The following is a 68,827-nucleotide window of genomic DNA, read 5'->3' as shown; positions in this document are numbered from 1 at the left end:
AACCTAATGAATATAATTCATTGAAATGGCTGCCTGTTTCTCTAGAAAAATATCAAAAATCCTTAGTATACTACAAGGCCTATTAGTACTTGCCAGGGCTTAATAAATATTTCTTGAAGGGAGGGAGTCAAGTTTGTGGACCTGGGAGGAACTGCCTTGTACCTTTGTGTATTAATTTTGCCTTGCCTTGTTTAAATCTCAGAGCACCTCCTTATTTCCAGCCTCTTAGAAGCACCTCATTGTAGCCTCTGGCATTTCTTGCAAAGTGATTTCCTCAAGGTCACACAGCTGGTGCAGAAACACCAAACAGAATATATAGCCCTATTGTTCTTAACTGTCAAATCACAGTTAAATGAGAAGCAATCACAGTTTAAAAGTGACAACCACTAGTGTGATGCCTGATCCTCTTGCAACACTCCCACCAAGTTTCTATGCCTTGGTACAGAGTCTTTCAAAGATCAAGGAAACCGACCTCCTCACCCCACCAAAGAAGTCCCTTCATCTTTAGAGGTTATCAAAAATCAGAGATTTCAAAGAATAATCTATCCTAGCCAGTTTATCAAAAAATAGAGAATGAGAGAATGGGGGCTGTGTGTGTGAGAGAGAGACACCCTCCTCCTTGTGGTGACCCTGACGTGCTTTGAGCCAGCTGCCTCCAAAAGAAAAGGAAGGTGGGTGGCTTTGGCTTCACCTTAGTTCAGGGAGAGAGTCGTAGTATCTTGTCTCAAATATTCTACGAGATGCTATAGACTAGCCAGAGACTAGAACAAGGAAGGGATGTGTGTGGAGGAAATGAGATTAATTTCAGCTCAAATGTTGGGTGGAATCCCAGCTGCTGCAGCTGCTGAGGGCTTAACCAGCTGTTCCCTGGGCAGCTGCAATGTTCAGCCCAGACCTGGCTCTCAGGGTGGCAGCTCTGTCTCAGCTCAGGGCCATCAGCTCCAAGCTAAGCCAAGACTCTGCTGAAAGAATCGCTGGAAAGCAAAAGAGAATAGCAAAAAGAAAAGAAAAGAAAAAAAAGAGTCCCCAGTTCCAAGGACTTCTGCTTGAACAACACGCGGTTTGAAATCAAACAACTGTGTTCTTAGGTTATGCGGTCCCAAGGACAGAAGTTGAGAGACAGTTTGGGTTTAGGTTTCAGAGAGAAGCAAAGCCAGGGCTGGAGGTATCACCTTCAATTCTGTTCCTCTCCTCTCCTGTCTTGCTCCAATATCCCTACACTGCTCCCCGCCATCTGCTCCCATAACACGTTCTGTGTGGGGATGGGGACATTTCCTATTTATGATCAGAACTAGCAACATTCACATGCTCAGGTGAGGACCAACTTACTGAGGGATAGACAACCCAAAAAGTCTGCTCAGTTGCCAATCTCCTTTTTAAAATGCAAGTTTGATTTCTCTCTCTCTCTTCATCTGCTTTAAATCCTACAATTGTTTTTCATCTTCAGGACAAAATCAAAAATCTTTGAAGTGCATCACATCTCCCTGTCGCAATACTGAACTCATTGACGCTCCTCAGATTCATCTTACTCTTGCTCCTGACTCCGGGCCTTGGCATACGCTGTTCCCTCTGCTTGAACAACTCTTACGCATATTTCAGGTCTCAGCTTAAATGTCACTTCTCATCTCTTTCATTATACTCAGCAACCTTCTAACCCACCTATGCCTGTCTTAGCAGATGAACTGTAAGAGCCGGACTTTACTGTCTTATCCCCACGGCACAGCACAACGTTTGGCACACTGTAGGAACTCAGCAAAACCTTACTGAAGAGAACCCCGTCTCATGGAAGAGGTTCCTTTGTACACATATATGTATGCTAAGTCATATTTAGAAACAACAACAGGAAGTCCTAGCTGGTTTTGCTCAGTGGTTAGAGGGTCGGCCCTCGGATTGAAGGGTCCTGGGTTCAATTTTGGCCAAGGGCATGTACATTGGTTGCAGGCTTGATCCCCAGCCCCGGTCTGAGCTCACGTGGGAGGCAAACCAATCAATGTGTCTCTCTCACATCACTATTACTTTCTCTGAAAAGCAATGGAAAAAATATCCTCAGGTGAGGATTAAAAAAAACAGAGAGCAGCAATAGGGAGAGGAGGGCTTGAATGTGCTAATTAGCCACAAAGTCCCCCACAGGGAAATACCCTGATCAACCCTAGCTTTCTTCCCATAGACAACTTCCTCAGTCTCCCAACAAGAGAAGAAAGCTTCCTCCAGTATAGCAGGGACCACAAAAGCACAGTTAGGAGTAAACATGTCAAGGAGGGTCTACGTCACAAACCCTCATTATTCAAGCAGAGTTGGTTATTGTCACTAAATAAAGACCCTATCTTACTTAGCACTGGCTTCTCCTTATTTCAAACATTTCTGGAAGCTTGTATTGTTAGTCTGCTAGGGCTGCCATAACAAAATACCATAGACTAGGTGGCTTAGACATCAAACATTTATTTCCTCACAGTTTGAGAGGCTAGGGAAGTCCAAGATCAAGGTTCCAATTTGATTTTTGGTGAGAGCTCTGTACCTGGCCCGCAGATGGCCGCCTTCTCATATTGTCCTGGCATGGCCTTTCTGTTACTGGGGAGACAATGAGGAGACCTCTGCTCTTGGCTTCTTGAGGGAAGGATTTCCATCAAGAGACAAAGGGTAGAAAAACAAGCAAGAATTTATCAGCCGAAGCAAAAATATACTTAGGACAGTGAGACAAGGAAGGGCATAGAAGCAGCAACAGAAGAGCCTAGGCTGGGCTGCTTTGGCTCTCTGAGAAGTCAGAGAAGGGGGCCTTGGAGACAGGCTCGGGGACCTTGGAGACAGGCTCAGGGGGTAAGCCTGGGATGAGCTGCTGTTGCTCATTTCTCCCCTAGTTGCAAGTCTCATGGGGTACCCTTAGAAAATAGAGGGAAAGGGCACTGGCATACTCCCCAAGGGCAAGGAGAACATGTACTTGGACCTTCATTTTTCAGGGGTTTTAAAGGCTGAGGCATTTATGGTTGGTCTTAGGGGCCGATCAATAGAATATTCATCAGCTTTATGCTGATGTACTAAAACGAGGTTTATTCTCTTAACTTTCTTTGTCCTTGGGTGTGGTTGGCAAATGCCACGAATTGGGTTTCTGTTATTCATCTCCATGAATAGGGTGTTTTAAGCTATTTGCCCTCTGGCTAGAGAGGAGAAATGAAAATCATTTACCCTTAAGTGTCTTTGGTTTAGGGAAGATAGGATTTACTAGGTGGCTGTAAAATGCTGGTTAACAATCTGTCTCAGTTTCCCTATTCCACTTGTCCTGGAATTTTCCTAGATTTTACTATGCTATAACATTTCCTCAGTGCAAGCAAGGAGACAACAGCAAGCTCTTCTTTTAAGGGCATTAATCCTATCAGGGCCCCTCTGTTATAACCTCTTTTGACCTTAATTACTTCCTTAGAGGTGCCATTACCAAATACGGCCATGTAGGCATTAGAGCTTCAACGTAATTTGGAGGGGACACATACATCCAGTCCATAACAAGGCTCAAGCCCCCTCTTTAATCCAAAAAGAGCTGAGAGTCTTCTTATGCTTTCTGTGTTGGTGCATGTATTACTGCTAGAAACCTGTACCTATGTATATGTTTCTTTAACTGGTGGCTAGGTAGCTTTAGTTAGGGAAGCCAGCCATCCAGGCAGGAGGAAGAAGAGCCAATGAAAATGAGAGAGAAGACCTAGCTGGTTGTTCAGTGGTTAGAGCATCAGACTGAAGGGTCCCAGGTTCAATTCCAGCCAAGGGCATGTGCCTTGGTTGCAGGCTTGGCCCTTGGCCCCGGTTGGGAGGCAACCATGTTTCTCTTTCCCTTCCACTCTCTCTGAAAAGCAATGGGAAAAAATGTCCTTGGTTGAAGATTTAAAAAAAGAAAATGAAAGAGAAATAACTGTGAGGAAGCTAGGACTGATAGTGACTCAAGGAAGGAAATGAGGAAGAGTCAAAACAGTCTAAGTCCCATAGGACTGCCCCAGCCACCAAGGCAGTCTTATTTCCTGTTATTCCTGTTCCAGTTCCACCAGTTATTGGCTGCAGTAACTTGGGCAAATGACTTAAACCTCTCTTTGCCTCAGTTTCCTCATCTGTAATACAATCTCATAGAGTTATTGTGAGGATTAAATGAGAATGCATATACAATGCCAGAACAGGGCCTGGCACATCATAAATTATCAGGAAACATTAGCTATGTTTAGTTGCACTTCCCCACCTTCTGCTCTAGTCAACTTGCCCATCTTCACCCCAGATTCCAAGTCCTTGCTCATGTTGTTACTTCTGCCTAAAATGCCCTTTCTGGTCTCCTCCACCTACACACGCTTCAACATCCTATTTCTCCACAAAGCCTTCTCTGTACTAATATGACATTTACCACCCATTTAATTCACCCTGATTGAATAACAGTGTTGCTGTGGGAGTTAACCACCTTATACCTTTAGGTCTACTCCTCCAGGGGAAGAAGCTATTTCCTAATGTTTTGTGTGTTTTTCAGTGTCTTATACGGTCCTACACTGCAGATGTTCAGTAAATCCTGCCTAATGAAAAAAGGGTAGGGAAGTCTGGATTCTGAGCAATAGAAAGGTCACCTGGACCTTGAAGCAGTAGTTCTCAACTCTGGTTTACCAGGATGTAGAGAGGTCTTGCCAGGATTATCACAAAATGCTCTGTAAATTCTTGAAACCAGAGTACTTTTATCCCTAACTGGTTTGGCTCAGTGGTTAGAGCGTCTGCCTGCGGACTGAAGGGCCCCAGGTTCTGTTCAGGCCAAGGGCGTGTACCTCAGTTGCAGGCTCAATCCCCAGCCCTGGTGGCGGCAGGTGCAGGAGGCAATCAATCGATGTGTCTCTCACATGGATGTTTCTATCTCTCTTTCCCTTCCACTCTCTCTGAAAAGCAATGGAAAAAATATCCTCAGGTGAGGATTAAAAAAAAAAAAAGACTTTTAATTATACTTTAGTTCTAAAACAAACCCAAATGTGTCACATAGCACCTTCTGAAGGGAGAAGTGTTATGAAATAAAATAATTATAGGGGCAACAACTCCACCCCCCAAAACTTTGGGAACCACTGATAATGCTGCTAGAGGGGCGTAAGGAGAGAAGCAGAGCAATTAGGAACAGCCAAGGGAGTGAGATATGGATGCAGAGCACAGAATACATTTACTGAGGGCCTGCGCCACACTAGGCACATACACTGATCTTGTCAATAGTTTTCTCAGGGAGGTATCATTGTCCCCCAGTTGGCCTGACTTCCAAGCCATGCCCTTTCCCCAATCTTCACTGCCTGTTCTGTTGATGAAAAGAGGTATTGCAATTGGAGATGTTGTGTAGCCAAGTGAATATGCCTTCTGGGCCAGCTTCCTGGAGGTGGTACACTTTGCTGCTTGTGGGCAGGTGATGGGTATTGTTTGTTTGTTTTGTTTTAGGAAGCTGGAGGGCCTCCAGAGGACATGGATAATGAGGGGTGGAAGTGGGGTGGAAGGGGTGTGTATGTGAGAGAGAGGGAGATGAGCCTCAGGCCTGGGCTGACAGGATGTAGTTTAAGGGAAACCTTGTCCCAAAATATCTCCCTACCCAATTTCTTCTTCTTTAAAATATATTTTATTGATTTCAGAGAGAGGAAGGGAGAGGGAAAGAGAGATCAAATGATGAGAATCCTTGATAAGCTGCTTTCCTGCACACCCCTCATCCCCCACTGGGGACCAAGCTTGCAACCGGGCATGTGCCCTGACTGGGAATCGAGCTGTGGTCTCCTGGATCATAGGTTCATGCTCAATGTCTGAGCCATGCCGGCCAACTTCCTAAGGTGCTAGGAATCAGCACCATTATGGTTTTATAACTTAAGAGCTTGTTTTCAGCAAGCAGTTAAGATATATGCATTACCTGGGAAAGGTAGCAAAAATAAGGGGCATCCACATAGGAAGACCACTTAATCAGATTAGTCATCACCTGAAGTGATGTGACTGGAGGGCATCAGTATCTGATGGAAGGCAACAAGGGCAGGTTTAAAAACAAAGTAGAGCCCAGCCGGGCGTGGCTCAGCGGTTGAGCATCCAGCTAGGATCCAGGCGATCAGGGTTTGATTCCCGGCCAGGGCACATGCCCGGGTTGTGGGTTGCAGCCGATCAATGACTCTCTCATCATTGATGTTTCTAGCTCTCTCTCTCCCTCTCCTTTCCTCTCTCTGAAATCAATAAAGATATATTTTTTAAAAATAAAATAAAAACAAAGTAGGGAAGGTCCACAGCTTGAAGTGCATTTCTGAGGTGGCAATATACACCTGGTGTGGATTGAGGGAAGGTTGGTGGAAGGCATTAATGGTTAACAGCCACTTCTAAATGTTGCCTTTATCAAGCACCACCTGCAAACCTAAGTATGCTTTCACCTCCAGACATTGACTCAAGGGTCACAAGGTTGAAGGAGATGAAGGGGCAACTTGGATGCGCATGGAAACCTGTACTGCTACAGGCTACAACTATACCTGTAACTTCCATGAGCCACAGAGCTAAATCAGGCATGAGAGATGCTTTAATGTAGCAGTTTGGAAGGTCATTCTCAAAGACGGGCAGGTGGGCTCCTCGCCAGCCCCTGACACCTGTGACTCAGCCCTGGCAGCTTAACAAACCCCAAGCCTCAGGTACCATCTCTCGCCTCCTGCAAAAAGGCTCCTTTGCGCAGGTCTAGTTCACCCATTCCAGGGGTGCAGGGGTAATTTCTGACTGCGCCGGAGGTCAGCACTCCTAATGCTGGCATTGATTCAAGGGTCAGTCCTTTCATTTGGTCTAGAAGGGAACTGGTCCTGAAGACCACCAGAGGGCGGTGTGCAGCAAGGGCCTGGCTTCTGGGAGGGCACAGCTGCTACGGAGAGAAGGGTCGGCTCCCCCGGGTACCACCCACCCAGACCATCTCCCCCCCCCCCAGACCCTAGACATTACCCTTCCAGTTCAGTTCAACTTTCTCAGAGCTTCCATTGCTAACTCAAGGGCACCTGCCTGCACGCATTCCAGGGTGTCTGCTGTGTTGAAAGCCAAAAGTTACAGAAACACTTCAGCAATAATGGAAGAAGGGAGAGACAGAACTGGTGGAGGAAGCCAGTAGAAACAACCAGGACAGAAGAGCAGGAAGGGCGCTTGGGTAATAATACTCATATGTCCTTGTTTGGGGCGCCTATTTCCCCCCATACACCAGGGCCAATGTGGTCTCCACCCTGACCCTTGCAGCCCTTTAGAAGGAATAGGTTTCAGCTTTCTTCTGCTGGGATTCTTTGTCTTGACCCCGAGTGTGTGGAGGCTATCGGTTATGACTCAGCTAGGAATTCCCACGGGTGACCACTTGGTCCAAAGATACCCCAGAAACAAACTTTGGTTCCATCCAGACCCCCCACCAGGGTAGGAGGGGGCCAGGCTGATGCATGGCCTTGAGGGAGGGACCAGGACTACAGCCTAACAATAGGGGGCCAGAATTCTTTGAGTATCAGTACCCACAATGGCCTCAGCCCCACCGAGCCCCTATGAACAGATAAGGGATGAGCTCAGGCCCACGTGCTCCTTGGACAGCGCTAGGCCCTGCAACAGCTGGCATGCAACCATACCGGCGGAATGCTGTCCTCTCTGGGTGGGAGAAGGGACCAAGCACCCTAGAAAAGGGCAGGACATCTTGGTCTCTTGCTGATCCATTAGGACGTCCCCTCTGGGTGTGTCCCCTTTCTCCCCACTCTGGAGGTGAGTCACTCTCGAAATAGAGATATTTTCCAATAATCTCCCGGAAGCTTTTCCTTTATTAGCCCACCTGTAGGATAATGTCAGACGTCAGATTGGCTGGCTGTGTAAGACAATGTTAACGCCGTCCCCCAGGCCCTCATTTTGCCAAGCTGGGCAAGCAGATCATTATATTATGATTTATAAATAGAAAATAAAATAAAATAATCGGGTGGGGCTGAGGCACTGGGTAAGAGGAGGCGAAATAGTCTTTGTCAAGGAGTACCCACTATCAACCCCACCTACCTAGGACCTGGGACCACCTCTTCAGTTGGAGGGTACCCCTAAACTAGGCAGCCCCGTATCGCCTCCGTTTTTCTCTCTATCCCACCCTCCCTCCCACGCTCCCTCCCTCCCTCCCAATCTACAACATCCGCTGCCCACGCGTCTAGATCTCAGCCCCCAAGCCCTCTTTTCGGCGGGCTCCTCGAGGTTACTAGGCTCAGAGTGCTCAGCCCAGCAGCTCCTCCGCCAGCCGATAGAGGAACCTGGAGTACCAATGCATGCCCGTCGGCTGCACCGCCCCTCCGGGCAGCAGAGCCCCCAGCGCGTGCAGCAGGCGCAAAGGGGCAAAGGCCCGGTGCGCCCACTGGTGACTCTCCAGAACCGCGTAGCATGAGGCCAGGACGTCGTTGACCAGCAGCGTCCCATGCGCCGTAAGCGGCGCGAACACGCCCACAGCTTCCTCGCGAGCCACACGGGCCACGCGCGCCGGCCGCAGCGCGTCCCCGCCGGGCGCCAGCACCGAGTCCCCTGCGCGCAGCCGGCGCGCGAACACCGGTGCAAAGTCCGCCGGCGCGGGCGCGGGCCCTCGAGCCGCGAACACCAGGTGCCAGGGTGTGAGCAACAGCTTGCGCGGGGGCCGCTCGGTCTCCACTGCCACGAAAGAGGCCCGGCGCTGCAAGTCCCGGTCCAGGAAGAGCAGCACCGGCGTGGGCACCACGCGGCCTGTGGAGTCCGCCGCCAGCACCCAATCCCCGCGGTGCAGTTCCCGCAGCCCCTTCCGCTCGCCACTCCGCAGGCGCACGGTGGCATTTCCCGGAAAGCAGCCGCCGGCCCTGACTGCCAGTGAATTATCTGCAGGGGAACAAGCGTAGAGAGGATTAGATGAAGACCAGTGGTTCCAGAATGTTAGTACAGATTCTGAAAGGTGTGGGTCAAGCCCAGCGCAGACCTCAGCAGTCCAGGGACAACTGAAGTTTCCCAGGGCTCTGGCCCCAACCTGGGCAGAAATGGAAGGGTAGTTTATAACACTAACGCCCACCTTGGTCTCCCCTAGAGTCGCAACAGGACTGTACAGCCTCAGTTTCCCGGAGAGAGCACCTTGGGACGGACCTCACCACCCATCCCCTACTGTACCGGCTTTGACCGACACGTGGACGTGGTTGCGGGACTCGTAGTAGACCCAGTCGAAGCCAGCTTCCACTGCCAGGCGCGCCAGCAACCCATACTTATTGCGGTCGCGGTCGGACGTGGTGATGTCCAGGGCGCGGCCTTCGTAGTGGAGGGAGTCCTGGGCGTGGTGGCCGTCTTCGTCCCAGCCCTCGGTCACCCGTAGGCGCACCCCGGGCCACATGTTCATCACGGCGATGGCCAGCGCGTTCACCCGCTCCTTACAGCGCTGTCGGGAAGAAAGGAGGCGGTCCCCTCACTCCCACCACCACCACCGTGGGCGCAAAAGGGACCTCAACGGGAGGGTCGCCTCTTCGGCTTCTAGTCCCCAGTCCACTCCCTTCCAGCTTTTGAGTGCCCCGGGGAAGTGAGAACCTGCACAGGTGTATTCGCCAGTCCGCATTCCCTTTTCAAAGCGTCGTTGGAGAGCTTGTGGGGTCACGTCTGAGACTGAGAGCGGGGCCTCCTGTACCTCGCTCTTTCCCTATTTTTAATGCGGGCTTCTCACCCCAATTCGTTCTGGGGCCTCAGCTCAACCTCGGAGAGGGCAAGGGTTGGGAGGGCGGGTGGGAGCTTGGTCAGGGAGGGGCTGAGCAGCCTGGCTCCCCGAGAGGAGCCCCTGTTTGCGCTTGGCCCGCACCGCGAGCCCCCGCTGCCCGCCCTCCACCCGATTCCTCTTTTGTTTCGTGGCCTTCCCTGGCAGCGGGCATCGCTTCCTTCCTTCCTTCCTTCCTCCTCCGCCTGTCGGCCCCTAGCATTAACCCCTTCGTAGGGCCACTGCCCCCCACGGAGGTGCCATTGGGGAGCTTTGCGGGATCAAGGCCGCTGGAACAAGGGTTGGGGTGGCGGGGGCTGCACGAAGTACAATGGCCATTCTCCGGGATGACTTAACCAAGCGAGAATCCCGGGCCGAGGCCGGGGACGCGCTGGGAGAAGCGGACTCAGCAGCTCCATCCACAAAGGCGCTTTTCAGCCGCCTCGGCTCAGAGAGACGAAAGGGCAGAAAGCCGCGCCCCCCATCCTCGCCACGGCCGGCCGGCCCCCTCCCCCAGCGCGGCCAGCCCTCCCCGTTCCAGCTCGGGCTCTGCCAGTCCTGAGAGCTGCCATCTCTCCATCTCTGGTCCAGATGCAGCCCAGAGAAGCGTGGGAGCAGCACCTGAGAATAGTCGGAGCTGCCCTAGTGCGGATCTGGGGGGCCCCCTGCAGGGTGGGAGTGGAGAAGAGGAAAAGCAGCAGTGGCTGGAAGCCTGCGCCCGGGGGAGTGAGACTGCGGTTATCTTTGCCAAGGAGCCGGAGACCTTGGCGCGCACCATAGCACAGACGGGGCGGGAGGAGGCGCAGAAGACAGCTTCCTTTTCTTCTCCCTCTCCGACCTCTCACCTTGGGACTTGGTTTTCTCCTAACTGCTGGAGGGACAATTTCCCCCTGCCCTTCTCCCCGAGTCTTCTACACCTCCGCAGGAGAGGAGGGGAGGGGAAAGACAGAGAAAGTGGTAGCTCCTTCCAACTTTTTGTCGTTTTGTCCCGTAAGGAGGCCTTGAGGCCTTGACCTGCGGGGGCAGCAGCCCAGTGCAGAACCAACTCAATGGAGGCCTTTTGCAGCCAGGGTGTGGGAGATAAGCAGGACCCAAAGGGTTCCCAAGCCTGTCAGAGCCCCTCCTGGGGCCTGTGCCTTGTTCTGCCCAACTCTGTTGCAGGTGGCAGCCAGAGGAAAGGACCACAACATTCCATGACCAAGGAGGGATGGAGTATCTCCTTCCCAATTTCTGGGTAGGAGGAAGGCTTCAGGGCAGGAGCAAAAAGGGATTCTTTCTCCCCTAGACAGGTTTTCCTAACAAAGTAACCTGGAAAACTATGGCAATTAATAAGAGGAAATCCGTACCCCTCCCTCTCCCCCCACCTCCCCACTCCATACACAATTAGGTGGTGTAATGGAAAGTGTATAGGACTTAGAATCAGGAGTCCTGAATTCTAGTTCCAGCCATGTCACTAATTAGTTTTAAGACTATGATTAAATCGATTTTCCTCCCGAGGCCTAACTCTCACTGTAAAACGGGGTGGGGTGATGGTAGAAGAATGTGACCTCCAAGTTTCCTTTCAGTTCCAACATTTGAGATCACTGGCCAGAGGTGATCCCAAAGCATTGCTCACCTCACCCTAGGTTGGTTGGGTTCTGGTCTGCAGCAGATGCTCAATACATAGTTGAATTTTATTTTTTTTTAATTCCACCAAAAGCCCCTGAACTAAACTGAGCTTGAGGGACACAGCAACCCTTTGATTCTCAGGTGGGCGCATCTGTTCTTCCCATTAAGTACTGCTTTTCACCTGGACAGTCCTTTAGACCCTAGAATAACCTTGCCCTGGTTCTAGGATGTCTCCCTTATGCCAGAGACAATTCCTGCCCAGCCCTTCCTCAGGTAGATGGCCCAGTGACCTGACTCTTGGCCACCCCTTCCCAGCGTCCTTCAGTCTCTTTGGCTCACAGAGATTTTCCACAATCAGGTCAGAAGCCAGTCTAAGGGCATAGCTTTCTCTCTGCTGCCTAGCCAGCTCCTGGCCCCCAGCTCACCCCAGCCCTTCCTGCCTGGCTCGGTAGCTGACCCCCGGTCCACGCCTCAGCCATTTCCCGTCTCGCCTGCCGCCATCCCCCTTTCCCCGCCCTCGCCCTCGAAGTCTCTCCCAGCTTCACTCTCACTAGTCCCTCCTCCCTCTCCCCATCCCAGCCTCTCCCAGTTCGGATCTCTCCTGATCACTCAGTCCAGCCAGCAGTTTTATTTTTGGGGGGAGTGGGGTGGGGGAAGGTCTTTGAGATTAAGGTCTCTATAGATGAAGCCCAGCTCACCCTCCTGGGCTGCTATAGGAAAGTAGAGAAGTTGGCCGTGCCCTGGCACAGGTGAGGAGACGCCCACCTTACCTCGGTCATCAGGCGGTCTGCGCCACTGTTCTCCTCATCTTTGAAGATGATGTCAGGGTTGTAGTTAGGCACCAGGTCCCGGAAGCGCTCTGAGCCCCTTACAACCCTCCCCTCGGCCGGCCCACTGGCGCCCAGAGTCCGTTCGGGCACGCTGGGCACAAATTGCTTGTAGAGCAGCGGCACAAGCTGCTTGCGCACATAGCGGCGCCGGCCAACCGGCCCCCGGCCCGGCCCGCAGCTCTGGGCTGGCAGCGCCAGAAGTGCCAAGCAGCACAGGAGCACCAGACTGGCCAGCAGCGCCATGGATACAGCAGAGTCGGGCCAAAAGGGAACGTTCTTGTCCTTACCAGCTCGCCCGGCAGTTGGGCATTCCCGCGGCACCAGAGAGCGCAGCAGGCAGAACTGCCCCCAGAGTGCCCTAGAGCTCTTGTGGCTCTACGCACCTGGCTGCCGCTAGCTCTGCCCACATGCCCCCGGGGGTTCTGTAACCTGCTACTGATGGGCCATCATAGCAGGGAAGGGGGGTCGTGGGTGCCAGCTCAGCCTGGCTCTGTCGCCAGGCTCCGGTGCTGCCACAATGCCCGGGCTCCGCCTTAAGTGGCCCCTGGCTCCGCCCCTGTCCCCCCCCCCCCGCCCCAGGACTGGCCCGCCCCCTCCCACCAGGGCGGGGGCTCTAGCCGGTCACCACTGGTCCAGTTCGGTGGCCTGAAGTGTGTCCCATCCTGGAAACCAAGCAGTTACCTGCCTAGGAAATCCTAGCAGCTTTACAGTCCTTGGCTGTCTGGATAAGCATCCTTCTACCTCCCAGTCTAAGTCTGGCACCAAACCACCCTCCTCTGATACTTAAATTGGATCTTTGCTCTCCCAAAGGCCACCTCCAGAAGCATTGGTTCCAGTTCCTGCCCAAGGTCAGCCAAACTCTTTGGGCATACAACCACAGCCTCCCTCATCTGTCCGTGGTTCTCCCCAAACCTCTGCCATTCCCATCTCTCTTCTTCAGCAGCAACCAGGACTGGAAAGGGTGGGTACCAGAAGACTGTTTTCCCTAGTAGCTTTGCAGCCTTCTGCTGGGAGCTTCCCCCAGAATCAGGAACAGAGCCTCATATAGTTTGGTTTGGGGATTCAAAATTTGGCCCCTCTTTTGTCCTTGCCAGATACTCAACTTTTTTTTAAATGAATAACTTGTCAATTGGAGCACAGTATGTACTTCAAGTCTCTAACAGGTTAATAATGATCACTTCCTTTTATGTCTCATCTAGCCATCTCCCTCTCTGGACACCCCTGGGCTCTGCTTCCAGACACTTAGGTTTAGCTCAGAGACTTTGAGCCTGCTACACTTTACTCACCAATCTACTATCTTTTAGGAATCACTTTCTCTAAGAAGCCTTCTCTGATGTCCTGACACTGCCCACCTGTTTCCTTGAGAACCAGTAATTAACTGCCATCCATTGTGGTTCGGTGTTAGAATTACCTGTCACTCTTACTAGACAAAGCAGTTAAGCACGAAACTTATCATGTAACCCCATGGCTAAGTGCCTGGCCTACAGTAGAGAACTCAGCAAATATTCACGGCACCTGCACTTTTCTTTTTTGTATAACATTTACCCCTCAGCTCCATAGGTAGCACTCTAGCATCTTTGTGTACATTCAGAAAAAAAGCACCCCTTTCTCAACACACCTGCCATTTGCAAGAGAATAGTTATAGTAACCATACATAAGACTGAGGTGAATGGTGACCCTAAAAGTTATACAATGCACAATCTGCATAATCCTGAGCAGAAACTTTGTCCCTAACCCCACATAGCAGGGGGCCTGCAGAGTATTTAAGGCACTGTTAGCCTCTGGGAAGATGAAGTTAGGTTCTTTGAGGTAGATCACAAACCCTTGTTAGTCAGCTACTTCTTTTACTCCACATCCAATAGTCAAATCAGGAAGACAGGGCTGAGGGGGGGTGTGCACAGGGGGAGGTGATCCTATTCCTAGGTCCATGCCTACCTACCCCCATAACCAAGGCACAGAAACAAAGCCACGGGTGTAAGGAAGAGTTAGGGGACCAGCCAGCTTTAGGCAAGGCTCAGGGAGAGGAGAGTCCAACTGCCTAATTGTGTGGCCTAACACCGGACCCAAGTCCCCAAATGACACTAAGAATGCAAATGGAGAGGAAGGGAAAGGATGGTGGACAGTACCCTTCTATTTCTCTCAGTTCATGGGGGATAAGACTCAGGTCATGGGGGAGCAAGGCTATTCAAACAGACACAGAGACAAACTCTTTAAAAAACCAAAGCAAACCTTGAGATCAACTTTATTGCTGATGGTTGTGGCCTCTTCTTTCCCATGCCCTCACCTCTCTGGTGGTCTAAAGCCCCTCCAGGATAGCACAGTGTTTAGGTTCTTCTGGGCCAGAGGCAAAGGGAGACAATCTGCCTCCCAAGTCTGCCTCTGCTCAGTCCCTCCCCTGTCCCCACCCTACCCTATTGCACATCAAATCATGTAAACATGGCTACGGGCATGGCCCGGAATAGCAGTGAGGCAGATTGACGTGTAAACGGATTTGGGACCAGAAGCCAGACCCAGTCACCCAGCCCCACCCCATGCTAAGACCCACAGTGAAATCTGGAAAAGCAGGGGGCCTGGTCCCAAACTCTGGCTCAGATTATGCAACAGTGCAGATGGCTCAGCTCCCCTCTGCCACCCACCCCTCTCAGATTCCAGGTCCTAAGGTCCACCCACTCCTGGTGTTGCTCCAGGCCTGGGTAGCAGATGGCAGTATCCAGTTTTTCCCTTCCCACCCCCAACTGTAGGTCACTGGTGCTGGGTCTTCCTAGATGCCCTGGGGAAACCAGAGACGGGCAATGGCAGTCTGTCCAGCCCTGGAAAGAAGGGAAGGTGGGAAGTCAAAAGTAGGACATATGTCCAGACCTCTGTGATAAGAAAACCAAACCACAAAATAGACGGATGAAGGTTACAAATAAAGCAGAAAGGCTGCCATCTTCCCTGCTGGGATGACCACTGTTCCAGAGGGCTCCACCCCATCAGCCTGCACCCCCGCCACTCCCTCTCACCGAAAGCCCGGATCAGCTCTGCCCTCACAGCTCCGGTGAAGGTCTTCACCAGACAGAGAGTGGTGAGGCCCGCAAAGGTTGCATTGTACAGGAACACAATGTAGAAATTGCCCAGCCAGTTGAAGCGTCCAAAATCACCGAGTAGGTCAAAGCGAGTGAGTCCTGAAGTACAAAAACCAGGATGGGAGGTGGGCACCCCAGCCCCTCCCTGGTTCAGAGTCCAGCTTTCTGCTGCCTCCTGGTGGTGACATCTCAACATTGCAACTGATAGGTTGGTCTCTCCTATCATTAAATTATTCCTACCTCCCAAGCTGTCTCAGGGTCAGTTCAGGGCTGTGAATAAGCGTTTGCAGCCCAGCCAGGGTGGCTCAGTGTTTAAGCACTGACCCATGCAGCAGGAGGTTACAGTTTGATTCCTGGTTAGGGCGTAGGCTAGGGTTGCAGGCTAGATCCCCAGTAGGGGGCGTGCAGGAGGCAGCTGATGGATGTTTTTATCTCACTATCCCTTCTCCCTTCCTCTCTCTGAAATCAGTAACAACGTGTTTGTTTGTTTTTTAAAAAAGTGTCAGCAGATAGGCTTGCTCCAAATTCCCATGTTTTCCAATGGGGTCCCCTCTGTTTCCAGGTGTTCCTGGAGCTCCCTGGGCCTGCCAGTTGTTCCTGGGTCAGGAACCTATAAACTAGTCATCAAGTATTTTTTAAGTAGGTAGAGCTGTGTGGAGGCTAAGAGCTCTTACTCTGATCGGACTGCTTTGATTCATATCCAAACTCCACTTCAACTAATTGTGTGATCTGGGGCAAATTCCTTAAACACCTGTGCCTCAGTTTTCTCAACTATAAAGTAGAGGAAATAATGGGACTGTAAGAATTAAATGAGACAACACAATAAAGTACTGTATATGCCAGGTATATTTTAACACCGAGCCCTTAATAATAATTTAATATCATCACAAATAAGATTTCTGGGGCCCTCCTCCACTTAAAAAAAATTCCTACCTAAAGGAATCCAACCTAAAGGAACTAACTGATGGACCTACAAGTTGAGTGTACTACTAAATCCTCATGGTTTAAATATAAATGGTACAGGGGAAAGAGTATGGACTTAAGAACCAAATAGAATTTATTTTTTTGATTTTTTATTTTGAGAGTACACTTATTAAAGTTGGGGGCAGTCAGGGGTTGGGGGGAGGTAGAAGAGGGTATAGGGGGATAAATGGTGATGGAAGGAGACTTGACTTGGGGTGGTGAACACATAATATGATATACAGATGATGTATTATAGAATTATACACCTGAAATCTATTTGATTAACCAATGTCACCCCCATAAATTCAATAAATAAAATAAACATCGTATACAATGTAAAAAAAATGCTGGGGACAGTGAAACAAAGGAAAGGTTTAATATAGAAGGGGCAAGATCACAGCAACAGGAGTAAGCCTAGAATGGGCTGCCTAGACTCAGGAAAGGAAATCAAAGTAATGGAAGTGAGCCATGCTGGGCTGCATGGACTCAGGAAAGGATGTTACAGAGGCAAAAGGAGAGTCCTTGGAGACAGATTCAAGGGGTTAGTCTGCGACAAGCTGCCTCTGTTCACTGCTCCCCTGGTTGCAAGTCTCATGGGAACCCTTGGAGCTTAGGAGAAAGCAAAAGTACATGCCTGGGAAAGGGGCGCAGGCATGCTCGAGAGAGAGAGAGAGCGGGCCCAAAGAGAACTAATTTAAATACTAAATCATGTATGACATATGTATAATGATGTAGTATGTGTGTGGCGGGGGTTACCTATGCAACTCTCATACTACCCTGGAGTGAATTAGTTACATTTTAAAACATTTTTACCAGGTAATTCTAAATCATAGCTCTAAAGATGGGGGAAGGACTGAGTACATTACTTGATGCCCTAGTGTGTACAAAAAGCACTGGAATTTAGGAGACAAGCATTCCATAGCCTGACTTGGCCTTGCTTTAAACTAGTTGTATAACTGGGTATAACTTGGCCTTAACTTAAACTAGTTGTATAACTAGTTGTAAACTAGTTGTATTACTAGTTTCTCTGTTCATCTTTAAAATGAGAATATTAGCCCTGGCTGAGTAGCTCAGTTGGTTAGTGTCATCCTGATACGCCAAGGTTGTGGGTTCGATCCCAGTCAGGGCACATACAAGAATCAACCAATGAATGCATAAATAAGTGGAACAACAAATCAATGTCTCTCTCTCTCCCCACCCCTTCCTCCCTCTCTAAAATCAATAATTAAAAAAAATAAAACAAGAATGTTTATTAGATAATCCAGCCCAAAGGAAGATTTAGGGGAAAATGGTACTTTTCCACCAAAAAAACAGAAGTGGACAGGGCTATGTGATGTAGCAAATGGAAAAAGTACGAGCTTTAAAGCAACACTACTCTGAAACTCAGCATAAACATTTCACAGAGCCTCAGTTTCTCGATCTATATCATGGGGATAATACCTTCTCATAAGTTTGTTGTGGGAATTAGGGAGAACAAACATAAAGTTCCTGCTTAGCACCAGCAGGTACTCAAAAAAATCCAATTCCCTTATCTCCTTTTGCTACTTACCCAGGGTTCGAGAGAAGACAGGAAGTGCTGAACTTAGGACCAGAAGACAGACACAGTTCCCGATTATCTGGGTTGGAGTAAGGAAAGGGGAGGTGAAGTAGCAGCGCTGTCTGTACTTAGTCCCCATGCATGCCACCAGGGATACCTCCTCTACTCCTACCCAACTACCTGTGTCATGGCTGTGTCATGCCATCTGGGCCGCAGGCCCCGGAAGAGTGGAGAACTGTAGAATCCCACGACTGAGGACACCATCAGGTAACTGCCACTGGGGTTAGGGAAGAACTGGCCAGCTCCCAAGGATTAATGCCTCATCTCTAAAAGAACAGATCCCTTTCCCCCAGCCCTCCTTTCAAAATCAAGTCTTTTCCTCATTTCTGAACCTCAGGTTGGTTAAGACTTGCCCCCTTCCCATCAGTCTTACTGCAGGTCTGCCCAGAGCACCAAAGGAGACATATTCAGTGGACAGAAGCAATAGTGGGTTTCCAGAAGGATACAAGATGAGTACAACCTGAATGACAGCACCAAAGGAGCCCAGCTTGGAGAAGGAGACCTGGCCCAGGGAGGCACCCTGAGAGATGGAACAGTATCACAGTGGGGCATTCTCCACCATCAGTACCACCCCGCTTCCCTCTGACCTGTTTCTGCCCCCTCACCCCAGCCTTTCTTAAGCCCTCCCCAAAAGATATGGTGGGAGGGCAGCCCAGTACCTGCATGCCCCGGGGCATGGCAGCCTCATCAATGAGCAGCTCCAGGATGTGGATGGCCACAATTAGAACAGATAGGCCCTGTGTGAGGCAAAGTCACAGATTCCCATCCCTGTCTCAGCCCACAGCGGTATCCAGAGTTGAATGTTAAAAGCAGACACTCTGCCCTGTCCAGGTAGCTCAGTTGGTTAGAGCATCATCTTGATATCCCATGATCCCCGATCAGGGCATATACAAGAATCAATCACTAAATGCATAAATAAGTAGAACAAATCAATGTTTCTCTCTCTCTACCTTCCTCTCTCTAAAATCAATCAATTAAAAAAATTATTTTTTTTTTTTAAAAAAAGCAAATACTCTTAATCCAACATTTTCAGTTTCGAAGTAGCTATATGGGACCTCCTCAAGGCTGGTGCTAGCAACAGAGCACCTTTGAGGGTTTTATAAGATGCACCCTATCCAGGTGGAAGGATTGCAAAAAAGCCAAATAGAAAAATGGGCCTCTTCCACCAGACTGATAAGACTTATTCCCAAGTCCAGGCTGTGGCAAGTTGGGGAATAGACTGGATTTCAACCCTTATTTTCACCCCAGAACCTTAGTAACTACTCAGTGGCCCTATGTGGCCTTGGACAAACTTCTCTTTCTTTACTTACAAAATGAGGATTGATGTGGCTAGCACAGGGCAGGACACAAAGTAGACACTCAGTGAGAGACAACTACTATAACCAGGATAACCAGGTCCCTGCATCTCCTCCCTCTTCCCTGAGAAGGCCTGAAGTACTCAAGGGCCTACTATCCCCAGCCCCACCAAAGCTGGTTTACCCACCGTCAATACTAGCAAGCACAGCATGGCCAGGGGATAGCCCAGGTTCCTCTGCCAGGCTGAAGCCTTCCGCCGCTTCTCTGTGTAGGGATGGGAAGCAGTTAGCAAGGGCTTGAAACAAGGGGCTACTCTTCTTGGGGAAAGCCAGGTATTCCCATCCCTACCAACCCACATACCCAGCAGGACCCTCTGTGTCTGCAGAGCCAGGACCTGTCTGTGCAGCAGCTCCATGTCCAAAGGCAGCCAGCAGGAGGTGGGATCTGAGGGCAGAGTAGATGTTGCTGTCCCTGCCCAAGACACGCCCACCATCCCACCTGGGAAGAATTGCAACTCACTGCAAATCCTGCGCGTCAAAGCTGCTTCCTCAAAGGCTGAGCAGTATAGCTGCTCTTCCAGGTCTTCTAGCAGCTGGGGGCAGGCGAAAGGGAGGGAGTAACAGTCAGGGGCTCCCAGATCCCAAGGGCCCCAGGAGCACCCTGTTCATCCCAGAGCTTTATCATCCCATTCCTTCCCCTGCTCCTCATTCACCACCATGTGGTCAGCAACTTTAGCCACCCCTCCTGACTGCCTTGTATTCTGCTTTGTATAGGTAACCAGCTCTAGATAGTGGGGGTGAAGGATACAGGAGCCAACAAAGGCTGTGGCCCTCTGCAAGGTGTGCACCATGCAACTATTGGGTTGCTTCATTATTTGGCTCTAGCTTGGCAAGAAGCTCATCCCACCAGATCAAAAGGAGCATTACATACCCGGGGCTTGACCAGCAGCTTCCCAGTAACTGAGAACATGCGGGCGAGACCTAGAGGAGTACACACTGTGGAGACAGAAGCCAGTCACCTGCCAGACCCTTCTCTCCATCATTCCCCCTACCCACCCCTCCATATGCTCTCCTTCCACCCTGGTGGCTCTGACCCAAGGACCTTACCCACTCTCTCCCAGACCCTGAACACTCACCTAGGAGTAGCAGGACCCCAAGGAAGGAAATGCAGGAGTAGAGGTAGGGGAGGTAGTACTCCCAGAAGTCTAAGGGTAAAAAAGAGGTACAGTTGGCCCATCTCTTTCCTGCTTACTGGGACCGACAGGCCTCAGAGACAATACAAAACCTACAGGAGTTAGGCAAGTAATGCAAATCAGGAAAGCTGGTCCGTCTCAGCAGAAGGGAGTGGCAGGACTATAGCAAACTGGAGATCCTAAGCCCTACCTAAAGTGCACAACCGCTACTCAGCCCCAGTCACCAGGGACTAGTGTGGCCAGATCCTCAACCTTGTCAAGCAAAGCCAGAGGTCTGGATATTAATGTGAAACCTCCCAACTTTAACATGTATATAGCAACTGACTCATATATATTTTTAAATTATTGCATGAGCCCAATGGAACATTTCTGCAGGTTGAATTTGGCCTGAAGTCCATCATTTCGAAACTTCAGCCTAACGGTTGAGATGATCCCAACCTTTTCCACCTCAGAGGGATACAGTTGATCCAGGCAGGGGAACATCTGCCAACTGAAGAGCCACTCAGCCTGGAGGGTGGGAAGAAAATGGCTCTCTCACCATAGAGTGACTCCCTGCTGGTCTTGTTGTTGTCCACAATGGCTGATGCCACCCACACCATGCCCAGCACCAGCAGAGTGAGGAGTATCAACATTACCACCGTCTCATAGACTCGGCCCAGGACACCCTACGGAAGAAGGCAATAGGTGAGGGGTGGAGAGAAATCCCAACATCAGGGCAGTGTGAGGAAGGAAATACTGAGGATGGCAGCCTGGCTAGGGGAACCAGAGGACTGGATTCAGGAGAAAGGGGAAAGCGTTTCCCTCTTATTTTGCTAAATCACTCTGCCCTCCTAACCCACAATCGGGCCATCCCCTATCCTGGATAGTCTTCATTTGTATCCCCCCCTCCCCAGGTCCTTTCCACATCCTTGTCTTGCCCTTGGAGGCTAACCCCTGAGGTCTGCATCACACAAGCCCTTTGCCCTTGGGTTTCCTGTACAGCTTGCCCAATGGGAAGGACCAGCAGCTCCTCTGCTGGGCGACTGCCAGCTTCAACTATCAGTGGGTTTCAGAAGATACTTTTTCCCTTTGTTCCCACAAGCCTAGGGTGGTAATGACTTTCTGTTGTCACTAACACCTCAAACTCCTTGTTGGTCTCCTGAACTCTGACTATACCTCTATAAATAATCTTTGTTAAAATCTCTTTAGTTGAAACATCTGAGTGGAATTCTGTATCCCACCTGGATTGATTGATACATCCCTCACTCACCTTTCTGGAGCCAGCAAAGCCCTCAGACTCAGTGAAGAAATATGCGAAGGGCATGAGGAAGATGAGAGACAGGTTGGAGAAGAGAAAAACGAGGTTCCAGAGGCCTAGAGCGAAAAAGGAAAGGCAGAGGTGGTCAGGAAAGCGGGACCCAACCCATTGGGGATTGATCATGTGATCGGGAAGCTGGGGATGAAGCAATTATGACTGATGAGTCCAAGGCATATCTGCCTGACCCTTTCTGGTCCCTATCACTACCCCAAGCTGCAACCAGGAGCCACTCACCATGGATGAGGGAACCATTGAGCCACTGGATATAGTAGTTCCGAGGCAGTGAAAGCAACACCTCATTGCTGATGATGGAGAAGGGCAGGAGCAGGACAGCACCCAGGGCAACTGCCAGGGTAAAGGTGCAGAGCTCGAGCCTGGGCAGAGAAGAGGCAGTGTTCTTGCTTAGCTCAGGCACTCACTTCCCTGGTCCCAAGAAGTCCCACTCATCCCTGTGGGCACCTGTGGTTTCTCCTGGAACCAACTGTAGTAGTGACAGTCCTAAGGAAGGAGCCATCAGCTGGGGTTCTACCCACTGTCCCCCAGCCCTAGTCCTTACCTTCAGGGAAGCCTTGGCACATGGGATGGGCACATCTCAGGCATTTATGGGAACCTGGTCACCTGCCAGGTCACTTGCCCAGACTGTCCCCAGGAATGCGATCCTCCCACACATGCCTGTAGGGTGCACCAGGCATAATGCCAACCTAAGAGGCTTGGCTTCTCTGATCAGAGATGTGGATTTCTGAGCTTGCCTTCTTGAGCCCACATAAGAGCAAGGCCACCCCCTGCACGGAGTACTAGGGCAAAGGGGGGAAAGGGAGCTAAAATCCAACTTCATAGCCAAGGCCTGTGTCCTGGGCTGCATCAATCGAAAAGAAGGTACACTTTTATTTATTTGGCCCATCAAGGGGACAGGGTTGCCTTCTTATAATGTGTTGACCCAGAGGGGTCATCTCTATATTTTTCTCTATACTTGCTAGTAAATAGCAGCCTGGAATAAGGGCCATCCTTAGAATCAAGCATATCTCTCCTTCGGGGGGTCCTACCTTCCCCATGCCCTGATGTTTTCATTAGTCTGCATCCTACCCTACGCCCTTCCCAATGACTGCTGGGAACTGAAGCCAAGCTGAAGCCATTTCTGGTGGCTCACGCCCCAGCTGATAGTTCCTGGCCACAAGGATCCCAGAAACTCCTGGCCTAACCAGGGAGACAGGAAGAGCAGCTTTTCCAAGCGTCCCCAGGGTGGGGTAAAGCCGGAAGAAGCCTGAAGTGGGGTGGAAGCAGAAGCTCTCTCTTCACTTTGTGACACCCCACTCTCTCCGCCAGCTCCAGGGCCTCACTAGATCTCAGCTTCTAAGGGCTATTGGTGCCAGGTGCTCAGGCAGCAACACTTACGCAATCTTGTTGACTGTGGCATCTTCATCATCCACTACAAGAGACAGAGGCATGGGGAAGAAGCAGAACATCAGTGGGTACCTCTGGGAACCATCTGTGTTGCAGTGTGCCTTCCTGCCTCCTCCCTGCCCCCTGAAAGAGGGTCTGCACCCACAGAGGCAGAGCTGGACAGGAGGCTCTGGGAGAGCTCATGTAGTGAACCCCACAACCTGTTCTCTGCCCAAGATGGCAGTGGTCCCAGGTAGAGAGGGTACAAGCCAGAAACTCCCTCACTTCCCTCTCTCCCCATGATGTCTCCCAACACAGGTGCCTCTTTGTAAGCTCAAAATATGATAAACAACTGGTCTGTGAGGTTGGTTACATCAGTGACTGGGTGCAGCAAAGAGAAATGCAGGGAGTGGGGGGAGGGGAGATTCACAGAGAAAGTCCCCAGGAGAATTACACTGAGGAGTAACTGCCTTCTTGGATGGGGGATTGTGAATCTATCTGGAGGGGAAGAAAACCTAGGGCCAGGACAGGAATCTGGACAGGCCGGGGCTAGGAACTTGGGCAAGTGTGTGATGACCCCCCATCCCCAGCCACCCAATGCCTACAGGAAGGAAACTTCCAATCTGAGCACACTTAGGCTCTCTATAAAGAGGAAGGCCACTGCCCAGCCAGCGTGGCTCAGCAGTTGAGCATCAACCTATGATCCAGGAGATCAAGATTCGATTCCCAGTCAGGGCACATGCCCTAGGTTGTGGGGGGCATGCAGGAGGCAGGGGATCAATGACTCTCTCATCATTGATGTTTCTATCTCTCTCTCTCTTCCTTTCTCTGAAATCAATAAACATATATTAAAAAAAAAAAAAGAGGCCACCATCACCAGGTCCTGGTATCCCAGTGGTCATGGAAGTCTCTGGTCCTGAGTGTGGGAGCACTAGGAGAGGAGGTGACAGAGCTTATGCCCATGATAGCATTCACCTTGCAGTTGCCCACTTTAGGTTTACAGAGGGCTTTTATATTAAACATCTCATTTGGTCGACATAATAACGACAGACTAGGTAGAGATTGTTAGGCCCATTTTGTTGAGGGCCAGAAAAGTTATAGGACTTGCCTAGTGGCTTTATTAGTTGTGGACACTTCTATCTAGACTTTCCACTATACCACACTGTCCCAGTCTGTGGAGGTAGGGAGGCAGAAGAGGCAAAGGCTCCATAACAGCCACCTCTCCTTTCCCAGGAGGCACCATAGGCCCATTCTCCAGAGGCTGGCCCCATGGCAACAGGAACACTGGCAGAGGGCAGGCAGAAGGGAGGGAAGTTAGAGGTACCTGTGGTGAACTCAGCAGACTTCTTGAAGTGGGTCAGGGTGATGTGGCAGAGGATGTAGAGTGTCGCAAATAGAAGTGTTGAGATCTGTGGCAGAGCAAGAACTGGAATGAGAAACTAATCCCTAGCACATTCTGTAGCCCCAATGGCCTCTCTGTTAATTCCATAGGGTCACTTCCCCAAAACAAGGCTCCATACTTCTAGGGGTCCCATCTTTCTCCCTGTTATTTCCTTCAGGCAGGGCCTCAGTAGCCTCTAAGAAGCAGCAGACAGGGGCTGGCCCACACACCTGGGGAAACAGCACCATGTCCAACCCTACAAGGGTTTTCTTGGGAGAGCATAGCAATGGCCAAACACTAGTTGGCAAACAGGCAGAGAAAACTAGAGATGCACATGTACACACACCTGAGACGGGCCACAGAACCAGAAGAAATTTACTCCTAGCACATTATTGGAAGGGGAAGCAAGTTTGAGGGGAAGAAGGGGATGTATGCATTGCCCTGGCACTTCAACCCCCCTCCGTTCACCTTCTCCCCTCCTGCCATCTTGACCCAAGCTCCAGGAGAGAATGTAGGAATCATGTCTCTAGATCAAGTCAGAACTTCTACTGTGTTTATTCAAAGGGCCCTGAAAGATCAGGTCTGCTCTGGGCCAAACCAGAGCCTCATTTAATCCTCTGCCCCTAAGAGTAAGACTTAGTTGGGGCCCAATATCTACAAAGTTTCTAGAGTCAGCATCAGTCCCTTTAAAAGGCTGTCAAATCCCTGGTCCCTACCGCAAGTGACTTCCCAACTCTAGTACTGGGACTCTCAGGGCTGTCCTATGCCTCTGGGTGACTAGACCTCCAATGGACAGTTAAGGCAGGACTTAGCCAGGTTACTCTGCACATCCCTACCCTACCCCAAGCAATCTGCTATTGCTCAGGGGAAGAGGCACTGCTCAGTTTGGCTCCATAATCAGGGAGTCTTGAGGAGACATATTGCATTCCAAGAAAGGGGGATCAGTCTTGTGGGTCCTCCAGTCCCCAAGAGGAGATAACACTGTAGGAAATCTGCATACAGCTATCCATACAAAGAGGAAAGAAGCATAGAGACCCCACAAGAGCCATGGGTCTAGTTGTAGCTTTTGACATTAGGAAGGCAGGGTAGAATGAGCTACTGAGATTGGAACTGCAGAATTTGTACAGCCTAGTGCTCCGCCCTGGTCTTGCGTAATAGCCAGGAAGGTGGGAGGGCTCAAAAGGTCAGGCTGGAGTTCCACGCAGTTCCAGCAGAGGCTAGGTCATTCTCTAGAGCAGGGCATGGGAACAGGGTGGGGGAGCTACCAGAAGCCTTCAGGCTGCCCTTGGCCAGCACTGATGTCCTTAGCTAATGGGACTAAAGGATGGGGAAGAGATCTAGGAGGCTGCTTCTCTGTCCAAGGTCTCATCCCACCCCATGCTCTAGGAATGTGGGCTTCTGGCCATACACTGTCTCAAGGCCTGGGCACAACTCAACAACATGCTCAACCCCACCACGTGGGACTATCCACTCAGGGACACACAAGGAAGGCTTCCTGAAAGCAGATCTGGCATTCTGCACATGGACTAATACACTTCCTACTTTTCAGTCCTCACAAATAAGGACAGACTCAGTTAACTTGTAGCTTACTTTATCCCTCCTCCAATCTGAGGCTGCCCAGGGTAGACTAGAGCCCAGGCCGAGGAAAATGAACGATGAGCCTACTCATTAACACTTCTATTTTTTTCAAACCTTTCTCTTTGCCTTTCCATTTAGTATATGGAAGAGAGGGCTGTCCTGGGGAGCTCTGAGGAAGAAGACTCAGGAGAAAGGAGAGTGATGAGAGTTCAAAGCAGGCCTGAGGAAGATTTGACTTCTTAAGCACCTCTGGGTGCCCCTCCACTCTCCCCCCACCCCCGCCCAGAAGTGAGGAGTCCTTTGCTGTGGCAGGTTCAGCTGACGCTCTAGGTGGCAGTGAGGGAGTAAGGAAGGCAGCCAGGTGCCGTCTAGAGCACTGAGGGGAACCACTCACAGGGGAAATATGCTGGGTTCCTAACAAACACCAATTGGAGGGAGGGGGAAGCTTAGCTGTTCTTCATCTCTGCCTAGTAGAATCCACTCCAGCAAGAGTCCCTTCTTCCAAAGTGGGAGACCCACCAAAGTCCCCCTTCAACAACATCAGTTTGATTTGTGTAGGTAAATGCAAATAAACCCTCCCCTAATCAAACCCATCCTCTCGGACTAAGATGAGCAGACTCACCAGACTCATGACACAGGGGGACCCACGCCCAGAACAACGGTGGGGGACGGGCCGGAGGGCGGGGGAGGGGCGTGTAGAGGGGAGGAACAGAAACCGACCGGCTTTGTTTATCGCACAACCCCCCAGAGGATCCGACCTAGAGGTTCACCAGCTGGGGCACCGGTCCTTCGGTCGGCCCGGGGCCTTTGGTTGCTCGCCCCTGGCCCAGGCAGGGTCTGAGGGCGCTCTGAGCCCAGGCGGTCGTACTCCGACCCGAACCTCTCCCTCTCCTGCGACCCCCCGTGCTTCTCCCCACTTTGTTCCTAACCTTCCTGCCCAGGTCCCGCACTCACAATGCATTCGCGGACCTTCTCGTGGAATAGCTGCTCTCGCACGGATAGCACTTCGTAGTCAGCAGCTTCCATACTCTGCTCAGCATGACTGAGGCGGGGGTGTCTCCGGGCCCGGGGAGGACGAGCGGGGATAAAGCCGCCGCCGCCAAGCACCCGGACCCAGCCGAGGAGCCTTTCCTCGCAGTCTGCGACGGAAATTCTGGGTAGGTAATCTGAGGTCCAGATTCAGTCGTCCGGACGCCCCGCCCTTAAAGGGGCAGGCACCGGCGCGCTTCGCTTTAAAGGGCCCCTGCCCCTCTCTGTTCCCTCCCCTTTAAGGTCGGGCCTCGGTCAAGTTTCAACATAAACACCCGACTCCCGGCTCGCTACGAGGAAGCGTTGGTCCTCTTTCTACTTTACTGGAGACCGAGTGACGACACAAGGGATGGGCGGGCTTCTTTCAGAGAGCGGAACTCATTGGCTTCCTAAGCTGCCGATCATCACTAGAGTAACGTTGATAGGCTTTCCCCGTGAAAGGAGGCGGGATTTTTGAGGCCAATCGGTGCCCGTTCTAAAACTAACCAACTGCCTGCCTCCGGCTGTTGAGAAGGGAGAATTCCTGCATTTCAGTAGCGACTAAAATTTTAGTTTGGCCGTGGTTAAATGAACCATTTGGAGCAGGCCAGCCAGGGAGGATGTGAGAGTTCCATGGGGGTTCTGAAAGGTACCGCTGGCCAGGAATCCAAGGCCCATAGCACCATTTTCTCAAAGTGTATTTATGTTGGAGTGGGGCCCCCTTCGCGGCCAGGAGTTTTCACTCAGTCACTTTTGGGATGACCAAGTGTGTGCTGGAGTAAACACTAAAGAAAGCTGAATAGTGAACTACAGAAATACTCTTCTAGAACTTTGTGAGGAAATGCCCACAGGGGAACATTGTTGAGTGGGGCTAAATCAAACATTAGCCTACCTATGTGCCTCTCACTTTACAGACTTTATCTCATTTTAATATCACAATCTTTAAGAGGAGCATGTTGTGGTTAGCATTTTAGAGATTAGAAAAAGGTGAGAGGTGGTCACGTGCCCAAGGTCACATAAAAAATGCAAGTTAACCTTCATGAGATCTTGGTAGAAGTACTGTTTGAAGAGTCCCACCTTTGTGGAGCTAAATCCTTCCTCTAAATTGGAGGAACAGTGCAGAGAAGCTCAAAAGAAGGGCTGTGTTTTGCAAAGCCTCCCATTGAAGAATAAGAGCCCAATTCTAAAGGCCTTAGACTGCATCCAGTTACTCTCTGGAGCCAAAATTAACAACTGAATTCTATACCCTTGTAATTTCTTGGAGCAACTTATTTTGATCTCTTTTCTGTTTCTCCAGTCATTTGCAACAGAACCTTGGGAAATAAATTCAACAGAGAGAGAGAGCCGACACAGTTACAAAGAGGAGAAGATAACCTGGCTGGATCCTTGGCTCTGCTGCAAGGAAAGGAGAGGACAGAGGTGGCTTGGGTCTACCGAGTGTGTTGTAGGAACAAACATGAATGGGTCAAGGCCCCACCCTGGAGGAACTTACAGCTTGTAAGGGAGAGGTCGCCCTGGAGCTTAACACCCCTCAGATCTTAATTTCAAGCCTACGTGTTTTAATGATCTTACGGAAATACAAACCAGATCTTGTCTCAGCTCCAAACCTCTCAAAATCAACCCACTTGCACTTAAAAATTCACCTGCCTTAAAGTAAGCCTACAAGGCTTTCAGAGGTTGCGAAATGGTGGCCTTTGGACTACGTTAGGCATGCTGTGTTTTGTTGGGCTCATAGTGTTTTTTTAAACAAATTTGAATAAGCATTTAAAAATCAGAAGATGACACCTTAAAAATTCAGATATCTCTTAAATAGAGGATCTGGCAGAGCTGGGCAACCAGGACCTGTGGCTCTGTAGATGGAAGGGATGTATTAGTCTTCCACAGCTCCTATTACTCGGGTAAGCACTTATACCTCACCAGTTTTTCCATTTGCATTGTCAGCCCAACTGTGCATTTGAGTTTGTGACCTGTGAGCTATCCCCTCTCTACTGCTTCAGGTTGGCTCCATCTTCATTCTGGCCTTTGATCCGTTTCTGGTGGACCCTGCCAAGCTCTTTCCTTTTTCAGGACTCTGCACTTGCCATTTCCTCCACCTGAAAGAGCTCTTCCCACTTCTCCTCCTTCCCAATTCATTTTTAGCTGGCTCCCTTCTGTTTTCTTTAGGTTTGAGCTTAAATGTTATCTGCTCAGGAGTCTCCCCCACCCCTCACTACCTTATCTAAAGCAACCTATTTTTGTCGTGTTTATTACAGGTTGCCTTGACTTAGTTTGCATTTGTTTGTTTATCTCCATTTAGGCTCCTAAAGTAAAAGAATTGTATTTGTCAACATAAGCACATCCAAACCTGTAGAGAATTTTATAAGAGTTTATTTGAGCCAAAACTGATGACAGTTTCGCAGTTTCTTTCATGCATTTGAAATTAAGGAGGGAACATAAGGCAGATTACATGAGGGTGAGAGAAAGCAAGGTGGGATCGGATTATAGGTAGTTAATAAGATTACGTGCTTTCTGAAGACAGTTAAACTTATTTCAAAGGTATGTTAACCTAGCTCACTCTTCCCCCCCTTATGCCCTTGCCTTTCCCTTCCCCCTCTTCATCCCCCACAGGCATGCATCTCCTAAACTCTAAGGTACCCTACAAGACTTGCAACCAGGGGAACAATAGGCAGCAGCAGCTTGTCCCCGGTTAACCCCCTGAACTTGTCTCCAAGACCCCCTTTTCTCTGACTTTCAAGAGAGCCAAAGCAGCCCCACCTAGGCGCTCTCTGGTTGCTTCTATCCTAAGCCCGTCCTTGTTTCACTGGCCCCAGCTTTAATAAACATACTCTCAAAATAAAAAAGAATTTTTTTAAAGGTATTTTAACTTAGATGCACAAAAACAATGGACAGGACTTGCTTAACTGGGCAGGTCATGGTGGGTAGTCATGCCTCAGGCATATTAACTTTTTTTTTTTTTTTTTTAAATATATCTTTATTGATTTCAGAGAGAGGAAGGGAGAGGGAGAGACAGAGATAGAAACATCAATGATGAGAGAGTCATTGATCGAGCCCGCAATCCGGGCATGTGCCCTGACCGGGAATCGAACGCAGATCGCCTGGATCCTAGGTCAACGCTCAACCGCTGAGCCATGCCTGGCCGGGCAGGCATATTAACTTTTAATAGATGAGGAATCAGTTCAAAGAGATTAAGTAACTTGTGCAAGGAGCTACAATAGTAAGTGGTGGAGCTGGGATTTGAACTTGACCTGTCTGACTTGGAAGCTTCCCTTTTCCCAGTATATCTCCTCATTTCTGTATTTCTCTCATTACTAAACTGTTTAGATACTAAGTGTAACAGAAAGGTAAAACTTGAAGAGTCCTGGCACCCTACATCTGTGTCTAAAAGGTTCGCTGTTCTGCTTCTTCCTGTGAGCTTTCAAATGTTGACTTATTGCTGAATAGCGCCTTGAGAGGAGCAGACAGAAGACCCAGAGTCACCCACTCCCAGAGGTGAGAGGGGTAGAGAGGGGATTAGGAAAAATTACCCTTTTTTAATACAAAGATTTCAGAAACTTTACATTCAGATTATGGGTTATTTTCATTTTCTCTTTGATTATCTACATTCCCAATTTTCCCACAGAAAACATAAGAAGTACAGAAAAATTCCTGCTCACTCTAAGTAAGACTAGTAGCTTTTGGGTGGTTTTATCTCCAGGACTTCCTGGATCTTCAGAAAGAACTCATCCAACTCTAAAGTGAAAATACTACAGGCTGTGCTATGGACTGAATGTTTGTGTCTCCCCCAAAAAACCCTAACCCCAAATGTGATGGTAATATGAGGTGGGGCCTTTGGGAGGTAATTAGGTTTAGATGAGCTCATGAGGTATAGACCCCATCATAGGATTAATGTTCATGTAAGAAGAGAAAGAGACCAGAGCTTTCTCTCTCAGCCATATGAGGACACAGCAAGAAGGTGGTGGGCCATTTGCAAGCCAGGAAGAGGGCTCTCACCAGACTGAATCTGCCAGCTCTTTCATCTTAGATCTCCCAGCCTCCAGAACTGTGAGAATAAATGTTTGTTGTTTAAGCCATGTAGTCTATGGTATTTTGTTATACCAGCACAGACTAAGGCTGTAAACCTTTTTCCTTCTCTCTGGTAGAAATGGAACCAGTTCCTAGAAATGAGCCAGCAACTTTGGAATTGCCCTCTTGTCTAGGATTCTAGGGAAACCAGAGATTCCCATTAGGCAAGGCCTCCCTGGGTCTGAGAACTTTTTGTTGTTGTTGTTGTTGTTGGCAGGAGTGGAGGGAAAGGGTTTAAGAAACATGCTTTGAGAGATTCTGTTCCTTTGTCCTCTATTTCTGGCCTCTCCAAAATTATTGGAGAGAATAGTCATAATGAAAGATTGGCTTGAGATAGCAAGAAATTTTGGAAATCCTAGACCCTGAGAATGGAGAGGGATCTTAGAAGTCTTCAGTTCTACCTGCTTGCCTTTCACAACATGGATGCCATAATCATGCCATTGTGGGTCCTAGCTAATTATTAGAAAATAAGCTGCAATGTTCTTACCCATCCTTTGCTGTGCCCTTCGAGGTTTTGAGAATGAATCTGCTGCCATTTCTGGACAGGAGCTCTTCACCAGTTTACTCTTTTCTAATCTAAACAATCTCAGCTTTCTGAATTGCTGTACCCAGGATGCCTTACCCAGGAAACTCTCTTGCCTGTCTGTATCCTTCTTAAGGTGCACAGAACTGGATAACAGTTTGCATAGTAGGGTGGTAAGTAAAGAGGATGGTGGGAACACTTATCTACCTAGCTTTGCACACTGTTATATAGAAGGAATGTCTAAGATGACAGCTTGTTCTGGCAGCTGGGTCACACCTGTCTCATAGCACCCATTCATTTGGTCAGTGTGAGACAGCAGAAGTTTCTACATGCTAATGTTGTGAGATACTAGAGTTGGACCAGAGAGAGGCTGAGAGATTTCTTCTTCTTTTTAAAAAAATCTGTTTTTATTGATTTTTAGAGAGACAGGAAGGGAGAGGGAGAGAGAAACATCAAGGGATCGAGCCTGCAACTTGGGCATGTGTCCTGACCAGGAATCGAACCAGTGACCTTTAGGTGCACAGGATAACACTCAACCAACTGAGCCACACTGACCAGGGCAAGAGGTTTCTTCTTATTTAAGAAGAATCTTTAGAACAGAGGAGCAATTTTATCTTCTGCTTCCATTTGATGTCACTGTCTACCCTGTAGTGTCTTCCTGAGGCATCTTAAACCTTTGGGACTGGAAAGCAGGGGAAGGAGAAGGCAGTGGAGGGGCAGCCTTTGCTAGCTTTCAGAGTTAAAAGTTTGAATCTATGCTCTTGCCTAAAATTAATTCTTGGAATATCTATTAAGTGTCAATCATGTACTAAGGAAGCACCAAGCTAGGTACTGGTGATACAATGATAAGCCTAATAGACATGGAGCTTATAAAATCTGTGTTATCCAGTCCTGTGCACCTTAAATATATTAACTAAATAATCACATAAATAAATATATAATTACAAATTACAATAAATACTTTAAGAGAAAAGTAGATGATTTTATAAAAAGATATACTAGAAAATATGATCCAGTTTGACCTTGTCTTCAAATCCTTGATGAGGTGACACTTGGGTTTTCATCATCGAAGGAAGAGCATGAGTTAACTGGGCAAAGGGGAGGGATCAGTTTTGGTTAGGAAGGTATTACATATAAGCAGAGAGAATAGTGTTTGAAGGCCCTAGGCAGGATAGAGGTGAGGTTGATTTCATCACAGTTGGACACAGTAACATACAACAGACTGTCAGGAGCTGCACTAGACAGTTGAGGGACAGGTAGGGTAGGGAATTTATTCCAGTTTATGGACCAGATGGTGGAGAGGAAAAACCTGGCCCTCACAACACAATGATATCAGTATCTACATGATTATGTCCACATCATTAGGTGGTTATTGACTTTGTATCAATATTAAGCTCAGATTAATCTGGCAATACACTCCTTCATTACCCCTTGTTGACTCCAAGGCCATGATTTTATACCCATCCCACCCTGGGAAGCACCTTAGAGGCAAGAGCTAAGGGCAAGAGCTCCTTGGGTGTGGGGCTTGCTGTGGCTGCCTGATTCACAATGACCTAGCACGAGGTCCAGCTGGCTCCAGGAACGGACAGAACAAAAAGTGACAAGCCTATGAATGCAAAGGATGCCAGATCAGTCACTTCCTGTTTGTTGTATATCTTTTAGGCTCAGCACTCAGGTGACAGCCAGGGCAGAGTTCACAAATCCGAGCTCAGCACTTCTGGGCAGAGAACTCCTTGTCAGTGGTGCCATCTGCAGGGCATTAAGGAATTTGCCAGGAATTTGATGGGATTGGGAGGGGAAATGGCATCTCTTTCCTCTCTCCCTTAAGCCGCGTAATGAGTATGCCACTAAATTACAGTCCTGGTCCTTCACAGAGCTGAAGGACCCTTATTGCCTCCAATCTTGTGGCAGGCAATATTTAAAGCACCTGGTCCTGCAAGGCAGGACACTGGACTGTGGTATCACTTCCCTTCTTCCTTCCCAATTCTGTCATCTGCAAAAAAATGACACCAAGCCCTGGCCAGGTAGCTCAGCTGGTTGTAGCATCGCCCCTATATGCCAGGGTTCCAAGTTCAATCCCCGATCAGGGCACATATAAGAATCAACCAGTGAATGCATAAATAAGTGGAACAACAAATTGCTGTCTCTCTCTCTCTCAAAAATCAATCAATAAATAAAATTTTTAAAAAATGAGGCCAAGAATGCAGGGTTGTGAAGGTATTTAAGCATTCTGGTGTTAAAAAAAAAAAAAAAAGTGGGTGGGCCCAGGCTGGGTGACTTGTTTGGAACGTCATTCCAAACAAAAATGTTGCATGTTTGATTCCCAGTCCGGGCACATACCTAGGTTGCAAGTTTGGTCTCTGGTCAGGCGTGAACAGGAGACAACTGATCCATGTGTTTTTTTTTAAATATATCTTTATTGATTTCAGAGAGAGGAAGGAAGAGAGAGAGATAGAAACATCAATGATGAGTCATTGATCGGCTGCCTCCTGCAGGCCCCCTGCTGGGGAACGAGCCTGCAACCTGGGCATGTGCTTTGACCGGGAATCGAACTCTGATCTCCTGGATCCTAGGCCAATGCTCAACCACTGAGCGACGCCCAGCAGGGCCTGATGGAGTTTTTCCTCTCTCTCTCTAAAATCAATAAAAACATATCTTCAGGTGAGGATTAAAAAACAAAGTGGGCGCTAGCCGGTTTGGCTCAGTGGTTAGAGTGTCGGCCTGAGGACTGAAGGGTTCCCTGGTTTGATTCCAGACAAGGGCACCTACCTTGGTTGCAAGCTGGATCCCCAGCCCTAATCGGGGTTCCTGTGGGAGGCAACCAATTGATGTGTCTCTCTCACATTGATGTTTTTTTCGCTCTCTCTCTCTCTGCCTCCCTTTCACATTCTCTGGAAAGCAATGGAAAAAATATTCTTAGGTGAGGATTAAAAATAATAGAAATTGGGTGGGTAGTAAGTTGAAGGTGTTGATGTTACGGTTAATTATCATTATTAATATCCTCTCCATCTCTAAGTAAGCCTTTGTTAGGCTTTTACTTCTATTTCTTTCTTTTCTGAGTAAATGGCTCATTCTTCCTTGGCAGTGGCTCTGGTGTCCCACTGAGCAGAGCTGCCATGTCTTGGCTTGGGTGCCCTGCTTCTCATCTCCCAAGGTTGGACATGAATCTCTCTTACAAGTCCTTCAAGACTTGATTGCCCTTCTTGCCAGCTCCTTCTGAGAAGGGAAGGGTGGAAATATGTAGTGCAAAAGGGAAAATAGGGTCAGAAGGTCGAGAACCTGCCTCGTGACAGGACAAGTCAACATTCTCTCTCTGTTCCCTAGGCCTCTCCACTCTGAGACTCACCTCAATAGGTGCTTAAAGAGACCTGGGCCTGGAAAGAGGGTAAATATGTTTTATAAAACCCTAGGGTTAAATGTTTATATTGAATAGAACAATAAAGAATCTGGCCTAAGAAGGAAATAATCATTTTTACTTCCCTTGGAGCATTCTGTGGGTCATAAGCATTACCAGGCACTGTACTTGCCCCTGGAGCAGAGATGTAGATAAGACCTCAGTGCTCCCCTAAAAGAATGCTTGGTAGCATTTCATTATACCCATCCCTGCCATGTCACACACTTCGTATTTCATGTCACCAAAGGCTTTGATTACGACAAGTCAACCACTAGTTGTCTTTTTAAAAAATAACCATTTTTTAAAAAAATTTGATTTTAGAGAGAAGGGAGATGGATTTGTTGTTCCACTTATTTATGCATTCATTTGTTGATTCTTGTATGTGCCCTGACCAGGGATGGAAACCACAACCTTTGTGTATTGCGAGTGATGCTCCAACCAACCGAGCTTCCCAGTTAGGGCTAGTCATCATCTTGACATATGACTGGGAACAGAAGGGACAGAAGTAATACTGAATTTTAGCAGCAAGCTGGATCAATAACCAAATAATTAAGGTATAAAGGGGATAGTTTAGGAGTGTAGATAGGTGTCTGTTCTAAAGGACAACTTAAAAGGCAATAAAAAATACTGAAATACGAGTTTGAACTGTAGAAAATGGGAAGACACTATGGTTCCTAACTTGCCCTCTCTTGGATCACTCACTCTAGAGGAAGCCTGCTGCCATGTTGTAGATACTCAAGGAACCCTATGGAGAGGTCAATGTGAAGAATGAAGGCCACTAGCCAACAACCAGCACTAACTTGTCAGGCATGTGAGTGATCCACCTTGGAAGTGAATCCCTCAGCCTGTTAAGCATCAGATGACTGCATCCTTATTGAGAAACCCCAAGACAGTTCATCCACTAAAGCTGCTCCTGAATTACTGGCCCTTGGAAATTGCATGAGGCAATACACATATATTGTTTCAAGCCACAAAGTTTTGGGGCAGTTGGCTGTGCAGTAACAGATAATAAATCACAAACTTATGCACTTACCACCCAAACTAGTCATCTTAACATTTCCCTTACTATAGATAGTTGAGCCCTAGCTAGTTTGGTTCAATGGTTAGAGCGTTGGCCCGAGAACTGAAGGGTCCCCGCTTGGATTTCAGCCAAGGGTATGTATCTCGGTTGCAGGCTTGATCCCTGGCCCTGGTTGGGGCTTGTGCTAGAGGTAACCAGTGTCTCTCAGATCAATGTCTCTCTCTCTCCCCCTTCCACTCTCTCTGAAAAACAAGACAAAATATCTGTTGAGGATTAAAAAAAACCAAAAAAACCCCCTGCGACTGTGGCTCAGTGGTTGAACATCAACTCATGAACCAGATCGCTGTTCAATTCCAGTCAAGGCACATGCCTGGGTTTCTGGCTCTATCCCCAGTAGGGGGCATGCAAGAGGCAGATCCACTCTCATCACTGATATTTCTATCTCTTCCTTCCTCTCTCTGAAATCAGTAAAAACATACAAAAAAAAAGCAATGGTCCCCCACCCCAAAATAAAATGTTAGTTGAAACATTGGCTTCTTAATCCTGCCTTGTGCCTCAGAACTCTGAAAAGGCATCATGGCACATTCTAGAGTATTGCTTGCCTGAAAAGCAAGCTCTTCTCTGCATTGGTTTGCTGCTGCTTTCTAGACTTTGGCCTACCAACCTTTCCCTCATTTTGCAGAAAGAACAGAGGAACATTTCAAAGGGTCTTCAAACATCTCAAGATATCTTCCCTCCGAATTAACTCAAAACCTTAATTTACATTTGGTTATTAACCCAACTTAAAGCCCGAGCATTTGCCTCTCCCTGGGGACTGTGGTGACCCCACTTGGGTTGCTATGCTAGGCCTGATGTGCTGCCCACCAGAGCTCTTTTGCAAATGTCTGCCAAATCATATTTTCTTTCAGAAGCTAGGAATGTTTTGTAGATACAGGGTGGGACAAAAGTAGATTTACAGTTGTGAGTACACAAGCTTATTCTTGTATTATTTTCTATACAAACTGTAAACCTACTTTTGCCCCACCCTATATACAGTATTTATGGACTAGGAAAAAACCTGAACCCTTTTTGGTCTTAAACCAGTTAAGACAGCCAACATTTTCAGCATGTCTTAATTGCCTCTATGTTTTCTGAATTTGAAACGCCTTATTTTTTCCTAGGTTAAATTCTCTATTTGCTTATCTCTAGATTCCTTTAGATGTAGCCAAATTATATACTTGACAGTGTAAGCTCTCAACATTTACAAATGTTGCCACTTCATCCCCTGTAGCAAAGCAGAGCTCTCCCACAAATGCATAACTTTTTAACAAGTCACATGTTTGCAAGAGATTCAAGTTGATTTTATGGGCATATATATCTTGGATATTGTGGGCTTGGTTCCAGATTGCAATCAAGCATCATCACAATAGTTGCAGTCTTTTGCTGGAGGGTCTTGCATTCAATTGGTTTAAAAAAAAAAAAAGTATCTGAAGTGCAGTAAAACCAGGTATACCTGTACTTGTTATTCCTAACTCATTAGTAATCACCCAATAATTTCAAAAAGTAGATTAGGGGAATGACTTTCAGCACATCAGAATCAAGCTTTGCTTCCCAGTGTCCTCCTCTTTCTCCAGAGGTAGCTAGACAGAAGTAGATTTCTTAATATTACCACCCTGTTGCCACCTCTATCCTCCAAGTGTAGAGAAATCAACTTAGAAAAAGGACAGAAGTCAAACTTTCTCAATGCCTTTACTTTTAAACATGAGGGGGAAATCTTATATAGGTATACATGAAAAAGACAGACATGATCACAGGCGAAAGCAAAGAAAATCTAGCCAGAAAGCTTTAAGCGCCGGTCAGTTGTTGAACCTGAAGATCTGACTATGACACGTTACAGGGCTGAAAGGAATGGTAATTAGTATTCCTCTCCTTCTTCCTCACCCTCTCCTTCAACAGAATCCACACCAACCTCCTCATAATCTTTCTCAAGGGCAGCCATGTCCTCACGGGCTTCAGAAAACTCTCCTTCCTCCATGCCCTCACCCACATACCAGTGGACAAAGGCACGCTTGGCATACATCAGGTCAAACTTGTGGTCCAGGCGAGCCCAGGCCTCAGCAATAGCTGTGGTGTTGCTCAGCATGCACACAGCTCGCTGTACCTTGGCCAGGTCCCCACCAGGTACCACAGTGGGAGGCTGGTAATTAATGCCAACTTTGAAGCCAGTGGGGCACCAGTCTACAAACTGGATGCTGCGCTTGGTCTTGATGGTGGCAATGGCAGCATTGACATCTTTGGGGACCACATCACCACGGTACAACAGGCAGCAAGCCATGTATTTACCATGGCGAGGGTCACACTTCACCATCTGGTTGGCTGGCTCAAAGCATGCATTGGTGATCTCTGCTACAGAAAGCTGTTCATGGTAGGCTTTCTCAGCAGAGATGACAGGGGCATATGTGGCCAGAGGGAAGTGGATGCGGGGATAGGGCACCAGGTTGGTCTGGAATTCAGTCAGATCAACATTCAGGGCTCCATCAAACCTGAGGGAAGCAGTGATGGAGGACACAATCTGGCTAATAAGGCGGTTAAGGTTAGTGTAGGTTGGACGCTCAATATCGAGGTTTCTACGACAGATGTCATAGATGGCCTCATTGTCAACCATGAAGGCACAATCAGAGTGCTCCAGGGTGGTGTGGGTGGTGAGGATGGAGTTGTAGGGCTCAACTACAGCTGTGGAAACCTGGGGGGCCGGGTAAATGGAGAACTCCAGCTTGGACTTCTTGCCATAATCGACAGAGAGACGTTCCATCAGCAGGGAGGTGAACCCAGAGCCAGTTCCCCCACCAAAGCTGTGGAAAACCAAGAAGCCCTGAAGACCTGTGCACTGGTCAGCCTGTAGGTGAAGAAAAAGAAAAGGTAATTCTTTAATGCCAGGATACATTTTCTTACTTGAATTTCTATTTCTTTAAATAATGAACGTATCAGATTGATATAAGCATGAGGAGTGGCAAAACTGTCCCCTGAAACTTAGGGAATTCCAATAACATAGCGAGCAGTATATCCACATTTTGACATGCATCAAAGAATGCTATTTTTTGGTCTCTCCACTAAATTTGCAATGGAAGCCCGCCAAGCCATATTAAATATTTATTGATTGCTTTTACTCATTATCATTTTAACTTGTGTATTTTGGCATCTTTTTAAAAATTTATTAGGGTGACATTGGTTCTCATAAACATCTATTTAAATCTGGTACTTACCAGTTTCCGAATTCGGTCCAGGACAAGGTCAATGATCTCCTTGCCAATGGTGTAGTGTCCACGGGCATAGTTATTGGCAGCATCTTCCTTGCCTGTGATCAGCTGCTCAGGGTGGAAGAGCTGGCGGTAGGTACCAGTGCGAACTTCATCTGCAAAAGGCAACCAAAGCAGCCACCCATCACTAACAACCTGCACAAGCCTGCTCAGCCCCAGGGCCTCAACAGAGCCCCCAGGACACACCTCCTGTCCCAGACCCCTGGGATCTTACTCAGGTTACTGAAGTCAACTCACCAATGACTGTGGGTTCCAGGTCTACAAACACTGCCCTGGGCACATGCTTGCCAGCGCCTGTCTCACTGAAGAAGGTGTTGAAGGAATCATCCCCCCCCCCAATGGTCTTGTCACTTGGCATCTGGCCATCGGGCTGGATGCCGTGCTCCAGGCAGTAGAGCTCCCAGCAGGCATTGCCGATCTGGACACCAGCCTGGCCAACATGGATGGAGATGCACTCACGCTGTGGAAGAGAGAAAAAAATCAGGATGAAACCAACCTAGTATTAACTGTGAAGCAGAACAATACATGTATAGAAATCTTAACCTTACTAATTGCTTCTTTTAAAACAAATTAAAATGTAAAACATTTCTAGGGGACAATCGCTGTATTGTTTTAATCTACATTTTAATGAATTTCCTTTCCCCCTCTTATTTGGGAAGGCCTCTTTCCAAACCAGGGAGACTCGCCACAGCTTCCTCCTTTGAAGGATCAAGATGGGCAAGAGGACATTCCTCCAGCTCTCAGGCCCCAGAGTACCATTTTAGGCTAGGTGACCAGATTTCCGGGCAGCTTCCAGTATAGGAAGCACGTGGCCAGAGCTGAGAAGAGGAAATGTCTGGCCCTAGGGGCAAGGCTCTGCGGCAGGGGATGAAGGAGCAATTTCGGGTGTGCGCGCCTGCTGTGGCCTGCGGGGCCGCGCAGCTGCGGAGGCACAAACAGCCACAGCCACGTAGGCTAGAGGGCAGCCATGGCCAACCATCCTCAGCGCCCCACAGGCGCTGGGCTCAACCCAAAACCTTCACATCTGTCAGGGCACATCAGGGGATTATCCGCGGCACATATCTGGACCAAGATGGGATTTCCGTTCCCTCAAAAATCCCTCACCACCACCACCTGTTCCCACAAGCATTCCTGACGTAGCACAGAGGCCAGAGGGGCAGATGGCCTCTACTGGCTGTTGGGAGGTAATTTTCCTAATAGACAGGCATAATGCAGCACACCGACAAGGAGCCTTACTTTACACTCATCTTATTGCCTTCAGAAAAAACCCCAAAAACTCCCACACACAAAAATTCAGGGTAACAGGAGACACACCCTCCTGCCATAAAGCCGCAGCGGCCCAGCGCGCACGCGCAGACTGCAGTGGCGGTCTCCCGCCGTTCCCGGGCGGGAAGGTAACGGTTGCGCGTGCGCTTTTGTGTCAGGTTCCTTCCCGCCTCCGCTTTTCGCGCCGAGGAGGAAGTGGGGGGGAGCCGCGCGCGCTCCAGCCAAAGGCGGGGGAAGTAAAGGGGGGATGGGAAGGCGCGGGAAAAGACCGTAGAGTCTAGGGGAGCCGCGCCCTGGGGCCAAGGGCTAAATAAGAGCCTTAATCACCGTGGAGGGAGCTGGCGCGCCGACAACCCTTATAGAGTCCAAGAAGAAAAGGAGGGGGCCTCCCTTTCCCTGCCCCAGCTTTTCTCCACAAACCGGAGTCGATCCATTCCCACCGTTGGCTCTTACCTCATTTTTTTGCCCTGCAAATGGACAGCGTTGGTCTCAGCCCTCTCTAGTTAGAGGCCCTCCGCGACCCCCCGGCTTGTTTTTCCCCGTTTTCCCCAGCGAGGGCGGCGCCGCACGCGGCCCACTCACCATGGCTGCGGGTTTGCAAGCGCAGGCGACAGGAGTAGACACCGGGTCCTGGTTACTGTTCCCGACAAGCTAAGAGTCGAGGTAAGTAACGCACTAAGGCGGGGGAGGTGCCGGAGTCACTTAAGTAGCGGTTCGGGGTGGGGCGGACGGGCACAGGCGGTGCCACAGCCGCGGGCCCCACCCCCGGTCCCGGGCGCCCACTCGGTGCTCAGCTCGGCCGCCGCAGAGGCGGGCTCCAGGCCCAGAGCCCCCTCCCTGCGCCCGCCCAGCGGGGCGGGGTCCTCCGCGCCTGCGGGCCTCGAGCTGGGGTGCTGCAGTCTGTGGCGCATGGCTGCCGGGGCCTGGGTGGAGGGCGGGCAGGGCTGGGCTCGGAAACGAGCCGTCCTGGGAATGCGAGAGGAAGCTTACCTTAATTTGAAAGAACGCTAAGACTTAAGAAGTCTATACAATTTTAAAGAGGAAGCACTATGAAATGCAGAAACTTCTGGGCCGGATAGCTCAGCTGATTATTTTCATGTTGCCACAATTTTTCAGTGAGTTTTGCCTTTTCCTTTTCTCAGTTCCTTTAAAGGCGGTGCATTCCGTACTTCCCTGATAATGTTGAGTACGCGAGGTTTAGAAAACAGAATAGTTGTAGTATTTGGTTTACTGTAATGACATGTTCTTTAAACTAAAGGTACCAAACGTTGGAAGCAAAACAACATTCATTCAAAGAGTGGTACCTAAGCATTTAACATCCAAACTGTTAAAAGGGCCCCATTTTTGGACCTCAACCAGCAACTTCATGGAGTAGCCCTAGGGGCTTTTACAAAAGGGAGATTTAAAGACACTTTGGTAGCTGAATTGAAGTGAAGACAAATAGGGTAGGACGAAATCGACAGGGAAGTATATTAGAAAGTAGGGATTCCTTATGTTAGTCTTGTAAAACTCTTTATATAATAAATAAATGTGTTTTGTTGTGTCAAGATAGATTAGTTGGTTATAGCTTAGTGATAGGAGGCCCAGATTATAGTGAGTAGGCCCCCCCCCCTTCTTAAGGAGAATATTACAACACCATTGTTAACCCTTGGAAATGCATAAGGAGGTTAGTTAGGGTTAAAGTGTGGCTTTTAAATGGTTATAGCAGAAACCTGTTATTGTTATTACATTATTCAAAATATTCTCCTAGTGATAGTGTATTAGTAACAAAAAAGGTAAACATAAGACAGTAAAAATTCATAGTTCACATTCAGTTATTACCTGATTCAGATTTGGTAAAGCCTTCACCCTTCATATTAGACAAATAAAAATTTACATTGTTAATATGTGTGTGCAGTTTGTAACAATGTCTATATATTTTTCACTTATATTCATATGAACCTGGAATGCAAACAAGGAAATTCTCATTTCTCATAAATATTTTTTGTAGTCCTGTTAAAAGGTTTTTGACTTAAAACCCAAATTTTCACATATTTTCCAAACTGGGATATAAGGGACAGGAATATATTTGAATACTGTCTCACTTATTCTTGACATACAATATCTTGTTAGTTTCAGGTTGTCTCATATATTTTTTTGAAAATTTATTTGTACCACTTATTCTTAAAAGGAGATGGAAAATACAGGCATACATTTTATTGTGCTTTGCTTTATTTTGCTTCACAGATACTGCATTTTTTACATTTAAGGCCAGGCTCTCCACCAGCAAAAAGATCATGACTAGCTTTATTGCAGTGGTCTGGAACCAAATTTACAATATCTATGAGGAATGCTTGTCATTAGCTTGTCTTAACTGGAAGTATGAATGTTAGGAAACAACCTAGCTGAACTCCATTTTGCTGTCTGCTCTGGATGAAAGCCATTTGAAAGCAGGCACCTCCTTCCTCCTAGCTCTCTGCAGAACTTCAGAGCTTTCACTGCAGTGATTTGCTCCTGTGGGCCTGTATGTCTCCCCAGATACCTTCCTAAAACTATTAGCTTTGCTAGCCTTGTTATCTGTGAATTCCCCTGTTGTGAACAAGGAAGTATTTGAGGGTTTTTTTGTTTTTTTTTAGGTTCCCCATGATACCTCAGGTTTCAGAAAATAGGAGAGTCAAAAGGACTTTTAAATATAACCTAATTTGGTATCTTTATGCCAGAAAAATATTGAATAATGCTAAGTTAATTAATTTTGCTACCTCTGTAGTACTTGAGAGGAAAGGCTGAGATTTTTTTCTTTTTTACCCATATTAAATTTACATGAGTCTATTTGTTTATATTATACATGGATGTAAACACTTCGTCTATATTTAACAACTAAATAGCAGTTGTTAAATTGCTGAAACATAAACACAGTATTATCCAGCATCTTAACATTTTAATTGATTTATATAGGTCTTTCTTTTGTTGGACTGTTTTAGGGCCTGTAACTATTTGCTTTGAGTCTTTGATATAGTGAGAGAGGTGTTGCTATTTGAGCCACTCCCATCTTTGCTACTTAATATCATGGCCATTTGCTACTGTTATAAGCAGTCAGTAACATTTGTTGAGAGGTTCATATTGGGATTTAGACACAAAAGTTCACATAATATTTTGTGCATTTAACCAGCTCTACAAGGAAAGATATAAATAACAAATAGTAACAACTTACCAAGCATCACTGATTTTCAAACATTTGGCCTTTTATTTTTATTTGTTATAGTGTTATGAATTTTTATATGCTATTTTGTGGTCTGTTTTTCCACAGATGGTATTGGGGAAAGAAAATGGGCTTTAATTTTAGATAGTACTATTCTGTCAGTTAACAGTGGTATGACTTTAGATTCTTAATTATCTTTCTTGAGCTTAATTTATGAATAGGAATCAATATTAGCTTGAAATCATCTTATTCTCATACTGACACATACAATCGCATAAGTAAATTCTATCAGCTTTATCTTAAAAATGCCCATCACTTTTTATTTTTTGTTCACATCACCTTATTTCATAGCATTTATAGTATCTGAAATACCTTATTCATATATTTACTTACTTGTTTAAATTTTTCCCCTAATTAGAATGCAAGCTCCATGTCTGTTTTTGTGGAAGTCAATCTTGGTTGCGCTTCCAAGAGAACTCTTTTATTATTATTATTGATTTTAGAGAGGGAGAAAGGGAGAGACAGAGAGACAGAGACAGAGAGACATGGATCTGTTGCCTCCCATCTGTGCCCCCACCAGGGATCAAACCCACAATCTAGGTATGTGCCCTGGCCAGGAATCGAACCCTGGGCCTTCCGGTGCATGGGACAATGCTCCAACTGAGCCACACCAGCCAGGGATTCTTTCTCTCTCTCTCCCTCTCTTTCTTTCTTTCTTTCTTTCTTTCTCTCTCCCTCTCTTTCTTTCTTTCTTTCTTTCTTTCTTTCTTTCTTTCTTTCTTTCTTTCTTTCTTTCTTTCTTTCTTTCTTTCTTTCTTTCTTTCTCTCTCCCTCTCTTTCTTTCTTTCTTTCTTTCTTTCTTTCTTTCTTTCTTTCTTTCTTTCTTTCTTTCTTTCTTTCTTTCTTTCTTCTTTCTCTCTCTCTCTCTCTCTCTCTCTCTCTTTCTTTCTTTCCTCCCTCCCTTCCTCCCTTCCCCCTTTCCCCTTCCCCCTCCCCCTCCCCTTCCCCCTCCGTCCCTCCCTCCCTCTCTCTCTCTCTCTCTTCTTTCTTTCTTTCCTTCTTTCAGGGTAGTTATGTGCTCATTCCCAGGAGACAAATCAAGGCAACCCTGTCTCCCTTTGCCAGATACTTGCTCTCTCTTCTTACTTGGACCCAGTTCTGGCCAATGGAACATAAAAGGAGGTCGAGTAGGGTGTTTCTGGGAATTGTTTTCCTCCTTGACCAAAAGAGATTGCATCCTTGAGCTAAGCCCTTTTGTTTCACTCCTCTCCCTTTTGCTTTTGGAAATGTCCTGTGAAGGTATGATGCCTGGAGCCAACTTAAGACCTTGAGGGTCTTGATGTAAAGAGAGTAAAAGAAATTCTAATTTAGTGCTCTCATACTGAAGCTGCTGAGCTAACATTAAAACCACCTATCTTCAGATATAATATTACATAGTAGGTGCTGTATATGTAATTTGTTGTTGAATGTTAAACTTGATGATTGATTGGACATAGGGTGTGAGAGAGACTGAAGAATGGAGGTTAAGTTTTAGGTTTTTGGTTTAAATACTTGGGTGAATAGTGATGTTTTTCACTAAGATCAGAATATTAAAGGAAGAAGTGGACGGGGCTCCGCTGGGTGTGGCTCAGCAGTTGAGCATCGACCTAGGATCCAGGAGATCACGGTTTGATTACCTGTCAGGGCACATGCCTGGGCTGTGGGCTCAATCCCCAGTTGGAGGCTTGCGGGAGGCAGCTGATCAATGACGACTCTCTGTCATCATTGATGTTTCTATTTCTCTCCTTCTCCCTTCCTCTCTCTGAAATAAAAAAAGATATATTAAATTAAAAAAAAGTGGATGGAAATTGAAGAAGGGACACAGGAGAAGCTAATAGTTGAGCTTTTGACATGTTTTGAGTTTAAGTTTTCGTAGTACATATCTGGAGATGTCCATTAGTCAATTTTATATGCAGATATGGAGAGAGGAAAAAGATACAGATTTGAGAGTCTTTGAGATTTAAGATGATAATTATACTATGGGGACAAATAAGACTACTCAGCGGGAACATGTAGAGCTTAGGAGAGTGCTGGCCTAAGTAGAGTACTTGGCCTTAGTAGAGAATCTAAAGAATGATCAAATTTAAAGTAGAGAAATGGAGCCTATAAAAGGAGTCTGAGAAGAAATGATCAGAGAGGACAACTGGGGATCTCACAATCCAAGTAAAGACAGAGTTTCAAGAAAGATAAGTGTTACAATGTCAAATGCTACAGAGAGGTTAAGTAGGGTAAAGATTGGAAAGTGTCCATTGTATATAGAAAACAATATGGCTTCTATATTTATTTATTTATTAGATAAATATTTATTGAGAGCCTACCGTGCCAGGCACTTCTTTTAAGTGTTGGGTAGATATAACAGTGAACAAAATGTCCTTGCCCAGCTGTTGTGGCTCAGTGGTTGAGCATCGACCTATGAACCAGTAGGTCACGGTACGATTCCCATTCAGGGCACGTGCCTGGGTTTTAGGCTCAGTCTCCAGTCGGGGGCATGCAGGAGGCAGCCGATCAATGACACTCATCATTGATGTTTTTATCTGTCTCTCCCTTCCTCTCTCTGAAATCAATAAAAACATTTTAAAAAATTATTTAAAAAAAGATTTTAAAAAATGTCCTTGCCCTCATGGAGTTTATATTCTAGTAAAGAAGAAGAAAATCGCCCGGTTGGGCGTGGCTCAGCGGTTGAGCATGGACCTAGGATCCAGGAGATCCCGGTTTGATTCAGGGTAAGGGCACATGCCTGGGTTTCAGGCTTGATCCCCAGCAGGGGGCGTGCAGGAGGCAGCCGATCAATGGCTCTCATCATTGAGGTTTCTCTCTCTCTCCCTCTCCCTTCCTCTCTCTAAAATCAATAAAAACCTTTAAAAAAAAAAGAAGAAGAAGAAAATCAACATATAGCAAAGAGGTATGAAATATAATGTCAGGTGCTAATAGGTGCTATGAAGAAAAATAAAATCTGGAAAGGAGATTAAAGTTACAGAGGGTTGCTATTTCCTTCCTTCCTTCCTTCCTTCCTTCCTTCCTTCCTTCCTTCCTTCCTTCCTTCCTTCCTTCCTTCCTTCCTTCCTTCCTCCCTCCCTCCCTCCCTCCCTCCCTCCCTCCCTCCCTCCCTCCCTTCCTTCCCCCTCCTTCCCTCCCTCCCTCCCTCCCTCCCTCCCTGAGGACATTCCCTCCACTGCTCTTCTGAGAGAGTGGAAGGGAGAGAGAAAGAAAAACATCAATATGAGAGAGACACATAGATTGGCTGCCTCCCGCATGTGCCCCAACTGGGGCCAAGCCTGCAACCAAGGTACATGCCCCTGTCCGAAATTGAACCCAGGACCCTTCAGTCCTCGGGCTGACGCTCCAACCACTGAGCCAGACTGACTAGGGCTAGAAGGATGCTATTTTAGACAGAATGATCTGGGAAGGCCCATCTGAGGAGAGTTATTTGAACAAAAACCTGAATGAAGTGAGTGGGCATTTCAGAGGGAACATAAAGTACAGGAGCTCTGAGGTTGAGGTTGTGCATCTTTTTAAAGCAATATCAATAAGGTCAGTGAGACCAGAGCGGAGTAAATGAGGGGAAGAGTGTTTTGCAGTTAGATCAGAGAAGTAGCCAATGTCTAGATCATGTAACGGTTTTATTAGCCACAGAAAGACTATGTTTTAATCTAAAAGTCATGTCAAGCCATTACATAGTTTTGAGCAAATATGTCTATTTTAGATTTTAGAAAGATTGTTCTGGCTGCTGTGTGAATAAATCATAGGAGGTTAGAAGTGGAATAAGGAATATGAGTTGGAAGGGAACTGCAATAATGTAGAGATAAGAGGTGATAGTTATTTGGAGCAGGGTGGATGAGTGTTGGAGATGGTAAAAACTGGTAGGTTTCTGGATATATTTTGAAGGTAGTGTTTACGGGGTTTATTAATACATTGGACATAGGGCGAGAAACAAAGAGAGGAGTCAATCATGACCCCAAGGTTTTGGGCCTGAGCAATACTGGGGAATACTGAAGGAAGAACAGGTATAGGGAATGGAGGGAATCAAAAGATCAGTTTGGACGTGTTAAGTGCGAGGTGTGGTGTGTTAGACATTTAAGTAGAACATACATTCTTTTTTTAAATATCTCTTTATTGACTTTAGAGAGAGGAAGGGAGAGGGAGAGAGAGAAACATTAATGATGAGAGAGTCATTGATCAGCTGCCTCCTGCACGCCCCCGACTGGGAATCGAGCCCGCAACCCGGGCATGCGCCCTGACCGGGAATCGAACCCCGATTGCCTGGATCCTAGGTCGACGCTCAACCGCTGAGCCACGCCCAGCTGGGCAGAACATACATTCTTTGATAAATACTTAAAATTAATTCATTAGTCCCCCCCTTATCTGCAGTTTTGCTTTCTGCAGTTTCAGTTATCTGCTGTCAAGACATTGCCACATGGAAAAAGGTGAGTACAGTAGAATAAGATATTTTGAGAGAGAGAGAAACCATGTTCACCTAACTTTTATTACAGTATATTGTTATAATTGTTCTATTTTATTATTAGCTATCATTGTTAATCTCTTAGTGCCTACTTTATAAATTAAACTTTTATCATAGGTATAGGGGGAAAATAGTATATATAGGGTTTTGTATTATCTGTGATTTCAGGCATCCACTGGGGGTCTTGGAGGCTATCCCTTATAGGTAAGGGGGGGACTACTATAATAATGAGGTAAGATATCAGGAGAGATAAAGTGCTTTTGGTAATACTACTTTTGAAAGTTGTACTAAAATCTGGATGAGTGCCTGGCCAATATGCTAACCTCTATCTACATGTGGCTGTTCAACACTTGAAATGTGCCTAGTCTGACTGAAGAACTGAATATTTTATTTTTGGTAAATTTTAGTTAATTTAAATTTAAGTAGTCACATGTGGTGGCTACCATATTGGACAGTGCACATCTAGAGACTTGAGTACTTAAAGTTTCTATACAGTGAAGAAGAAAGGAAGGCTCAGTTTCCTCAGATTAAATGAGAACTTGTGACATGGCACTTTAAAAGTAAAGAAAATAAAATATGAATAATGACTAAAAAGGACTAAGGAGATTTTCAGTAGAGATTTACCATGATCTGAATTTATGTATATGAGCTTTATTCTATAGGAAAGGAGCACAGATTTAGAAAATATTTTAAAAATGAGAGATCAAATAATTCCTCCAGCAGTTACAAAGGGAAATACTTAATAGGCTGATGTTTACTCTGTAAAAAAAAAAATAGAAATCTCAATATTGAACAGTAAGATTTGTGGTGATTTATAGAAATCTTTTTTCTTCTTTTCTATATTTAACAAAGTTTCTTTAATCCAGATATATTATTTTTTATAATTAGAATTAATATAAAAAGTTCAATATAAAGTGAAATAGTGGGTTAAGGCTCTAAGAAATAGAAGTATTTGTTTTTCACCTTTACCTACTTTGTAAACAACAACTTTGAGATATTACATTTTATAGAAACGATCCTTTTAAAGTGTACAATTCAGCGTTTTTTTTAGCATATTTATAGAATTGTGCAACAATCACCAGCCTCTAATTCCAGAACATTTTTATCACCCTAAAATAAACTTGGTACCCATTAGCAATTACTCCTCACTCACCCCTCCCCATGCCCCTAGCAACCACTCATCTACTTTCTGTTTCCCTGGATTTGCCTATTCTGGACAATTCATATAAACAGAATCATAAATATGTGGCTTCTTTTACTCTAGCATAATATTGTCAAGGTTCATCTATGTTGTAGCATATATTAGTGCTTCATTTCTTTTTATTGCCAAATAATATTTCATTGTATGGATATACCACATTTTCTTTATCCATTCATCAGTTGATGGACATTTGGATTGTTTCCACATTTTGGCTATTATGAATAATGTAGTTATGAACATTTATGTACAAGTTTTTGTGTGTCCATATGTTTTTATTTTTCTTGGCTATGGATCTAAGAGTGGAATTTCTGGGTTATATGGTAGCTCTATATTTAACATTTTGAGGAACTGTTAAACTATTTTCCAAGGTGGGTGCGCCATATACAATCCCACCAGCAATGTATGAGTATTCCAGTTTTTCTACATCCACACTTATCCTTGTTATTTTTTGTCTTTTTGATACTGAATGTGCGGTGGTATCTCTTTGGTATTCTTTTTCTTTTTTTTAGAGAGAGAGAAAGGGAGAGGGAGAGAGAAACATCAATGAGAGAGAGAAACATTGACAGGCTGCCTCCTGCATGCCCCCTATCAGGGATCAAGCCCGCAACCTGGGCATGTGCCTTGACCAGGAATATAACCAGCAACCTTTCGGTGCATGGGATGATGCTCAACCAACTGAACACACCTGGCCGTGACTCTCTTTGTATTTTGATTTGCATTTCCCTGATGGCTAATGTTGTTAAGTGCCTTTTCATGTTGCCTCCCGCGCGCGCCCCAGACAGGGGCAGGGGATTAAGCCTGCAACCAAGGTATGTGCCCTTGACTGGAATTGAGCTCAAGACCCTTCAGTCTGCGGGCTCACACTCTAAGCCCTGAGCCAAACCAGCTAGGACTGATGAAAGTTTTATCATGAATGAATGTTGAAGTTTAGCAAATGCTTTTCTTTGCATCTACTAAGATCCTCCTTTGATTTTTCTCTTTTACTCTGCTAATGTGCCAAGTTATACTGATTTATTTCCTAAAATTAAAATAATTTTGAATTGCTGTGGTAAATCAAACTAAGTCATAATGTGTCATATTTTAGAGTATATTACTAGATTCAGTTTACTATTATTTTCATGGATAATTACATAAATGTGAAATTGGTCTGTAATTTTCCTTCTTGTACTTTTTTTTCTTTTTGTTTTTAACAAAAATATATTTTTATTGATTTCAGAGAGAGGAAGGGAGAGTGAGAGAGAGATAGAAATATCGATGAGAGAGAAACACTGATCAGAGGCTGCTGCCGGCAAGCCCCCTACTGGAGATCAAGCCCGAAACTGAGGCATGTGCCCTGACTGGGAATTGAACCGGGCACCTCCTGGTGCATGGGATGACATTCAACCAACTGAGCCATATCATCAAGGCTTTTCTTCAATTTTTGGTATAAGGGTTTAATAGATTCATAAAGGAGTAAACATTTTTCAATTCTCTGGAAGAATTGGTATACTATTGGAATTATTTTTTCCTTGAAATTTAGTGGAACTTGCTAGTAGAGCACTCTAAGCCTAGATGGTAGTGGTAGTAGTATTATGGGAAGATTATTTATTTATTTATTTATTTTTATTTTTAATTTTTATTTTTTTTACTTTTAAAATTTATCTTTATTGTTGAGAGTATTACAGGTATACCATTTCCCCCCACAACTGACTCCCTCCACTTCATTCCCACCCCCTCCCCAGGCCTTCACCCCATTATTGACTGTGTCCATGGGTTATGCATATATGCATATAACTTCTTTGGTTAATCTCTTCCCACCCTCCAACCCCCTTCCCTCTTTCCTCTGAAATATGATCGTCTGTTGCATGTGTCAATGTCTCTGGATCTATTTAGTTCATCAGATTCTTTTGTTCATTAGCTTCTTCTTAAAGAAGACCCTTCAACATTCCCTGTAGTGCTGGTCTGGTGGTGATGAACTCCTTTAGCTTTTTCTTATCTGTGAAGCTCTTTATTTGACCTTAAATTCTAAATGATAGCTTTACAGGGTAGAGCAATCTTGGTTGTAGTTCCATGTTTTTCATCACTTTGAATATTTCTTGCCACTCCCTTCTGGCCTGCAAAGTTTCTGTTGAGAAATCATCTGACAGTCGTATGGGTGCTCCCTTGTAGGTAACTAATTGCTTTTCTCTTGCTGCTTTTAAGAGTCCCTCTTTGTCTTTAACTTTTGGCATTTTAATGCTGATGTGTCTTGCTGTGGGCCTCTTTGGGTTCCTCTTGTTTGGGACCCTCTGTGCTTCCTGGACTTGTAAGTCTATTTCTTTCCCCAGGTAGGGGAAGTTTTCTGTAATTATTTTTTCAAATAGGTTTTCAATTCCTTGGTCTCTTTCTGCCTCTTCTGGCACCCCAGTAATACGAATGTTGGGCCTCTTGAAGTTGTCCCAGAGGCTCCTTATACTATTTTCATATTTCTGGATTCTTTTTTCTTTTTGCTCTTCTGGTTGGGTGTTTTTTGTTTCCTCATGTTCCAAATTGCTGATTTGATTCTCAGCATCCTCTACTCTACTGTTGATTCCCTGTAAATTATTCTTCATTTCAGTTCCTGTAGCCTTCATTTCAAATTGGTACTTTATTATGTTATCAATTTTCTCAGTTATTTCCCTAACCATTTGCTTAAACATCCTTATAACCAAAATTCTGAACTCTCTATCTGTTAGCTTGCTTGGATCTATTTCATTTCGTTCCTCTTCTAGAGATTTCTTCTGTTCTTTCCTTTGTGACATGTTTCTTTGCCTCCGCATTTTGGCTGCTTCCAGGTGTTTGTTTCTATGTATTAGGTACAGCTGCTATGTCTCCTGGAATTTATAGAGTGGCTTTGTGTAGTAGGTGTTCTGTAGGGTCCAGTGGCTCAGCCTCCCCAGTCACCTGAGCTGGGCCTTCTAGGTGCTCCCCTGTGTGGGCTGTGTGCACTGTCCTATTGTAGTTGAGCCTTGGTTGCTGTTGGCGTCCCTGGGAGGAACTGACCCCCAGGCCAATCAGCTGTGAGGACCAGCTGCAACTACAGCCAAAGAGCTGCTGTGCTGGAGACACTCCTATGGAGCAGGATTTACTTCAGTGGAGCTTTGGTGTTCACCAAGTGCGCCCCTTGAGTGTGTCACTCGTGGATGTGGTAGGGTTGTAATCCAGCGTGGTCGAGTCTGACCACCAGGTGCACTGTCTCTGGGGCCTCCCGGGAGGTGCAAAGTCAGCCTCTGCCAGTGCCTTGCCCAGGGCCACCCAGCATGAGCCACACAGCAAACCGTAGATGGCTGCTACTTGTGCTGGGCTTGGAGGTGTCCAGGAGAGACCAAGCTGTGAGCCAATGGAGGCTGCCGCTAGTGCGTGGCCTGGGGTCGCTTATCAAGCTGTATGGGGCATGCTGCTGCTTGTTTGAGAGATTTTAGGAAAGTCCTAAGCATGAGGCTTGAGAGGCCACTTGCATAGAAAAGCCCCTGGAAATGGCCTGGATGAGCTGCAGGTGGGGAGGGGCGGGGCCTCCGGGAATCACAGGGCGGGGCCAACGGGGTGAGTCAGGTGCTGGCGATTCAAATATGGCGCCTGCCTGCTGGCTGTGTGCGGGGAGGACTGGCCAAAGAAGGAATGGCCTCTGCCAGCTCTTCTGTCTGGGAGGAAGCTGCCCCTCCACCTCTCACCCGGACTTCAGGCAGGTTAGTTCCTCCCCGACTGTCCCAGGTCCTTTCCAGCTGCTGCCGGGCGCTGGGCTCAGAGGGAGCGTCCGAGTGAGTCCGTGCCGGGCCCTTTAAGAGGAGCTGCTGGGGCTCCCGCAGCCTCCCCGACCCTCAGCCACAGTCCCCGCTGGTTTCACAGCCCGGAGTTGTGGGGATGTCTCTTCCCGGCCTGGAGCCCTGGGCTGGGGGCCTGCTGTGGGGCTGGGACCCCCTCCCTCCTCCGGGAAAACTCCGCTGAGATTCCCTCCCGGGTTTCAACCTCGGCACCGGGTGTGGGCCCGAGGCCTCGTCTCTGTGATTCAGCCCCGATCCGCCTGCGTCTCCACCCCTCCTCCCGGTCTCAATGCTTCTTCAGTTCCCTGGTTGTGGGGCTTCTGTTCAGAAGCCAGATCTCAGGAGGCTCTGAGTGATGGTGGTTCTGTATTTCAGTTGTAATTTTGATGTGGTTGTGAGAGGCGGTGGATGCAGCTGTTACCTACGCCGCCATCTTGTTTTTCCTCTCTTATTTATTTTTTTTTACTTCTAATCACTATTTTTAGTTTTTATATGATTATTCAGAGTTTTTATTTCTTCTTGAAGTTTTTTTCTTCATCTTTATTTACAAATCTACTAGAATTCAATTCTTCAGAATATCCTAGGTTATCTTTTTAGTGCATGTGACTTCTGTGGTGATGACTCCTTTTTCATTTCTGATATTGATTATTTGTACCAACTATTTTTTTCTTAACTAGTTTTTATCACAGTCTATATCAATTACATCATTATTTTCAAGGGATCAACTTTTGGCTTTACTCTTTTTGTTTGTTTGGTGTTTTTATTTTTGTTGTTTTTGCTATATTCAGTGGATATTTACTGAGATTCTTGACGATGTCAGGCACTGGGATCTGCTGCCCAATTTATTTTGAGACTTGAGTACATGCTTGTATGACCCTTCATCTTGGTGTATTCATGGCTTTACTGTTTATGTAGGTTTATTTTCTATCTTATAAATTTAGTTCTTATCTTGATTATTTTCTTGTAATTTTAAATTTTCTTTTATTCTCCTTTTTCTAATGTTTTAAGATGAGTACTGTGAAAAGTTGACATAAGTGGAGCCATTTTTTAAAAAAATATATTTTGATTTCAGAGAGAGGAAGGGAGAGGGAGAGAGAGAGATAGAAACATCAATGATGAGAGAATCATTGATCGGCTGCCTCCTGCACACCTCCCCCACTGGGGATTGAGCCCACAACCCAGGCATGTGCCCTGACTGGGAATGGAGCTCGATCTCCTGAATCAGAGGTTGATGCTCAACCGATGAGCCACACCAGCTGGGCAAGTGGAGCTATTTTAAAATAAAGCCAGAGCAGACATTCCAAAGGAACTGCTCACATGTTTTGCTCCTTGAACCTTTGGAAGGTTTGAACTGGGCAAAATAGCCTTTGGACTGGGCCAAACCAACATTGTCTTACAAACAACTGTTTGTAAAACTAACAGGAAAACAGACATCTGACCACAAGGACTGTTGATTATAGACTCTCTGAAAATAGAATCAGTAACCAGCCATGTATAAGCAGTTAACACCAAAAGAAATTCCTTCCTTCTATTCATGCAATTATTTCCCTTCCTTTTCTCATAAAAGCTCCTTGCTTTCACCCTGTAATTGGAACACAATTTGGGTGTCTGCCTGAATTTGTGCCCTCAAATTACAATTATTTGATTCCAAATAAACGCTTGTTGCTTCTCACTTCAGCTATTTTAAATTTTATTTTATTTTATTTTTTTAGGCTAACAGTACTTAGCTCTTTATTGTTGATCTTTTATTCTTTTCTATATATACATTTATGGCAATAATTCCCATGCACTTGTAAAAAAACTATATTTTGCAATAATTGAGTACAGTGTTCTCTATATATCCATTAGGTCAAATTTGTCCACCAGGATATTCAAATGTTTTATATCTTTAATTTTTTTGTAGGTTTGTTATTGAGATGATTTGTGGTAATTTGTTGTGGCAGCTCCAGGAGACTTATACAATTATTTTAATTTTTTACCTCTATAATTTCCACTTTGTTCTTTTTCAAATGTTTAGTCATCTTTTATTTCTTCTTTTTTACAGATATATTCAAGCTTTTCTTTTCTTTTTTGAAATACAATATGTACAAGAATTTGGATCTGATAATTCCAATATCCAAAGCCCTTGCTGACCTATTTCTGTTTAATGTTGTTTATTCTGGTTGATGCCTTATTTCCTTGTGTTGTATAATTCTCCCTCCCTCCCTCCCTTTCTTTCTTTCTTTTTAAAAAATATGTCTTTATTGATTTCAGAGAGAGGAAGGGAGAAGGAGAAAGAGAGACAGAAACATCAATGATGAGAGAGCCATTGATTGGCTGCCTCCTGCATGCCACCTTCTGGGGATCGAGCCCACAGTCTGGGCATGTGCCTTGACCAGGAATCGAACTGTGATCTCCTGGATCATAGGTCGATGCTCAGCCACTTAGCAACACCTGCCAGGCCTTGACCTTTCTTTTTAAAATAGCACCTTCCATCCCTTCCCTTTCCCCCTTAACCTTCTTTCCCCCCCATCTTATCACATTTATTATTTATTTGCTTATTTTCTGTCTCCTCACTAGGACATAAGTTCTCAAAGGGGAGTATCTTGTCTGTTTTGTTCACTGCCTTAGCCCGGGTAGATGGTGAATAAATATGTGTTGAATATGAATTGAATGTATGAATGTGTATCCTTAAATGCCTACCATAGGGCTGTTATTATATTTGGTATTGAAAAGATATTAAATAGATGAGTGTATGGATATAATATCACTCATGTACTTGATTATTTCCTTTTGTATGGGAAGATTACATTTTGCATGAAGTAAGGACTGGTCCCTTTTCAGTCTGTTGAGCTTTGAGATAGCAACCCAGGTTCTCAGTCTTCCGCATCTCAAATGACTCTCTCAGGTCTCCATCTTTAAGTTCTAACAGTAAGGAGAATGGCTCTACTGAAAGCCTTCCCCATGAGAAATTTAAAGATCAAATAACAAATTACTTTTTAGATTTTTAGAGTTTAGATTCACTTTGTAGTATTTTTGTTTTTTTGCCTTCTATATTAATTCAGTTGCCCTGGGGCCACTTTTCTTGCCTATAATATAAACACTTTGCTCCCACAGAAAATATTATATAAACTGATTCATCTTTAGCACAATCCAGGTTCAAGAGCTAATTCTTAAAAAAAAAAAAAAAAAAAGTATTAATACATTGCCTTAGTGTACAAAGGGAAAAAAAAGAACTACTACTCATGTGTACTGTCCAACAGTACTAATTTCTGCATGATAGAGAAAACAAAGAATTTAAAAAGGAAACAAACCAGTAAAAATATCAACCAGCCTTAGTAACTCAGAAAGAATAGCAATTATGTTGGATTGGTAATAAAGAATGCTGATTTTACCGGTGGTGTTTTTGAAGGGAGGACAAGCTATTAAAAATGGAAGAGAAACTAGTAATTTTGAAGTACTTATTTGAGTTAAATTGCCATTAATAAAATTTTAAAACTACGTATGTTATATATGATGGAGGATAATGTTTAGTTCTGTATAGGTTTTTTTTTTTTTTTTTTTTTTTTGAGGGGGAGATTATCTAAAGAAAGGTCTTTTAAAAAAATTGATGAGGTCTTGCCCTGGCCAGTGGGGCTTAGTGGTTAGAGTGTTGGCCTGTGCACCAAAGGGTCAAGGGCAGGTACCTGGGTTGCGGGTTGGATCCCTAGCCCCATCGGACATGTGCAGGGGCAAGGGGGAGAGCAACCAGCTGATGTGTCACCCTCACATCCATGTTTCTCTGTCTCTGTCTTTCTCTTTTTCCCTTTCCGCCTCCCTCCTCCCTTCCACTTTCTAAAAATCAATGGAAAAAATATCTCCAGGTGAGGATTAACAACAACAAAAACAAACAAACAAACAAACAAAAAATTAATGAAGTCTCAAGCCCTGACCGGGTAGCTTAGTTGAGTAGAGTGTTGTTCCAATACACCAAGGTTGAGTGTTCGATCCCCAGTCAGGGCACATACAAGAAAACCAATGAATGCATAAATAAGTGGAACAACAAATTGGTGTTTCTCTCTCTTCCTCTCTTTCTCTAAAAAATCAATAAATAAAAATGTTAAAAAATTAATGAAATTTATATCCCCCTGACTATATTAGCTTCAATACCCCTAAACAGTATAAATTGGGAGACACAAAATGTGTGCAGCTGAAGCCATGTGAGTTATGAAGAATGTTGGCATATGTTCAACCAACCAATTTATAATTCTATAGGGGAAGCAGATAGATAATCTGCTTATACACAGACACACACACACACACACACACACAACATTAGGAAGAAAATTGTGCTGCATTTAAATTTCCCATCTGGCAGAACTTCAGATTCAGAATATTAAATAAGGATTCTTTAAAAATTAACTCTTCTCTTTGTAACAAATTAGAAACTTACCTTACTCCATTTAACACATCTACAGAAGGCGTGTTAATGCTGTTTTCTATTGCAGCTGCAGAATAAGATGTTCTACTTAATAATAAACCTGCATTTTATAGAAAAATCCCCTGCATTTTATCACAGATGTAAAAATCCATCCCAGGGGAACATATAGCAAGTGCATTGGACCCCTGATGAATATAGAGAATATGTTATATAGCACAATAGTGTTTCTTTGGGGAAGTTAAGACTAAGCAAAAATAAGAAACCTAACCTACCATTACAGGGTAGAGATTTAGTGGTCCTGAAATGAAAAAATATAGGGGTGGGCTAGAAAATGAAAATTGAGGACCCACCAAGGATCAAAAAGTTTTTGAGTTTCCATATGACAAATAAATCTCTCTTCAAAATCTTGAAAAAGAACTGAGAGACCTGAATTATAATTACCACTTTTTTCCTAACAGTTGATAGTAATTGCTGTTAAAATCATGGAATAACTACAAATCACTGTTGAAAAAAATTAAAGGCAATGTAAATAAATGGAAAGATATTTCATGTTTAAGGATTGGAAGACTTAATATTGTTAAGAGGATAATATTTCCCAAATTGATATGCAGCTGCAAGACAAATCCTATCAAAACCCCAGGTGACTTTTTTGTAAAAATTAACAAACTGATCCTAAAATTCACATGAAAATTCAAGGGACCTAGAATAGCCAAATAGTCTTGAAAAAGAAGAACAAAGTTAGAGGACTCACACTTCATGATTTAAATTTTTTTTTTGCAAAGCTACAGTAATTAAGACTGTGGTGCTGGCATAAGTATGGGTATAAGAGATTAATGGAATAAATTGAGAGTTCAGAAATAAACTTTCACAGGTATGGTCAATTGATTTTTTGAAGAGGGTGCCAAGATAAATCAATGAGGAAAGAATAGTCTTTTCAACATATAGTACTGGGACAACTGGATATATATATTCAAAAGAATAAAATTGAATCCTTTCCTCACACATACACAAAAATTAACTCAAAATGGATCATAGACCTAATGGAATAGATAAAACTATAAAATTCTTGGAAGAAAATATAGAGGTAAATCTTAATGACCTTGGGTTAGGCAAAGCCTTCTCAAATATGACACCCAAGGCATAAACAATAAAAGAAAAAAATACATTGGGCTTTATCAAAATTTAAAACTTCTGTGTATCAAAAGACTCCATCAAGAAAGTAAAAAGACAACCCACAAAATGGGAGAAAATACTTTCAAATTATAAGTATTATAAGATAATTGTATCTAGAACATATAAAGAACTCTTACAACTCAATAAAAGATAAATAATCTAATTTAAAATGGGCAAAGGTTCTGAATATACACTTCTCCAGAGAAGATATATGGATGGCCAATAAGCACCTGAAAAGGTCCTCAACATCCTTAGCCGTCAGGGAAACGCAAATCAAAACCCTAATGAGATATTACATCACACCCACTAGGATGGCTAGTATCAAAAAGACATATAATAACAAATATTGGTCAGAATGTGGAAAATTTGGAATTTTCATGCACTACTAGAAGGAATGTAAATGGTGCAACCACTTTGAAAATCAGTTTGGCAGTTCCACAAAATATTAAGCATAGAGCTAGCTACCCTATAACCCAGGTATATATGCAAGAGAAATGAAAACATATAGCCACACAAAAACTGATACACAAATGTTCATTGCTGCATTTTGTGTGTGTGTATAAATATTTTTCCTTCTGCTCTTCTAGGTTCTTGGGGAGAGGGGCTCTAACAAAGACAGATTAACAAGAGAAAAACAAATAGAAGTTTATGAATATGTATATCTCATATATATGAGAGAAACTCAGTATAGTAATTCAAAGGCTTGGTTAAAACTTGGGCATATATATCATTTTAGCAAAGGAACAATATATTTTTAGAGAAGTGACAAAGGAAAGGAAAGGACCTTGAATGTCTAAGGGAGGCATATTGTAGGAAGGCAAATACGTGGGGGGACTAATGGAAGATAATGGCTAGTCAGTCAACTTTGCTATGTGAAGTCCTCTGGTGTTGTCTCTGGACTGATAAAGGTTTAGACTTGTTCGTGATTAACTTATGTACAAATCTATATCCCACTGTTAGGCAAATAGGGGGAGGGCAGAGAGCTTTTTATTTTATTTTTTTATCTGCTTCTTCTCAGTTGCCTTCAGTTCAGTTCAGAATAATCCAAAGAGGCATGTTTTGGGGTGGCAAATTCTTTTATCCTTCACAGCATTATTCATAATAGCTAAAAAATAGAAACAACTCCAAAGTCCATCAACTGATGAATGGATAAAGAAAATATTGTATGTTCATACAATGGAATATTATTTGGCAATAAAGAGAAATGAAATACTGATATAGGTACAACATAGATGAAATTTAAAAACATTATGTTAAGTGAAAGAAGCTGTATATTGTATGATTCCATTTACATGAAACATCCAGAATAGGCAAATCCATTGAGACAGAAAATAGATTAGTGGTTGCGTAGGGCTAGTGGTTGCCTATGTTACAGTTTCTTTTGGAGGGGAAGAGATGTTCTAAAATTGATTGTGATGATGGTTGCACAACTCTGTGAATATACTAAACACCATTGATATGTACACTTTAAATGGCTGAATTGTATAATATGTGAATTACATTTCAAAACAGATGTTATATTAGAAATAAAAACGAGATAAAGTGTGAGAGGCAGGGTTAGCCTTGGGGTAGGAAGAGTGGCTATTAGTCTACCACTGTGTACTCTTATTTTAATGGCTCAGAATACTTAAACTAGCTACCCATCAATATCATCTGCTTTGCCTTAGATGGTGCTTGAAATAGTCTTTTCCTGATGATACCCTTAAAAAAGCTCAATCTTTAGTTTCTAAAACTTCCCTGTATAAAATACCAATACTTTAGGGAAAGATGACATCTTAAGTAATCAACTAGTATTTTTATAGATACTAATAGAATATTGGTAGAAATTAAAGCTTTGGGTAAAGAAACAAAATGGGATATAGGAGGGTATGGATAAGGGTTGAGCGTGGCCAGTACCAGAAAGTGAAGTGTTGAATAAAAATGTGAGAAGTCATCAAAAGAAAATTTAAATTACACTGAAGCATTCCTAAAGTAGGTGCTCTTAGACTACATTGCCTAAGTCATACACTCTTGATAAAATTAAGATTTTTTGCTCTTTACGAAAAAAAAAGGAAAGAATGAGAATCGCTCAGGTTCAAGGTTGCAGGTGAGACATTTGCTTAGCACCTTTAATGCATTCTTTTTTGGAAATTCTTCCCTGACTCATTGCCACAAAGTGATTCATAAAACAATGATTTCGGGAGGTTCTTAATTACAAGTGCCATCTAGAGCATGATAGCATCAGCTATAAATAGACTTGTAAAACTAATAGAATATATCATTAAGGAATGTCCTGGATTTTCTTTTCTTTTTTAATTCTCACAGAGGATATTTTGTCCATTGCTTTTCTTTTTTAAATGTCTTTATTGATTTCAGAGAGAGGCAGAAAGAGGGGGAAAGATAGAAACATCAATGATGAGTCATTGATCGGCTGCCTCCTGCACACCCCCTACTGAGGATTGAGCCTGAAACCTGGGCATGTGCTCTGATTGGGATTCGAACCTGGACCTCCTGGATCATAGGTCAATGCTCAACCGCTGAGCCATGCCATCCAGGCTCCATTGCTTTTCAGAGAGAGAGGGAGGGAGGGAGGGAAGGAAAGAAAGGGTCAGGGGAGAAAGAAAAGAGGAAAGAGAGGGAAGAGGGAAAGAAAGGGGGGGGGGAGATCGGTGTGAGAGAGACACATTGATTTGATTGCCTCCTGCACTTACCCTGACCAGGGATAGAGCCTGAAACTGAGATACATGCCCTTGGCCAGAATAGAACCCGGGACCCTTCAGTTCTTAGGCTGATGCTCTAACCATCGAGCCAAACCGGTTAGGCTTATCCTGGATTTTTTTTGACACCCAGCCTATATAGCCAGGATAAATAGGCTTTTAAGTTGAAACCAGAGAAATTCCTTTTTTTAAAAGAAATATTTACCATTTCCTTTGTTTTACATATTCATTCTAGAAAATTCAGGCAACTTAAGAAGTTATAATGAAAGTAAAATTTACCTGAAATCCCATCATTAGTAAAAATACTGTTACAGATCCTTTTAGATATCTCTCTCTGCATATACATATATAATTTTACGTAAATAGATATATATTATATATTGCAGAAAAACAAGACTTGGCATTATATTTGGTTATGAATGTTTTAAAGGCATTTGTTTTATTTATAGTTTGTAAGTCTGCAAAGAGAAAACTAGGTCCAAGATCTGTGGTTTTTCTAACTAATTAGAGAATCTGTACAACGTATATGGTTATTGGTTAAATTAATATAAAGCTAGTAAGATCATCTTAATAGCTTATTTGATTAATACAGACACAATTTGTGAACTAACAAAAATTCATTAATAGATGTATTTATGATTCTTTTTAATTCTCTAAATCATATTATAGTATAAGTATTTTGCAGTTAGCCCAAGTCTTGCAGTTAAGGGGCTACATTCCAGAATGGTAAAGACAGACTCTGTAGCATAACAGTTTGACAAAAAAGAGTCCTTATCTCTTTACATGAGCTGTAAAGAGTAACAGAGAATCTGAAACTTAGCATAGAAAACGGACATAATCAAATTTAATCTTACTTAAGTCCTTCATCTTAGCCTAATTGGCCAGATAAAAAGGATCCATATTTAGCTTCCTGAGTAGTAAATATTCTTATCCTTCAGCTTTCTTATCAGGACAGAGAAAGTCAATTTGTAGCATAATATCTAAGTAAACAAAGTGCCTATGTAAGTGATACCTACTGAAGCCTTAGAAGGATGAGTCTTGCTCTAGAACAGCTGACACGCCAAGCACTTTGTCCCATGATGCCACTATTCCTGTGTTATATAAAGCGGTCCACAGGGACTTTGTTCATTCTGTATTTTTAAAGAAATCTTCTGGTATGGTGTCATCTATGATATATGCTCTTGTCAAGTGCATGCTTAGATGGCATGTGCACATGCACACACACAGTCTCTTGTGATTTCGATTGGAATTGCATTGACTCTACAGATCAATTTGAGGAGAACTGAATTTTTATACAGTTACTCTTCCAACCCATGGACTAAGTATAATAATTCCATTTATTTAGGAGTGCTTTTCCAATAAAGTTTTATTAAAATACATCTTGCCCATTTTTATCCCTATGTCTTACACAGTTTTATCCCGAGGCACTTTATATATGTTTTTTGATACTATTATGAATGATATCCTTTTTAAGTTAAAATTTCTAATTATTTTTCATATATAAAAATGCAGTTGATTTTTCTGTATTTTTGTATCCAGCAATCTATATTATTTATTTTATTTTATTTTATTTTATTTTATTTTATTTTATTTTATTTTATTTTATTTTATTTTATTTTATTTTATTTATTATTTTATTTTATTTTATTTTATTTTATTTTATTTTATTTTATTTTATTTTATTTTATTTATTTTATTTTATTTTATTTTATTTTATTTTATTTTATTTTATTTTATTTTATTTTATTTTATTTTATTTTATTTATTTTATTATTTTTTCTTTTTAATCCTCACCTGAGGACATTTTTTCCATTAGTTTCCAGAGAGAGTGGAAGGGGGAGAGAGAGAGAGAGAAACATGGTTGCCTCCCGAAGGGGCCGGGAATCGAGCCTGCAGCTGAGGTACGTGCCTTTAGCTGAAATCAAACCCAGGACCCTTCAATCCGTGGGCTGACGCTGTAACCACTGAGCAAACTGGCTAGGGCTATATTCGTTTTCAAAATATTGCCTTTTCTTCTTCTGTTCTCTTTTTTTCTTCTGGAGCTGCTATTATTTGCATATTAGACTGTAGCCCTGGCTAACAGCATGATTGAAACCCATGGGCTCTGGCACGTAATTCATTTGGTCTGTTCTCCATCAGGGCACATACCTAGGTTTCGGTTTTGATTCCCAGTTGGGGCACATATGGGAGGCAACCGATCAATGTTTTTCTCTCATATCGATGTTTCTTTCTCTCTCTCTCTCTCTCTCAAATCAATAAAAAGATATCCTTGGGTGAGGATTAAAAAACAAAAATAAGCCTGGCTGGGTGTGGCTCAGCGGTTGAGCATCGACCTAGGATCCCGGAGATTGGAGTTAGATTCCTGGTCAGGGCACATGCCCAGGTTGCGGGCTGCAGCCGATCAATGACTCTCTCATCATTGAGGTTTCTGTCTCTCTCTGTCCCTCTCATTTCCTCTCTCTGAAATCAATAAAGATATATTTTTAAAAAAATAAAATTAAAAACAAAAAATAAAAAAACTGCTGAGCAGTATTGGACTGGCTTTCAGTTGATCTCAGCTTATTTCTTATTTTGCATTTAGTCATTCAAAGGGGATCTGTTCTGTTCGTTAGGCAATTGTGTCGATGTTCAAACAGCCTACTACACATCTAGACTATATGATATAGCCTATTGCTTCTAGACTACAGGCCATATTAGTATACAAAAAAACATGAGATTAAATTAAGCACAAGAGAAAATTAGTCAAGAGATGCAGTAAACACGTGTGAAGCTGCTGCTGGCATAACATGATATACTGTTTTACAACAAACTTTTTTTAAGTAGAAAGATTATACTCTAAAATAATGATTTAAAAAAGTATAGTAAATAGCCCGGCCGGGCGTGGCTCAGCAGTTGAGCGTCTACCTAGGATCCAGACGATTGGGGTTCGATTCCCGGTCAGGGCACATGCCCTGGTTGTGGGCTGCAGCGGATCAGTGACTCTCTCATCATTGATGTTTCTGTGTCTCTCTCTCCCTCTCCTTTCCTCTCTCTGAAATCAATAAAGATATATTTAAAAAATTAATTAATTAATTAAAAAGTTTAGTAAATAGCCCTGGCCAGGCGGCTCAGTTGGTTGGAGCATCATCCCATACACCAAAGGTTTGCCCGTTTGATTCCCTATCGGGGCACAGACCTAGGTGGGGGGTTTAATCCCCAGTTGGGGTGCATAGGGGAAAGTATTTAGCCGATTGATGTTCCTCTCTCAAATCAATTAAAAAAATCCTCAGGTTAGGATGAAAAAAAAATGTATAGTAAATACATAAACTAGTAACATGGTTGCTTATTATCAAGAATTCTGGACTACACTATTGTGAGTGCTATACTTTTTACAGTTGGCAGCACAGTAGGTTTACACCAGTATCACTACAAACATGAGTAATGTGGTGCACTAAAATGTTACAATGGCTACATCACTGGGTGATAGGAATTTTTCAGCTTCATTACGTATGGGACCACAGTCTTATATGCAGTCTGTCATTGACTGATATGTTATGTGGTGCTGTCATTGACTGTATTTCCATTAACTTACATTAAACTCAGATTCCAGTAACTACAATAATATTACACCCCTTAGTTGGCAGTGTCAAAGGAAAGATAAATAAGCTATTGATATAAAAATAAAAAAAAATAAAAAATTCATTACCACTATATATTTTACCAGAAAAAGGTAACATGATAGCACAAGACAATTTGTTATCAGTGGATCCTTAGCCCCTTTTGGTCAGTTGGACTAGTAGGTGAACTCTATTGTTGAAGAAATTGTTTGTCTAAAACTGTTTCTCTTACCATCTTGGTGCTGATGCCTATAATTACACTATTAGAGTTTTGTTCTTGAAGTGACTGACCCGTATTAAAGTAAGAATATCTTTGGAGAGTTAAAATTCAGATATATAATTAACACATTAGATTATAAATTTATCAAGATTCTCCACTGTCACATTCAGCTGAAAATAAGTTTGGGAAAAAGGTAAAGGACTAGGGGAAAACTGCCTGGAGAGCAAACTCCTTTTGAAAACCCTGGCAGAGGAAGCATGATGGCACTAGACACATGCCAAGATGAGGGGGTATGAAAACAGCTTGTAAGACCTGATGATACATTTGGACATTACATTTGGCCTCATAATACCATTTTATGTTAGTTGTATGAGACTCAGCAGCCAATCAGACCTTTGGCTGTGTATTAGCAAATATCAATTGTAAAAAGTACTAGCATTTTAAATAACTATTAGAATGGAGTCAAAACTTAAGAATAGCATGGATGTTATTTAATTATATTTAGATATACATTTTATGATGTTTTATAATATACTAAGATAATTTAACATAAAGTCACTTCATAATACATGTATATACCAGTCAACAGTTATCCTTTCTACTCAATGTACTAAATACAAACATTTTTAGACACCCAAATAGAAAACACAACTCTGAACTCATTTAAGACAGGGAATACTTTATTCAAACCCATCAGAGAAATGGACAGGTTGGTCTGTAACAGAGCATTGTTTTAAAGCATAGGCCAGTAATTGTATGTGAGAGTATACACTGCTACATACAAATTAACTGATCAGACCACAACTTTTCAATGTTTTAAACAGAATAAGCTTCCCTGTAAAAGCAGCACCATTGTGACATTTTAACTTTAGTATTCCTCTCCTTCTTCCTCACCCTCTCCTTCAACAGAATCCACACCAACCTCCTCATAATCTTTCTCAAGGGCAGCCATGTCCTCACGAGCTTCAGAAAACTCTCCTTCCTCCATGCCCTCACCCACATACCAGTGGACAAAGGCACGCTTGGCATACATCAGGTCAAACTTGTGGTCCAGGCGAGCCCAGGCCTCAGCAATAGCTGTGGTGTTGCTCAGCATGCACACAGCTCGCTGTACCTTGGCCAGGTCCCCACCAGGTACCACAGTGGGAGGCTGGTAATTAATGCCAACTTTGAAGCCAGTGGGGCACCAGTCTACAAACTGAATGGTACGCTTGGTCTTGATGGTGGCAATGGCAGCATTGACATCTTTGGGGACCACATCACCACGGTACAACAGGCAGCAAGCCATGTATTTACCATGGCGAGGGTCACACTTCACCATCTGGTTGGCTGGCTCAAAGCATGCATTGGTGATCTCTGCTACAGAAAGCTGTTCATGGTAGGCTTTCTCAGCAGAGATGACAGGGGCATATGTGGCCAGAGGGAAGTGGATGCGGGGATAGGGCACCAGGTTGGTCTGGAATTCAGTCAGATCAACATTCAGGGCTCCATCAAACCTGAGGGAAGCAGTGATGGAGGACACAATTTGACCTATCAATCTATTCAGGTTAGTGTAGGTTGGACGCTCAATATCGAGGTTTCTACGACAGATGTCATAGATGGCCTCATTGTCAACCATGAAGGCACAATCAGAGTGCTCCAGGGTGGTGTGGGTGGTGAGGATGGAGTTGTAGGGCTCAACTACAGCTGTGGAAACCTGGGGGGCCGGGTAAATGGAGAACTCCAGCTTGGACTTCTTGCCATAATCAACAGAGAGACGTTCCATCAGCAGGGAGGTGAACCCAGAGCCAGTTCCCCCACCAAAGCTGTGGAAAACCAAGAAGCCCTGAAGACCTGTGCATTGGTCGGCCTGTTAGAAAAGAAGAATAGAGAAAACACAGTCATTGCTTTTTGTGATACAATTGGTAAATATATTTTCACTTTTCATACAATCCAAGGATATAGATCTTATTTTGACAGGAAACAGTTTAAAAAATGTAGGCCTTCCTGGAATAACTCAACATTTCTTAATTAAAATTTATGAAATGATTTCAAATAGCTCATGTTTTGAAATTTTAACAAACTATAAAGGAATAATTCATCTCACTCTTTATTACATTTTAATTCCATATTTGAAAAAAAAAAAGCATATTTTAAATGTCTTCCTTAGGCTCATTAATTTATTCTTGAGAACAAACATACCAGTTTCCGAATTCGGTCCAGGACAAGGTCAATGATCTCCTTGCCAATGGTGTAGTGTCCACGGGCATAGTTATTGGCAGCATCTTCCTTGCCTGTGATCAGCTGCTCAGGGTGGAAGAGCTGGCGGTAGGTACCAGTGCGAACTTCATCTGCAAAAGGCAACCAAAGCAGCCACCCATCACTAACAATCTGCACAAGCCTGCTCAGCCCCAGGGCCTCAACAGAGCCCCCAGGACACACCTCCTGTCCCAGACCCCTGGGATCTTACTCAGATTACTGAGGTCAACTCACCAATGACTGTGGGTTCCAGGTCTACAAACACTGCCCTGGGCACATGCTTGCCAGCGCCTGTCTCACTGAAGAAGGTGTTGAAGGAATCATCCCCCCCCCCAATGGTCTTGTCACTTGGCATCTGGCCATCGGGCTGGATGCCATGCTCCAGGCAGTAGAGCTCCCAGCAGGCATTGCCGATCTGTACACCAGCCTGGCCAACATGGATGGAGATGCACTCACGCTGTTAGAAGGAAACGAGAAAAAATGTAAAATTAGGTTGTTAGTATTTTGAATTTTCAGTAGATTTCTAAAAATATCTCAAGAAATATACAGATAGTCTTCAAATTTATCTGAGGTCATATCCCTAACAGGATAGAAATGATTAAGAAAAAGCACCTGCTACAAATGCTGCAGATGGGTGTGGCCTGAATAATAATGTTGCACTGTTGAGCACATGGTGCCAGTCCATTGTTCCAGAGGCATGCTTGAATAGATTTTCCATATTTAAAAAATATTCCAAGCACAGATTTTATAACATGAAGTTAAATTAAATCATTAATTAATTGGAATGAATATTACTACCTCCTTCCCTTCTCAATAAAGATAAGAATTTCTTCTAAATATGACTTGGTATTTCAACATGGACATCTGTACTGCAGCTGAGGCTAGAAGCCACACCCTCTGCAGTCTATCTGCAGAATCCATCTGTACTAGGGGGTTGGAAGCTCAACAAGGGCTGACTCCTGCATTGCTGCATTTGCTGTGCCTGGTGCTAGCCTGTACTGTCTGCTACATTATTTAACAGAGCAAGCTCTATTTCCAGAAACTGCCTACATGATCTCATTGTGCCATTCTGCCAGTTTTCATCCTCTGAGCCAGGCTAGGACCATATGCCTAAATTGCAATGAGTTGATGAAGATGCTTTAGAACAAAAGACAGCTGGACACAGTATAATTCTTCTTTGTAGCAATTTTATTACTTTTTTAAAAAGTGTCTCCAGAATCTTCTCCACTGTAAAAAACTGAATAATTATGAGTATGCTTAAAACAACAGTTCCTAAATTAGAAACAAATATCACAGGAGAAGCTACCAAACAAAGGATAAAAGCCCAGTGAAAGGACAATGAAATATATATATATTTAAAATAACAAAATAGTACCTATTTTCATTGAGATTTTTCTACCCACCAGAGAATGTTCACACTCATCACATTCA

General features: G+C 44.8%; 4 protein-coding genes across 6 annotated transcripts in view; all 4 read right to left on the bottom strand.

Moving 5' to 3' along the window:
* Positions 1-8,146: 8,146 nt before the first annotated feature.
* On the bottom strand, positions 8,147-12,633 carry DHH (desert hedgehog signaling molecule). Its single transcript, XM_087813926.1, has 3 exons — positions 12,061-12,633; positions 9,115-9,376; positions 8,147-8,832 (listed from the first exon to the last, which is right to left on the bottom strand). Exons 1-3 carry the CDS (start codon positions 12,361-12,363, stop codon positions 8,207-8,209), a joined length of 1,191 nt encoding a protein of 396 aa, XP_087670052.1. The 5' UTR covers positions 12,364-12,633; the 3' UTR covers positions 8,147-8,206.
* Positions 12,634-14,329: 1,696 nt separating this feature from the next.
* On the bottom strand, positions 14,330-27,169 carry LMBR1L (limb development membrane protein 1 like). Of its 3 annotated transcripts, none has more exons than XM_087814683.1 (17): positions 26,824-27,169; positions 24,235-24,319; positions 22,923-22,956; positions 21,765-21,904; positions 21,483-21,586; positions 20,772-20,898; positions 20,177-20,245; positions 19,972-20,036; positions 19,561-19,633; positions 19,402-19,485; positions 19,229-19,305; positions 18,405-18,482; positions 18,137-18,205; positions 17,866-17,979; positions 17,698-17,764; positions 15,123-15,284; positions 14,330-14,930 (listed from the first exon to the last, which is right to left on the bottom strand). In XM_087814683.1, exons 1-17 carry the CDS (start codon positions 26,893-26,895, stop codon positions 14,863-14,865), a joined length of 1,488 nt encoding a protein of 495 aa, XP_087670809.1. In that variant the 5' UTR covers positions 26,896-27,169; the 3' UTR covers positions 14,330-14,862. The 3 variants fall into 3 exon arrangements, with proteins under 3 accessions (XP_087670809.1, XP_016056721.2, XP_016056720.2); XM_016201235.2 differs by having other exon boundaries at positions 17,866-17,956; positions 18,192-18,265; positions 26,824-27,163; XM_016201234.2 differs by having other exon boundaries at positions 17,866-17,956; positions 18,192-18,265; positions 19,402-19,633; positions 26,824-27,167.
* Positions 27,170-37,586: 10,417 nt separating this feature from the next.
* LOC107528244 (tubulin alpha-1B chain) lies at positions 37,587-41,119 on the bottom strand. The gene is made up of 4 exons (XM_016201236.2): positions 41,022-41,119; positions 39,411-39,633; positions 39,120-39,268; positions 37,587-38,752 (listed from the first exon to the last, which is right to left on the bottom strand). The coding sequence occupies exons 1-4, from the start codon at positions 41,022-41,024 to the stop codon at positions 37,772-37,774; spliced, it is 1,356 nt and encodes a 451-aa protein (XP_016056722.2). The 5' UTR covers positions 41,025-41,119; the 3' UTR covers positions 37,587-37,771.
* Positions 41,120-65,817: 24,698 nt separating this feature from the next.
* Positions 65,818-68,827, bottom strand: part of LOC107528245 (tubulin alpha-1A chain) — a 4,245-nt gene continuing 1,235 nt past the window's right edge. Inside the window, exons 2-4 of the mRNA XM_016201237.2 lie at positions 67,631-67,853; positions 67,340-67,488; positions 65,818-67,007 (exon numbers count right to left, since the gene is read on the bottom strand). Of these exons, the coding sequence (XP_016056723.2) occupies positions 66,027-67,007; positions 67,340-67,488; positions 67,631-67,853 (1,353 nt within the window). The 3' untranslated portion in view covers positions 65,818-66,026. The remainder of the gene's footprint in view (positions 67,008-67,339; positions 67,489-67,630; positions 67,854-68,827) is intronic.

The sequence above is a fragment of the Miniopterus natalensis genome, chromosome 2 (genome assembly GCF_054644295.1).
Source record: "Miniopterus natalensis isolate mMinNat1 chromosome 2, mMinNat1.hap1, whole genome shotgun sequence".
NCBI classification, from domain to species: Eukaryota; Metazoa; Chordata; class Mammalia; order Chiroptera; family Miniopteridae; genus Miniopterus; species Miniopterus natalensis.
This window is presented reverse-complemented; position numbering and strand designations above follow the sequence as displayed.

What these genes read in the sequence shown, in the direction of transcription:
- DHH (XM_087813926.1), bottom strand. Translation starts at nt 12,363, where the DNA reads ATGGCGCTGCTGGCCAGTCTGGTGCTCCTGTGCTGCTTGGCACTTCTG. An exon ending in CAGACCGCCTGATGACCGAG is followed by an intron (nt 9,377 to 12,060) that starts GTAAGGTGGGCG and finishes TCTTCCCGACAG; the next exon opens with CGCTGTAAGGAGCGGGTGAA. An exon ending in CCACGTGTCGGTCAAAGCCG is followed by an intron (nt 8,833 to 9,114) that starts GTACAGTAGGGG and finishes GTTCCCCTGCAG; the next exon opens with ATAATTCACTGGCAGTCAGG.
- LMBR1L (XM_016201234.2), bottom strand. Translation starts at nt 26,895, where the DNA reads ATGGAAGCTGCTGACTACGAAGTGCTATCCGTGCGAGAGCAGCTATTC. An exon ending in GCCACAGTCAACAAGATTGC is followed by an intron (nt 21,905 to 22,922) that starts GTAAGTGTTGCT and finishes TTCTCTGCCCAG; the next exon opens with GCTCGAGCTCTGCACCTTTA. An exon ending in CAATGGTTCCCTCATCCATG is followed by an intron (nt 21,587 to 21,764) that starts GTGAGTGGCTCC and finishes TTTTCGCTCTAG; the next exon opens with GCCTCTGGAACCTCGTTTTT.
- LOC107528244 (XM_016201236.2), bottom strand. An exon ending in CCTGGAACCCACAGTCATTG is followed by an intron (nt 39,269 to 39,410) that starts GTGAGTTGACTT and finishes TGCCTTTTGCAG; the next exon opens with ATGAAGTTCGCACTGGTACC. An exon ending in TGGACCGAATTCGGAAACTG is followed by an intron (nt 38,753 to 39,119) that starts GTAAGTACCAGA and finishes CTTCACCTACAG; the next exon opens with GCTGACCAGTGCACAGGTCT.